General features: G+C 32.9%; 3 protein-coding genes across 3 annotated transcripts; all 3 read right to left on the bottom strand.

The window, feature by feature from the left end:
- Nucleotides 1-10,024: 10,024 nt before the first annotated feature.
- Nucleotides 10,025-10,806, bottom strand: LOC105261621 (uncharacterized). The gene is made up of 2 exons (XM_011292883.3): nt 10,699-10,806; nt 10,025-10,625 (listed from the first exon to the last, which is right to left on the bottom strand). Exons 1-2 carry the CDS (start codon nt 10,747-10,749, stop codon nt 10,140-10,142), a joined length of 537 nt encoding a protein of 178 aa, XP_011291185.2. The 5' UTR covers nt 10,750-10,806; the 3' UTR covers nt 10,025-10,139.
- Nucleotides 10,807-20,512: 9,706 nt separating this feature from the next.
- LOC101900077 (uncharacterized) lies at nt 20,513-21,329 on the bottom strand. Its single transcript, XM_005180236.4, has 2 exons — nt 21,188-21,329; nt 20,513-21,105 (listed from the first exon to the last, which is right to left on the bottom strand). Exons 1-2 carry the CDS (start codon nt 21,233-21,235, stop codon nt 20,644-20,646), a joined length of 510 nt encoding a protein of 169 aa, XP_005180293.2. The 5' UTR covers nt 21,236-21,329; the 3' UTR covers nt 20,513-20,643.
- Nucleotides 21,330-35,707: 14,378 nt separating this feature from the next.
- On the bottom strand, nt 35,708-36,300 carry LOC101901300 (uncharacterized). Its single transcript, XM_011292882.3, has 2 exons — nt 36,214-36,300; nt 35,708-36,119 (listed from the first exon to the last, which is right to left on the bottom strand). Exons 1-2 carry the CDS (start codon nt 36,256-36,258, stop codon nt 35,712-35,714), a joined length of 453 nt encoding a protein of 150 aa, XP_011291184.2. The 5' UTR covers nt 36,259-36,300; the 3' UTR covers nt 35,708-35,711.
- Nucleotides 36,301-63,048: the final 26,748 nt, after the last annotated feature.

Here is a 63,048-nt window from a genome sequence, read left to right as displayed (position 1 = left end):
TGTAAGACTCGAAACTATATTTTTAGGAAATCCACGTCTATGGTAAGACTTAAAAAATATTTTTAGGAAATCCACGTCTATGGTAAGACTTAAAAAATATTTTTAAAAAATCCACGTCTATGGTAAGACTTAAAAAAATATTTTTAAAAAATCCACGTCTACGGTAAGACTTAAAAAAATATTTTAAAAAAATCCACGCCATTTGTGGGCCTTGAAAAAATATTTTTAAAAAATCCACGCCTTTTGTGGGCCTTGAAAAAATATTTTTAAAAAATCCACACCATTTGTGGGCCTTGAAAAAATATTTTTAAAAAATCCACACCATTTGTGGGTCTTGAAAAAATATTTCTAAAAAATTGACGCCTTTTGTGGGTCTTGAAAAAATATTTTTAAAAAAATCCACGCCTGTTGTAAGACTTGAAAAAATATTTTTAAAAAATCCATGCCTGTTGTAAGACTTGAAAAAATTATTTTAAAAAATCCACGCTTGTTGTAAGACTTGTAAAAATATTTTTAAAAAATGCACGCCTGTTGTAAGGCTTGAAAAAATATTTTAAAAATCCACGCCTGTTGTAAGACTGAAAAAATATTTTAAAAAAATCCACGCCTGTTGTAAGACTTGAAAAAATATTTTAAAAAAATCCACGCCTGTTGTAAGACATGAAAAAATATTTTAAAAAAATCCACGCCTGTTGTAAGACTTGAAAAAATATTTTTAAAAAATCCACGCCTGTTGTAAGACTGAAAAAATATTTAAAAAAAATCCTCGCCTCTATTGGGCCATTTAAAGTATTATTACAAAATCCACGTCTCCTCTAAGTCGTGAAATTTTTTTTTAAAGAATCCACTTCATTTTGAGGTCTTGGAAAAACATTTTTTAAAAATCATTCCTTCCACTCCTTCTACCATCTACTGTGCATCTTACGCACTTCCTCTACTTCGATTGGCCATGGCATACTTGAGGAAGACTTATTTTTAAAAAGACATGGTTGTACGTCTTGTTGCTGTTGCCGTTGCCGTTGTTGTTTGTCAGTTTCCCAACAATTTAAGTCGAAAATAACAGATGCTTTTTAGGCATTACAGCCAGTGTTAGAAATACCAACAACAGATGTGGCAAACATGTTGTGGCATCAACAGGAACCAGAAGCAGCAGCAACAACAACAACAACAATTTATATTAAAAGGCAGGCAAAGAAAAAAACTAGGACCATTTAGAGGAGTAGTCGAGGAGAATAAGAGGATGATGATGGTGATGAAAGTGAAAGAAAAAAATTGAAAAATAATATAATCGAAAATAACTTGAAGCGTCTACGTGTTAGCCAGCAACAGCAAAAACAACAAGAAATTGCATAAATACTTGTTGTGAGTTTATCCCCCTGCTTTTCGATTGGCCATTCATTGCTCAAGCTCCATGCCTTTATTTTATTCCATTTGCATGTGAAGCGTAAAATATTTTCTTCATCTTTTTCTTCCTTTTGATGATGAAATTGAAAGCCATGGAAGCTGTCTTGCATGGAATTCTAGCTGTGTTGCATCTTCTTCTCCCTACTTGATGTTTTGATGGTTTGCTCTTAAGATCCGATGGTGCTGATGTTGCTATTATTGCTGCTACTACCGCTGCTGTTGCTGCATTTTGTGTTTGGCCCAATTTGCGTTATTTGAAATTTGTGTTAATACTTTGTTAAGTGTTGTTAACTTGAGTTGAATGTTTTTCCATTTTTCTTACTCCTTCTGTTCTCCGTCATATTTTTAAGGAAATTGTTGGTGTTATGCTTAAAATGGAAACTCTTAAATACATTAATTTAAGAACTGTTAAAAAGATCAATTTAAAATGTTAAAAGTACATGTACGGTACAATTGTGGCGCCCAACGTGGGGAACCATATGTGTACACTCCGGTGGAGAAACATGGATGTGCATCAGCTCACGAAGGAAGAACTTTCCATACGAGGAGCTAAGGCCTGAAAAATATTAGGTCCTTGAAAAAATATTCTTTAAAAAATTCACGTCTCTAACGGTTATTGAAAAAATATTCTTTAAAAAATCCACGTTTTTGATGGTCGTTGAAAAAATATTCTTTAAAAAATCCGCGTCTCTTTTAGGTTTTTAAAAAATATTCTTTAAAAATCCACGTCTCTGTTGGATGTAAAAAAAATATTCTTTAAAAAAATCCACGTCTCTGATGGTCCTTGAAAAATCATTCTTTAAAAAATCGACGTCTCTGATGGTCTTTGAAAAAATATTCTTTAAAAAATTCACGTTTCTGATGATCCTTGAAAAAATACTCTTTAAAATATCCACGCCTTGGATGATTGTTGAAAAAATATTCTTTAAAAAATCCACGTCTCTGATGGTCTTTGAAAAAATATTCTTTAAAAAATCCACGTCTCTGATGGTCGTTGAAAAAATATTCTTTAAAAAATCCACGTCTCTGATGGTCGTTAAAAAAATATTCTTTAAAAAATCCACGTCTCTGATGGTCGTTGAAAAAATATTCTTTAAAAAATCCACGTCTCTGATGGTCGTTGAAACAATATTCTTTAAAAAATCCACGTCTCTGATGGTCGTTGAAAAAATATTCTTTAAAAATCTACGCCTTTGATGGTCGTTGAAAAAATATTCTTTAAAAATCTACGCCTTTGATGGTCGTTGAAAAATATTCTTTAAAAAATTCACGTCTCTGATGGTCGTTGAAAAATATTCTTTAAAAAATTCACGTCTCTGATGGTCGTTGAAAAAATATTCTTTAAAAAATCCACGTCTCTGATGGTCGTTGAAAAAATATTCCTTAAAAAATCCACGTCTCTGATGGTCGTTGAAAAAATATTCTTTAAAAAATCCACGTCTCTGATGGTCGTTGAAAAAATATTCTTTAAAAAATCCACGTCTCTGATGGTCGTTGAAAAAATATTCTTTAAAAATCCACGCCTTTGATGGTCCTGGAAAAAATATTCTTTAAAAATCTACGCCTTTGATGGTCCTGGAAAAAATATTTTTTAAAAATCTACGCCTTTGATGGTCCTGGAAAAAATATTCTTTAAAAATCCACGCCTTTGATGGTCCTGGAAAAAATATTCTTTAAAATTCCACGCCTTTGATGGTCTTGGAGACACAAGGGGCATCCATAAAAATGTAAATCAGTTACACGAAGTGTCGTTTTTATGCTAAAGTAAAATACAATAACAAGCAAAAATAAAAAAAAATTCAAGTGAAGAAGAGAAAATAATAACAAGGATGAGAGGTGGTAAAGTGAATAAAACCACCAAAAAGGGCAACAAAAAAGGAAAGAAGACAAAAGAAAAATTTGCATAAACTTTTACACTTCCACTTTCACTGGCAATGACCACAGCTGGTCATGGTGGGAAAGGGTTGCCATAGCGGGACATTAAAAGTTTTAAAACAATATCCTTGAAAAAAAAATAATAAAAAAATCCACGTCTCTGGTAGTCCTGGAAAAAATATTCTTTAAAAAACCCAAGTCTCTGGTAGTCCTGGAAAAAATATTCTTTAAAAAACCCAAGTCTCTGGTAGTCCTGGAAAAAATATTCTTTAAAAAACCTAAGTCTCTGGTGGTCGTTGAAAATATTCTTTCAAAAACCCAAGTCTCTGATGGTCGTTGAAAATATATTCTTTAAAAAATCCACGCCTTGGATGGTCGTTGAAAATATATTCTTTAAAAAATCCACGCCTTGGATGGTCGTTGAAAAAATATTCTTTAAAAAATCCACACCTTTTTCAGGCCTTGAAAAATATTCTTTAAAAAATCCACACCTCTTTTAGGCCTTAAAAAATATTCTTTAAAAAATCCAAGCCTTGGATGGTCGTTGAAAAAATATTTTTTAAAAAATCCACGCCTTGGATGGTCGTTGGAAAAAATATTCTTTAAAAAATCCATGCCTTGGATGGTCGTTGGAAAAAATATTCTTTAAAAAATCCACACCTCTTTTAGGCCTTAAAAAATATTCTTTACAAAAATCCACGCCTTGTATGGTCGTTTAAAAAATATTTTTTTAAGAAATCCACACCTCTTTTAGGCCTTGAAAATTTTTTCTTTAAAAAAATCCACGCCTTGGATGGTCTTTGAAAAAAAAATTCTTTAAAAAATCCACGTCTCTGATGGTCGTTGGAAAAAATATTCTTTAAAAAATCCATCCACGCCTTGGATGGTCGTTGGAAAAAATATTCTTTAAAAAATCCATCCACGCCTTGGATGTTCGTTAAAAAAAATATTCTTTAAAAAATCCACGCCTTGGATGGTCGTTGGAAAAAATATTCTTTAAAAAATCCACGCCTTGGATGGTCGTTGGAAAAAATATTGTTTAAAAAATCCACGCCTTGGATGGTCGTTGGAAAAAATATTGTTTAAGAAATCCACGCCTTGGATGGTCGTTGGGAAAAATATTCTTTAAAAAATCCACGCCTTGGATGGTCGTTGGGAAAAATATTCTTTAAAAAATCCACGCCTTGGATGGTCGTTGGAAAAAATATTGTTTAAAAAATCCACGCCATGGATGGTCGTTGGAAAAAATATTGTTTAAAAAATCCCCGCCTTGGATGGTCGTTGGGAAAAATATTCTTTAAAAAATCCACGCCTTGGATGGTCGTTTGAAAAAATATTCTTTAACAAAACCACGCCTTGGATGGTAGTTGGAAAAAATATTCTTTAAAAAATCCACGCCTTGGATGGTCGTTGGAAAAAATATTCTTTAAAAAATCCACGCCTTGGATGGTCGTTGGAAAAAATATTCTTTAACAAAACCACGCCTTGGATGGTAGTTGGAAAAAATATTCTTTAAAAAATCCACGCCTTGGATGGTCGTTGGAAAAAATATTCTTTAAAAAATCCACGCCTTGGATGGTCGTTGGAAAAAATATTCTTTAATTTTTTCAAATGAAGAGATTTTATCATTCCAAGTTGGCAACCCCGAGAAAGTGGCACTACAAAGGATATTATTGCACACTTTTTTTTGCCCCATACACAAACAATTTTAACACAGTTCCTTTTTCACAATGCACATATATCCATGCATATAATCGCAATTTACATACTCTCACATTCATAGTTCTTGTTTGACAGTGAATTTAATTCACTCGAATAAATGGAAAACATGCAAACACCCACACATATACAGCCAAGGATATATTCATGTAAATGAACCTGTGTTCACATGAGCTCTCTTCACACTCATCGCATGCATAGTGTGAGTGCGTCTCAATAGATGATGAGAGTGTATTTGTTCTTACATTCATACTTATGAGCAGCAGGATAATTGCTCTTTTTATGTTGTTGTCATTGTATGCATATCCGGTTTCCGGTGAAAAGCGAATGAATATTAAAACAAGCTTTTTGAATTATCTTAAAAGTGAGTTGGGTGATTTTTTGGGGGTAAATTCGGATGGGTAAATTGGTGGGATATGAGGGATTGAAGATGGGGAAGTTTTAATGAGGTTTGATGGTAAAAAAATAACATAATAACAGCATAAATAACAACATAAAAACATAAACTTAACAAATCCAAAATTTAGCAGTTTTTCAGTTCTTAGCTATAAAGTAGTTAGCCGCCTGAGTTTAAATCTCTTTTGAGTTGGTGTACTGCTGACCTGACATGAAATTCCTCCTACCACATCGCCAGGAAACGTGGAATGTGGGTAGTACTCTTAAATGGAGAGAAATATTCTAAATAATGGATTAATTTTTACCACCCTGAAAACCCGAACAACCAAATTAAAGCCTCATCACCCAATAGTAAGAGGCTAAAATCTTTAGGATATAATCCTGAGAATAATTGTTTTATATGGGTCGATATCAAAATTAATCTTAGAATTCAAATAATTCTTTTTACGAAGAGCTATTACTTACCAAGAAAAAAATCCACGGCCCTGAAAAAAAAGATAAAAAATATTAATAAAAAATTTTAAATTACAGAATAGCTGGACCTTGAACTTGTTATGAAAAATATCTACAAATTTTGAATTTTATTTACAAAATATTTATGATTTGTAATTGAAAACAAATTGGAGGAAAATCCATGATCCTGGAAATTAATCTCTAAAAATCCACGGCTTTACCTCAAATTATCTTTATTTTCTTTTAAGTCTCTTGGAAAATTTTAATACCAAAAACCACATGCCATAAAAATTCTGCAATTAAAGATCAAATTGACCTTGATAATGTGTTCCTAAAAAATCTTTGAAAAAAATATCTAAAATATCCTTCCGTTGAAAAACATCCACAAAAATTAAAAGTCATAGAGGGTCCTTGAAAACGTTTTTACAAGTCCACATTTTTGGCTCTAATTTTCTATGGCGCTGATAATCCCTTGAGAGGACCTTGGAACAATTTTCTTAAAATAATTCACGTTTGTGGCAATTTTTTTTTTACAAAATCAATTTAAATATTTAAAAAAAAAAAAAATCCACGTTTGGATTTTTGGTTTTGGTTTTTGATTTGGTTTTGGATTTTTTTATAGTAATTGCCTGACTGACTGACTAAATGTTTCAACAACGCCCAGACGAAACGGCTAAAGCTTGAATCTTGAAATTTTGAGTGAGGGTCACTCTTGGTTCGAAGAGGTCAGATAAGGCTTGGTTTTCGGAAATTCGTACTAGAACAGTACGAAAAAGTATTAAAAGGTGCTAAATATGGTACCCTTTCTATTTTAGGAAGCATTAGAGCTAAAACTCTTTGCTTGGAATGAGGGTTGATGTACCAAAGGGTTTTTGTACTACATTTGGTACCACTTCGTATCATGTGAACGGTTAGAACTAAAAACTTGAAACTATGGAATAGGTATCAAGGCTGAGGAGTAGAGTCGATGTAAGGAGGTAGTTTTGGAAGCGAGTACTCATGTATACGAAAATTACTAAACGGTACTAAATTTAGAACAATTTGAATTTGGAGGAACAAATTGAGCTATAATCCTTTGTGGAGTGAAGGATTAGTCTTAATTTATGAAGGAAATTTTCGAAAGTTGTGCTTATGACACGAAAAGTACTAAATGGTACTAAATTTGGTTCAATTTCGTTTTGGTTGAACCGATAGAGCTGGAATTCGGAAATTTTGAAACATGATTATTATTGCATTCTAGGACAGAGGAATATGGGTAGTTTTGGAAATTCGTACTTATGTGTACTAAATTTGGTGCAATTTAAATATTGGGAGAATAAATAGAGTTAGAATTCTGAAATTTGGATTTAAGATGTCTATTGGACTGTATGATGTAGTATGTTATGAAAATTTGAACATAAGTGTACTAAACAGTACTAAATTTGGTGCAATTTGGAGAAACGGATGGAGTTGGAATCCTGATATTTGGAATTAACATCACTGTGGAGTATAGGAATTGTGTATAGAGGAAGTTTTCGAAATTTGTACTTATGGTACTTATGGCACGAAAAGTACTAAATGGTACTAAACATGGTACAATTTCGATTTTGTTGAACCGATAGAGCTGGAAAGCTGAAATTTGGAAATAAAATTACTATAGCATTCTAGGACAGAGGAATGTGGGTAGTTTTGGAACTCTGAAATTGGAAAATAAGATTTCAATTGGACTGCATGATGTAGGTAGTTATGAAAATTTGTATATACAGGGTGAGATAAAATAATAAAACGCCATAATTTTTACATTTTTACACCTATTGAGGGTATATTAACTTTGTCATTCCGGTTGTAACTCCTCGAAATACTCATGTCAGACCCAACAAAGTATATATATATATTCTTGATCAGCGTAAAATTCAAAGTCGATTTAGCGAAGTCCGTCTGTCCGTCTGTCTGTTGTAATGACGCTATCTTTCGAACGAATTGAGGTAGAAGGCTAAAATTTTCCACACATGTTTATTTTTTCAGTAGGCAGGTTAGGTTCGTAAATGAGCCATGTAGTTCAACGTTTTCATATAGCCCCCATATAACGGTACCTCCCGATATTCGGTATTTTGATGATTTTAGCAAAATTATTCGCCGGAATTGTTTCAAATTTGGTATTTGAAGTTCGTAATGGATGCTACAGCCTATGACAGGAGATTGTCTGTGCAGGTCCACGTCTTCGTATAGCTCCGATAAAACGGTACCTTACAATATTCTGTATTTTGATGATTTTAGCGACATTATTCACCGGAATTGTTTCAAATTTGGCATTTGAAGTTCTTAATGGGCACTACAGTCTATGACAGAAAATTGTCTATGCAGGTCCAGGTCTTCGTATAGCCCTCATATAACGGTACCTCCCTATATTCGGTATTTTGATGATTTTAGCGTCATTATTCACGGGAGTAGTTTCAAATTACGTATTTAGAGTTCGTAATGAGAACTACGGTCTGTGACAGAAAATTGTCTATGCAGGTGCAGGTCTTCGTATAGGCCTCATATATCAGTACCTTCCTATATTCGGTATTTTGACGATTTTAGTTACAATACTCAGCGAAATTGTTTGAGATGTCGTTTGAGATGAAGTTCGTAATGATTGCTACAGCCTGTGACAAAGCCTATGTAGGTCCACTTCGAATAGACCCCAGTATAACGGCTATATTCGGTATATTAAAGATTTTTAACGGATTTTATTTTTTGGAAATTTACAAATTCGTTCCAAATGGTGGTGGGTATACAAGGTTCGGCCCGGCCGAACTTACAACTTTTTAAATCGTTTTTTTTTTAATTTTATTGAATGAAAGCGAAAAATGTCGGAAATAGCATCAAATTTTAGAATAAGTTTAGATTTGCCATCGTGCGTTGGAAATGAAGCGAGGAACTTCATTTTGTAACCATTCTTGGGTGGCGCGTGCTGAGTGCGATGGTTGGAATGTTTAAGGTCTGCGGCCAAAATGTTTGAGTGGCCAAGCATTTAATACAACCTCCACAATATTTTCGCGATAATATTTGGAATTTATTCTAATGCCACGGTCGATTAATACGAGCGGAGAGCGACGATCGGCTTTTATGGCGGCAAACACCATCACCATGGCCGACCCTTGAGTTCTGGTGGCCAACCGAAGGTGCACATTTTCAGCTGACCTCTTTGGCAAGTAAACACGATCATATTGTTTGTCTACAAACTGCTGGACAACGAATGTTTTCTCATCGGAGACGGAGAAAACCAAATTCGGCAGTTCACCACTTTCTGCCCAGCGAAGCAACTCTTTACCTCTTTTGTGTCTATTTTATTTCAGTTGCGATGTAAGTTCTTGCAATTTTTGGAATTTCAATGGCTTTACCCCGAGCTCATTTTTCAATATTTTCCGAATGGAATATTGCGATATGTTTAGCTCACGAGCCATTTTTCGGCCACTGCGACGCGGATTTCGATCAAGTCGCTTCTTTACTTTTTGAACCATTTCTGTTGGTGTGCTGTTTTCTCCTGTCTTTCGTCCACTTCCTTGATGTCAGGCTACGCTACCGGTATTACGGTAACGAGAGATGGTACGAGACACAAAAGATTTATTCACATTTAAATGCTAGAGTGCTCTAATGATAGCCACTTGTGGTTTTCCAGCCAAATATAAGGTAATCACACTATCACGCTTTAATTCCATGGCTAATAACTTTTTTTCTGCAAAATTCTCACAAAAATGATTTTGTACGCTTGTAAACAATATAATGAGCTGTCACTGGAATAATTCTAACAGCTGTCGGAAGAGTGGCTTAGAAATGACAGCAATCTGAAAATGGTTGCAGTTTTTCATCTCACGCTGTATTTTCAAAAAAAAAAAAAAAAAAAAAAAAAAAAAAACCGAAAAGTCCCCTTTATTAACCCGAAATAATTTTCGTGTTCTTATCTGCAATATATTGTTATAATCGCAAAAATCTCAAATAGGTAAAATTTGTTGATCTTTGGCCCTTGAAAATATATTTTTTAAAAATTCAGAAAAATTAAAAATTTTCCGTTTTCACTTTGTATGATTTTCAAAAAATATTTCAAATTTTTAAATAATTTTAATTTATTCAATATTTCAGTTTTTTTTTTATAAAAAATCCTTGAAATATTTAAATTTCTTTACTTTATTTTTTTAAGTCCATTTCAAAAATCGGCCTTGAAAATATTCATATATGGCCTTCTGGTATTTACTTAAATCCGAAATCTGCTTCCCGCAATGGAAATCTCCACATTGAAGTTCATTTAATTGCTCCTTCCAAAGCACTTTTTACAGTTCCTTTTTGCCCCGATTCTTGTGGCATCGACTGATCACATATTCCGCATAGACCTTTTCGATATCTTTCGATGGCGTACCATAATCTCCGCCATAAACTTTACCCAAAGATTCTTTGAATTTCGTTCTCAAATCTTGCAGACCATGACGATTCAGGAGTCTTTGCATGGCATGCATTTCCCTGGAGGCATTCGCCCCAGCCTCCAAATAGGGTCGCATCAGGGCACTGGTATTTTGATTATATTTCAAACGTTTCGATTGACAATCACCCTCCTGCGATTTGTACTCCTCGGTTTCGTGTAGAAATTTTCGCAAATTTTCACGATGTTCATTGTAGCGCTCGTCGGCGGGTACCTCTTCCAAAGCGTTGCGTATCAGTGTTTCGCTTTCATCGATCATTGCCTGCATCAAGTTTTCTGCTGCCTCAACAATGCGCAAATCGTCATTGTAAATTGTCTGGCTGGCGGTGGCGGGGTGGAACTGGAATGGGGAAAATTATTTGTTTTGTTTTTCTTGATTCATTCAAAATTCCGATGATGACGATTGTACAAACCTTCCGCATCGCCATCAGAGAGGCGAGAATAATTATCAGTAAATTTTTCATTTTGTTTTTTTTTTCGAGATTTTTATTTTCTTTTCTTTCTTTTTTTATTTTTATTTTTAATTTTTTTTATTTAGATTTTTTCGTTTGCCTTAGTGAATGAATGCCGAGCCTCTGTTTAGTTTGAAATTCAAATAAATACTAAGCAATCATTCTGGCGTACATACATACGACTGTGCCACATGTCCGCATATCTCGGTATCAGTTTCAAAACTCAGAGGCATAAATAGAATAGCGCATCGTATTATAATGACCCCACCAGGATTGTGTGGACGGGGTGTGAGGAAGTGGTGGTTGCTGCTGCTGTGTGGGCATTTATCAGTTGGCAGCTACTGAAACAATTGTTTATTTTGTCTTCCTCTCAATTGGAGTTTGGAATACGATGCGTTGCACTTGTTTTGGATTTTCCCTCTCTCTCTCTCTCTCTCTCTCTCTCTCTCTCTCTCTCTGTTTCTCTTTGTCTTTGAAGCGATATTCATGTTCATAACTTCTCTCAAAATTACAGGGCATGTTAATTTTATACAAAATACTCGGCGGATATATTTTCCTGGACGGTATTAAATCGGAAATCAGTTCAAAAACTTTCAATTTTTATACCCTACAACACTATGGGCGTATTATAAGCTTGATTGGACCAAAAATTATGTGTAACACCTCGAAATATTGGTTTACCACAGATCTTCCTATCTCGCCGAGCTGAGTCGATCTAGCTATGTATGACCGTCTGTCCATGTTAATATGTAATCACTCTACAATTATGGCCCGATCTTCACGAAATTTAGAATGTAGGTGGGGCTAGGGACTGAATAGAAGCCGAAATTTCTATTCTACTGAAACGCAGAAAATAACTTACAGACGAAATCCAAAGTACACAAAAAGCGGACTTCTGGCTTCTATATGCTGATTTCGTTGACCGAGTTTCATCAAATGGAAAAATTCCGTTGGATATGAAGAAATCTATTCAATTTGAGCTGATATCACACATATGATGAACAGTAAACTTAACATCGGAGGAAGATGTATATCGAAGATATATAAAAATCTAAACCGATTTTGATAAAATATGGCAGAGGTATTTTCGAGCAGTATTTTATGCCCGTTATGAAGTATGATTGTTGTGGATGAAACATATATAGGGAACTATAGCTATATCTGAACCGATTTTCACCAAAATTTGAAGTACTTGCTTTTTGGGCTGATTTGCGTCGGAAGTGCCAAAATTCAGTCCATTTGAGCCGATATAAGCCATTTGGAGCACAATAAACCTGAAATCGGATGAAGATATGTAAATCGGCATCGATCTTGACAAAATTTTAGGCACTTATTACTGAGCTGTATCTGATATCTGGTACCAAAGATCACGATTGAGGAGTGCATATGAACCAATTTTCACCAAATCTGAAATATTTGTTTCTAGGATAAATTCACTAAGAATTGCCAAGATTCACTTCACATGGGCTGATATAAGCAATTTGGTGCACAATTAACCTGATATTGGATAAAGATATACAGGTTGAGATAAAAAAACTGCAACCAACTTCCGACTGCTGTCATTTCTAAGCCACTCGTCCGACAGCTGTTAAAATTATTCCAGTGACAGCTCATTATATTGTTTACAAGCGTACGAAAGCATTTTGGTGAGAATTTTCCAGAAGAAAAGTTATTCGTTATGGAATTCAATCGTGATAGTGTGATTTTATTATATTTGGGTGGAAAACCACAAGAGACTAACGTTAGAGCACTCCATCATTTAAATGTGAATAAATTTTTGTGTGTCGCGTTCCATCGCTCGTTACGGTGATACTGGTAGCGTAGCCCGAAGTCAAGCAATATAATAGAAAACATTCGTTATCCAGCATTTTGTAAACAAACAAACTGATCGTGTTTACTTGCCAAAGAGGTCAACTGAAAAGGTGCACCTTCGGTTGGCCACCTGAACTCAAGCGCCGGTCATGGTAATGGTGTGGGCTGCCATAACAGCCGATTGTCGCTCTCCATTCGTATTAATCGACCATGGCATCAGAATAAATGCCGCATATATCGCGAAAATATACTGGAGGGTGTATAAAAGCCTTGGGCACGCAAACATTTTGGCCGCAGACTTTGGACATTCCAACAGGACTCAGCACCGCAGACCAACAGGACTCAGCACGCGCAGACCAAGAATGGTAACAAAATGAGGTTCCTCGCTTCTTTTTCGCACAATGACCACCAAAATCTCCGGATACCATTTCGTTGGACTATTGTGTTTGGAGTATTTTGGAAAGCGAGTTTGGCACCAAAAAATGCCAAAGTGTCGATCACCTCAAGCAAGCGCTTCGCCGGGAATGGGCCAGAATACCGCAGAGTAACATTTGGGCAGCGTGTGACGGTTTCATTGACCGTTTGGAGGCCATAATTCATGCCAAAGGTGACCGATTCGAACAAATCTAAACTTATTCCAAAATTTGATGCTATTACCGACAGTTTTTGCTTTCATTCAATAAAATTAAAAAAATGTAAAAATTATGCTGTTTGACTTTGTTGGAGTTTTTTTTATCTCACCCTGTATATATGGGAGCTATACCCAAAGCTCAACCGATTACAATATAATTTGGCATTTTTTTTTTTTTGGTGCAAAATTTCGTCTCTCTGCCCGAATTTCATTGGAATCACGTTGGGTGCACCAAATATATGAAATCGGCCGAAAATATATATGGGAGCTATATCCAAATCTGTACCGATTTCGATATAGTTTGTCAAATTTATGTGTGTACGAAATTTAGTCACTCATGCAGAATTTCATTGCAATCGGATATACATAGCGTGTTTGGTGCATCAAATATGTGAAATCGGCCGAAAATATGGGAGTTGGGAGCTATATCCCAATTTGAACCGATTTCAATATAATTTGACAAATTTATCTGTTGATCCAAAACCCGTAACTTATGCCGAATTTCATTGAAATCGGACATATGCATCGTGTTTTGGGCATCAAATATGTAAAAAGGGTCAAAAATACAGATGAGAGCTATATCCAAATCTGAACCGATTTCAATATAATTTGGCAAATTTATTTTTGTTTTAAAGTCCGTTACGCGTTCCAAATTTGGAGACTATATCTATAATCGATCAATAGATATGTGCATATGAAATCTAAATTTTTGAAAGGTACCTCCGATTCTATGTTACTTTCAGGCGATGTTGTAGTATTCTTGGAAATTTTCAGTAAAATCAGTTTTCAGCGGTTTGCGAATCCATAAATTACAAAAAACATACAAAAATTTTACTCTTTTATAGATATAGATTTATTTAGGTCCTATACGAAATGGATATAGGTCCATTCCTCGGGAACCTACTCCATTGAGGGTCAACAATTTGAATAATCATAACAGAAGTAAAAATATATTTAAATAATCGAACATTGTCGGCAATACCAACTGATACATTTTAACTTGCTTTTATACCCTACACCACAAGGTGGTTAGGGTATTATGTATTTGTGCATTTGTTTGTAACAGCCAAAAGGAAACGAAATAGACCCATAGTTTCTTTTGATGATCTGCATAGAATCACATTCTGAGTCGATTTATGCATGTCCGTCTGTCCATCCGTCCATGTATTTTTGTGAACAAAGTACAGCTCGCATTTATTACCCGATCCAGATGAAATTTTGCATAAACGAACCCTATTGAAATTGGAGATAATCGGTAAAAATTTAGATATAGCTCCCATATATATCTTCGTCCGATTTGCCTTTTATTGTGCTCCAAACGTGTAATATCAGCCCGAATAGCATGGCATTTTGCACATACAACCAAATTAGGCCTGAAAATAAGTATGCCGAATTTGATCGAAATCGGTTCAGATATAGCCTTAGCTCCCATATATATTGTTCGTCCAATTTGTTATTTTTGTCCTCCACAGCCGTAATATGCACTCTGTAACAACAATATTTGAGGAAATTTATCAAATACAGCTCAGAAATACATTTGCTAAATGTTATTGAGATCGGTTCAGATTTCGATATATCTCCCATGTATAACTTCGTCCGATTTAATTGTTATTGTGCACCAAACGTCTAATATTTATCCAAATAGGATGGACTTTGGCACTTACCACCGAATTGAATCTAGAATCTAGAAGCTAGTATGTCAAATTTGGTGAAGATCGGTTCAGATACAGCTATAGCTCCCATATATACGGTTCATCCGATTTGTTATATTTGTTACCCACAGCCGTAATATGCACTCCGTAACAACAATATTCAGGGAAATATATCAAATACAGCTCAGAAATATATTTGCCAAATTTTATAGAGATCGGTTCCGATTTGGATATAGCTCCCATATATATCTTTATCTGATTTCAAATTAGTTGGGCACCAAATGAACAAAACGAATCCGAATTTAAAAGATACAAATGCTTCGGTATATTTATTCCTTTGAACTTTAAATTATAATTGTTATCATAGGGTGTAGGATTGAATTCTCCCATAAAAACTTTTAATTGTTATGCGGAGCTCTACTAAATTAGCAAAGTGGTGTAGGGTATCATAAAGTCGGCCCCGCCCGACTTTTAAGACTTTCCTTAATGGTTTAAATTCCAAAAAGTCCCAGGAGTGCTCCGATAGTGGTTGAAGTATGTTTACGGACTTTATTTCCCCGAAATGTTCAGAATGTATTGAAAATGTTTTTTTTTTTTTAATTCTCATTTTTTTCGAAAAAAGAATCAATTACTGATTTATAACTCAAAGAATAAATTTGTTTTTTTTTTTTTGAAAAAAATTAATAAATTTACCCACCATTCGGCATAGAGTAACGCACAATGAAAATAGATTTTTTTTATTTCGTTGGATTATTTGAGTCTCAATTTTTTTTTTTGCCAGACATGGAAATAATAATAATAATATTGACCTCCTAAAAATTTTAATTTATATCTGCAACACACATAGAAACATTTAATAAATTTTATTATTTATAAATATTTAAATTTAAAAATAGTTTCGAAACATTTTTGTTTATATTTTTTTATTATTCCAATAATCCAATAATATTATCTCTCACTCTTTTATCAGAAGTTTATTCATTTTGAATTTAAGGCGGCAATGATTTTTGAAAACAAAGAGAGCTGAAAATAAAATAATTGAGAGAATGGTGGTCCACTAGGGGCCAAGTGAGGTCACACACTACTACTGCCACCACAAAATGTGTGACAATTATTTTTCAAATTTTGAAATAAGATTTGTGTAGGATTTTCGATAGTTACGTCTAGTGTTGAATAGAACCTAACCGATATGTCTACTAATTTCGGTCAGATTATGTCTTTTTTATTTTGCATCCTTGCGAATGTGAATATGACCTATCCTACCCTACGCCCATGTTGTTCCCTAATAAATTATACAATTATAGCATAGGTAATTAGTCGCTGAATTAATAGACTAGACGGTGTCTAATAGTTTTGCATATTCTCACAACCAACCACAGATCGTGTGACCAACGAACATGCCATGGGTGGAACACATGGATTTCCTTCATATCAGACAATTTCCGCCGACATGCGCCGCCAAAAAGATTCTGACAATTTCATTTCTTTCTGTTGTCACTCGGAGAGTGCGTGATGTGATAACACACACACACACAAGCCGGACAACTGCCAAATCATGAGATTTTGGGAATTTCTTTGTGTGTTGACTCAGAGAAAACCGCACACTTTGAAAGATTATAAAATTCTAAAGAATTTTATATAAATAGTAGCAGCTTGAACTATTGGAATCACAAAAAAAATATTGTGGGCTCATGGGTCAGGCCTGTGTTTAATTTTCCTAATTTGAATGGAGTAAATGGCATTCTCTACTCACCGTGAATTATGAAATAGATTTTCAGCAAAATTTTATGAATGAATGTTCAAGAATTGAATTATCTACGGCTTGGCATTCGGTGTCACAACTAGATCAAGAATCTGTTGTCGTCGTTCATGACCTTGTACCATAAAAAGAAAAAAACATTGTATTAAATGTATTTTGCCTTGTCTACAGAGTGATAATTTAAAAATTATGTTAATAAATTAACCCATTTAGAACCCGGAACCATTGAAAAAATATTTACATTTTTTTTGAAATTTATTGTAAAATTAGCTCAAGTTTACAAAATCTAAGGGTCCCTGAAAAAATATAGTTTAATTTTTTAATATTACAGGTTCGGAAACATTAAAAATGTTTGTAAAAATGAACGATTATAGCTCTGAAAAGCTTAAATTTGTATAATATTTTTGAGAAGATTCTCTTACAAAACTTCACAGTTATAGCTATGAGAGTCATCGGAATTATAAACATTTGTGGAAAAATATTGTATAAATATTTGTGTAAAAAATCACGATAATAGCCTGGTAAAAAGAGGTCCTTACAATTCATAAAAAATGGACAATCTACGATGATCTGAATTTTTTTTTAAAAACCACAAGTCCATAAAATTATTTTTAAAAATCAAAGAGTTCTTAAAATGATTTTTTAAAATACAGAAATCTTTAAAATTGTTTTTTAAAAATCCACGAGTTTTTAAAATGATTTTTTCAAAATCCAGGAGCCCTTAAAATGTTTTTTTTAAAAATCCAGGAGTTTTTTTTTAAGAATCCACGAGTCCTTAACATTATTTTTAAAAGTCCACGAGTCTTTGAAATCATTTTTAAAAGCCCACTATTTCTTAAAATAATTTTTAAAAACCCACGAGTCCTTAAAATGATTTTTGAAAATTCATCAGTCCTTGAAAACATTTTTAAAATCCCACGATTTCTTAAAATCATTATTAAAAATCAATGGATCCTTGAAATCAGTTTTAAAAAACAACGAGTTTTAAAAAATTCACGAATCCTTAAAATCATTTTTTTAAATCTCCGAATTATTGAAATAATTTTTAAAAATCCACGAGTCCTTAAAATAATTTTTAAAAATCCACGAGTCCTTAAAATAATTTTTAAAAATCCACGAGTCCTTAAAATAATTTTCAAAAATCCCCAAGTCCTTGAAATCATTTTTAAAAATCCACAAGTCCTTAAAAACTATTTTTTTAAAATCCACAAGTCCTTAAAATCATTTTAAAAAATCCAGGAGCCTTTAAAATCATTTATAAAAATCCACGAGTCCTTGAAGTCATTTTTAAGAATCCACGAGCCTTTAAAATGATTTTTAAAAATCCACAACTCTTTAAAACCATTTTCAAAAATCAACGACTCCTTTAAATCAATTTTAAAAAATCACAAGTCCTTAAAATCATTTTTAAAAATCCACGATTCTTTAAAATCATTTTCCACAAGTCCTTGAAATCATTTTCCACGAGTCCTTGAAATCATTTTCCACGAGTCCTTGAAATCTTTTTTAAAAATCCACGAATTCTTTAAATGATTTTTAAAAATCCACAAGACCTTAAAAACAATTTTTAAAAATCCACGAGCCCTCAAAATCATTATTAAAAATCTTCGAGTCCTTCAAATCATATTTAAAAATCAACGAGCACTTAAAATTATTTTTAAAAATCCTCGAGTCCTTAAAATCATTTTTAAAAATCCACGAGTCCTTGCAATTATTTTTATACCCTCCACCATGGGTAGGAGGGTATATTAACTTTGTCATTCCGTTTGTAACACCTCTAAATATTCGTCGTAGACCCCATAAAGTATATATATTCATAATCAGCATAAAATTCTAAGACGATTTAGCGATGTCCGTCTGTCTGTCTGTCTGTCTGTCTGTCTGTCTGTCCGTCTGTCTGTCTGTTGAAATCACGATAGAGCCCACATTATTTGACGTAGACCTTTGAAATTTGGCACAAGTGTGTGTATTGTCCCTAGGATGGTTGGTATTGGAAATGGGATATATCGGTCCACGTTTTGGTATAGCCCCCATATAACTGTACCTCCCGATATTCGGTATTTTGATTATTTTTGCCACATTTTTCCACGGATTTGTCTAAAAATTGACCTCTGTAAGTCGTAATGGATTCTAGCTCCAGTGGGGTAACATTATATGTATAGGTCCACGTTTTCATGTAGCCCCCATATAACGGTACCTCCCGTTATTCGGTATTTTGATGATTTTAGCGACATTATTTAAAGGAATCGTTCCAAATTTGGTGTTTGAAGTTCGTAATACATACTGCAGCATAAGAAAGAAAATGGGCCATGTAGGTCCACGTCTTGGTATAGCCCCCATATAACGGTACCCCCCGATATTCGGTATTTTGATCATTTTAGCGACATTATTTAACGGAATCGTTCCAAATTTGGTGCTTGAAGTTCGTAATACATACTGCAGCATAAAACAGAAAATGGGCCATGTAGGTCCCCGCCTTCGTATAGCCACCATATACCGTACCCCCCGATATTCGGTATTTTTATGATTTTAGCGGCATTATTTACCGGGATTGTTTTAAATTTCGCATGTGAAGTTCGTAATGGATACTTCAGCCCATCCCAGAAAATTGTCTGTGCAGGTCCACGTCATCGTATGGCCCCCATATAACGGTACCCCCTATATTCAGTATTTTGATGATTTTAGCTATATTTTAAACAGATTTTTCTTCAAGTTTCGCATTTAAATATTGTAATAACTTATGACAAAATTTGACTATGCAGGTCCACGTCGTCGTATAGCCATTCGGCATTTTTAAGATTTTAACAGATTTTTTTTTTGAAAATTGCCAAATTTGTACCAAATGGTGGAGGGTATTAAAAGTTCGGCCCGGCCGAACTTATAGTTTTTTTACTTGTTTAAATAATGTTTAGAGCCCTGCCAAAATGTTACCCTTAGTTTTTTCACCTGGGGCTTTGGTCCAATATTTAGGCACTCCGTAATGTTTTTAGGTATTAAAAACAACTTCACACGAAAGTTGTGTTCCATTTTACAGCAAAAAAAAAAAAATAATCCAATGGTCATCTAAAATGCTAGTCCTCTTGGTCCATTGGAATCCTTTAATGTAGATCTTGAAAAACAATGGGCTTTAATTCTGACCCTAACTTTACCCCATGCAAAATTACGTGAGTATTCGACGATAATTGCAACCTGCATATAATACCATAATACCCTCATAGTGTTGTAGGGTGTAAAGAAAAATTAAAAATATACAATTCAAAATTGTTAGTCAAATAGAAAAAATCTCATGCGATAAAAAATATGGCAAAAATTGAAAAAAAATTAACAAAAAATATTTATTTTTTATTGGTATTTTTTTACGCGATTTTCTTAGATTTTATTTTTTCTTGAAAGAGACTATTCCGAATTGACGAGAGTCTATCCAAAATATTGTCTTATGAGCAGGATAACTAAGATCTATTTTTTTACATATATATTGCACATATTTTTCTTTTCTTTCCCATATCTTGGCTACCAGTACCACTGTAATGGTCAGGAGTGACCTTTTAATATATTTGTGATTTGACGGGATTAAAAATATTCGCGGTTTATTCGAAATTTTCGTATTTTTTGACATAAAAATTATGGTTTATTTTACCCTCTAAATATTGTACGACGACCATACAAATTCGTAGGCTTCTGCCCATTCATAAATTCTTATTCCATGCAAAATTCTTCTTCTTCTTTTAAAATCCACTACTGCTGCTGCCGTTGGGAGTTGAAAAAATATTCTTAAAAAAATTCTAAAAAAATCAATTATTATGGATCTGCCAGGCGCTCAAAATATTACCGTTATGTATGGCCTGCTACAATTCGCCAAAAATTCCATAGAGGAGGAATATCAGCAGATGAAGATTTTATTGGCTGTGTTTTTGTTTATAAAAATTAATTAACTTACTACTACAACTACACCTAAGTATTTTTGTTGTTATGGTACACATTAATACTGATAATTCTTGTTTTTTTGTTTTTTAGGGGGGTCCCTTTTGGTCCCGCCCCCACCATTAATTGTGTCAACACTCCCTTTCCAAAAACTTCACATACGACGGTGATCCTTCTTCAACGGGCAGCCCAATTTCACCACTTACAATGCGCTCGAGAAAATGTTCCGCCTCCATCATCATACTTTTCAGGCCGTATTGTTCGAGCAGCGCCAGAATTTCATCATGCTGTGGTGAGCTGTCGGGGCGTAAATATTTAACCATAACAGAAGTCCAGCTACGTGAGAAGGCTCTCATTTTATTGTGACACAAACCGGGCGTTTTAAAATCCAAAGCATTTTGTAGAAGTTTTTCCAAGGCTTTGCGATGCGGCTCATATGGCTCTGTGGTGGGCAAGCGTTCCAAGACATTTCTCAGCAGCGTGGCGGTTTTTTCTGCCTGCGAGGCGGTATATTCAATTTCAGCATCGATGAAATTTTGGGCTGGTTTTTGCATGGGTCTGCGTACAAAGGAAATCGGCAGCGGTTGTATGATCTGCAAATTTTTGCAAGAAATTTGTAAGTATCGACTTTTGTATTTTTTTTTTTTTTTTTTGTAATCCGTAACCCCGATTTACCTTTGCCATTGCGGCCAAAATGGCAAATGAAAGCAAAAAATGCTTCATTTGGCTTTTCTGTGTTAGCTTTTTCTGTGAGATCTTCTCATGAATCTCCCAAAACGTACTGAAGTCCGTGCGGCCATTTCAATAGCATTTTATAGAAATGGCGTCCACTTCCCAGCGCTTATCAGTGCCATGCCATGTGACATTCTCAGCAGACACACATAGCGAGCGTGTGGGGGTATGTAAATGTGTGTGTGTCGATTTTTTTCCGATTTTTTTTTTTCGTTTCAAATAAAAAAATGCGAATTAAAAGATGGAATTTGAGCCAGACATTTTTATATAGATTCCGATTGATTTATATATTGATGATGATGACTGAGTGACTGACTGACTTATGCAACGCCTCAAATCACAGTGGCATGATGATTTATTAAGGAAACACTCGTGTTGTTGTTGATATTGAAGGCAATAGGTCAACTCTTCGTGTAATGAAGAGAATGGAGTTTATCTTGTCGAAATCGCTTGCCACTTATTTTGTGGGCCAACAAAAGATTAAAACACAAACCTTTTTACACCCTCCATTATACGTAGTCTGGAGAGAATATTAAGTTCGGTATTCCGTTTTTAATTTATCGAAATAATTATTTTAGACCCAGCAAAGTATTTATATTCTGGATCAGCGTAAAATTCTAAAACGAATTAGCCCTGTTCGTTCGTCCGTCTGTCCGTTTGTTGTAATCACGCTAGAGCCATAACGAATTAAGATAGGAAGCTAAAATTTTGCACGGATCAGTATTTTGTCTGTAGGCAGGTCAAGTTTGAAGATGGGCTATATCGGTCCACCCCCTATCGTATAGCCCACATTCAACGGTACTCCACGATTTTTAGGTATTTTGATGATTTTAGCCTCGTTTTTAATAGAATGATTAGAACTTCTTCACAAGCTAAAATTTTGTGCGGATCAGCATTTTGTCTGCAGGCAGGTCAAGTTCGAAGATGGGCTATATTGGTCCACCCCCGATATATGGTCCACGGTACTCTACGATTTTAGGTGTTTTGATGATTTTAGCCACGTTTTTTTAATGGAATTATCAGAAGTTCTACACAAGGAATTCTTTAGGAGTACTTTACCCCCTGGAAGAGATTTTTATTTCCCCCACGATATCGTATATCCCCCAAAAAATGGCACTTCCCCATATTCGGTATTTTGATGATTGTAGCCAAATTTTTCAATGGAATTGTCTGAAAATCCACACAAGGAGTTCCTTCTGAGTACTTTGCTCCCATGAAATAGAACTTTCTGTAAAGGTCCACGTTCTCGCATAGCCCCCATATAAGGATACCTCCCGATATCCGGTATTTTGATAATTTTAGCGACAATTTTTTATTTGAAGTTTGCAATGGGTACTTTAACCCATGGTGGAAAATTTTCTATGCAGGTCCACGTTCTCGCATAGCCCCCATAAGGATACCTCCCGATATCCGGTATTTTGATGATTTCAGCGACAATTTTTTTTTTTTAAATTTTTTAAAATTTTTTACAATTTTTTATTTGAAGTTTGCAATGGGTACTTTAACCTATGGCGGAAAATTTTCTATGCCGGTCCACGTTATATCAATGCCCCCATACAAGGATACCTTCCGATATTCGATATTTTGATGATTGAAGCGGCATTTTTAATTGGAATTTTTCAAATTTCGTATGTGAAGTTGCTAATAGGTACTACCATCTATGACTGAAAATTGCTCATGCAGGTCTATGACTTCTTATAGCCGCCCTATAATGCTACCTCTCATTATTTGATGATTATAGCCAAGTTTTTCAATGGAATTGTCTGAAAATCCACACAAAGAGTTCCCTTTGAATGCTTTACCTCCTGAAATATAACTGTCTACAGAGTGAGATAAAAAAAACTACAAAAAAGTCAAACGCCATAATTTTTACATTTTTTTGGTTTTGAAATTTTATTGAATTAAAGCAAAAAAATGTCGGAAATAGCATCAAATTTTAGAATAAGTTTAGATTTGTTCGAATTGGTCACCGTTGGTACGAATTATGTCATTCAAATGGCCAATGAAACCGTCACACGCTGCCCGAATGTTGCTCTGCGGTATTTTGAACTATTCCCGGGAAGGAACTTGCTTGAGGTGTTCGACACTTTGGTATTTTTAATGCCAACCTTGCTTTCCAAAATACTCCGGACACCAGATAGTCCAACGGATTGGTATCCGGAGATTTTGGTGGCTGGAAATGAAGCGAGGAACCTCATTTTGTAACCATACTTGGGTGGCGCTTGCTGAATGCGATGGTGCTAAGTCCTGCTGGAATGTCCAAGGTCTGCGGCCAAAATGTTTGCGTGTCCATGGCTTTAATACACCCTCCAAAATATTTTCGCGATAATATTTGGCATTTATTCTGATGCCACGGTCGATTAATATGAGCGAAGAGCTACCATCGGCTGTTATGGCGGCCCACACTATCACCATGGCCGGCGCTTGAGTTCTGGTGGCCAGCCGAAGGTGCGCATTTTCAGCTGACCTCTTTGGCAAGTAAACACGATCATTTTGTTTGTTTACAAACTGTTGGACAACGAATGCTTTCTCATCGGAGACCGAGAAAAATAAATTCGGCAGTTCACCACATTCGGCTAAGCGAAGCAACACTTAAGCTCTCTTGAGTCCATTTTTCGGCCACTTCGACGCGGGTTTCGATCAAGTCGCTTCATTACTTTTCGAACCATTTCTGCTGATGTTGCTCTTTTCTTCCGTCCACTTCCTTGACGTCCGGCTACGCTACCAGTATCACGGTAACGAGCGATGGTACGAGACACTAAAGATTTATTCACATTTAAATGATGGAGTGCTCTAACGATAACCACTTGTGGTTTTCCAGCCAAATATAAAGAAATCACACTATCACGCTTGAATTCCATCACGAATAACTTTTTTTCTTGAAAGTTCTCATCAATCTGCTTTCGTACGCTTGTGGACAATATAATGAGCTGTCACTGGAATAATTATAACAGCTGTTGGACGAGTGGCTTAGAAGTGACACTAGTCTGAATTTGATTGCAGTTTTTTCATATCAGAGTTAATTCAGGTGAGAAGTGGATAATTAATAATAATTGACATTGACTAAGGGTATACATCAGTCGGCAATACCGATATCAATTATTATGCCTCTGAAAAAGCCTTTAAAAATAGTTGTTTATAAATCGAGGTTGTGACTCTGTCTAGTCCTTGATTTTTTTTTTTAAATCCAGGTCTGAAGCTCTTGGTGTTCCTTCAATTTTATACCCTACAACACTATGTGTTGCGGGTATTATAAGTTTGATTGGGCCAAAATTATGTAACACCTTTCCTTCCCACATAGGAAAGTATATATGGATCTTCCTACCTCGCCGAGCTAAGTCGATCTAGGTATGTATGTCCGTCCGTCCGTCTGTCCGTCTGTCCATGTTAATTAGTAATCAAGCTCCATACAACTAATCGACACTAAATTTCGCATCAGAATTGAGTTAAGGACAGGAGCATTATTTTTGACATTATTTCAAAGACGAAATCTTCAGAAATGGATTTGGACATAAGGGGACTTCGAAGCAATTGTAGTATTGTAGGGTATCACATGGTCGGCCCCGCACCACTATAGCCTTTGCTTACATGTTTTGTCTGGGATATTCTCCCCAGAGTTATTTAAAAAAAACAACTTCTATGACAAAAAACTTTTTTTTTTTTACCCGATCGTAAGCTCAATAGAAGAGGAACCAAAGAATTACATAAAACTAAAATTCTTTTGAAAAATCTTCTAAATCTTACGACCGCACTTATCAACATTTTCTTTTTGCTCCACTTCGTTCATGTAAAATCTAGGTATTCCCTACCTTACCCCCTGGTAAACATTACCATCGTTCTCCCCTAATAAACAATCGTTGTTTTTATAAAAACAACAATAATGGGATTAAGTCTGACAATTTTGCAACAACAAAATTCTATGGTATTCCGAACAAACATGCCAACACTGTTCTATAACCTTTTTTTCTTACGAGAGCTCTACTAAATACTCATTGTGGTGTAGGGTATCATATATTCGGGCCCGCCGAACTTTTGACCTTTCCTTACTGTTATCTACAACTTTACAAAAAAATAACCTCCTAATTTTCGGTATTTCGTTCCAATTTCACTTAACTCTTGTCAAAGAAACACATCAAAGTAAGCATAGTTCCAATGTAGGGAAACTTCTTAATTTTCTAGAGCGGAATTGAAAATAAGTCAGGTATGTATTATTACGTAGTTTGACACGTTTTTTTATCAATGTACTTTTTTTTGTTCATGTGTCTATGTGTGGTGGACTATCACAACATCATTGACTTTTTTACTAACTCGTGATGATGAGAAGCCCCCATCATCAAAACAACAATTCCCAATCCATATCACTGCCCTGCTAGTCCAGTATTTTTCCCACAAAGTAACGACCAAATTATAAACAAAACAAAAAATTGTTTTTTTGACGTTTTGTTTTGAAAATAACAACATTATCTTTGCGTTTGATACAATAATGCGAAAAAAATTATGAATCACCTATTAATGGAAAATATTGACCTATGAATATTGAAAGCGATTTCGATTTCCCTGATGGCAAATTATTCGCGTCATTCATCTATTTATCGCAAAAAAGAAATTACGATTTATAGTGCGTCTGATCGGAGTATTCTCAAATATGGGGACCATGTTAGCTATGACAGCTATAAATGACATATATGTGTGTAAACGTGTAGCTCTTTATAGAAGTTTCCATTCTCCGAACTTTTTCCAATTGAAATCTATTAAATATATACATAATTTTTTTCCAAGTTGTGCGTAATATTTTTATGAGAAAAAAATGGATCGTTTTTTTTTTTTTCATTTTCAGCGTTAAAGAATCGGGGCTGAATGGACCCTGATATAGCTCTCATTTACATATGCCCAGTATTGCATCAGACAAATGAACTCCCTTTAGTGGATTAGTGACAAATCGACATTGGCGATGCATTATGACGCATTTTTTATTACCTATTACGTAAATATTAATTTTCAAACCCGTTTCTGTATTTGAATTTTTACAACTACACTATGTGTTGGGGGTATTATAAGTTTGATTGGGCCAGAAATTATGTAACACCTCGAAATATTGGTTTCCCACATAGGAAAGTATATATGGATCTTCCTAGCTCGCCGAGCTGAGTCGATCTAGCTATGTATGTCCGTCTGTCCATGTTAATTTGTAATCACTCTACAGGTCGCAATTATGGCCCGATCTTCACGAAATTTAGAATGTAGGTGGGGTTGAGGTCAGAATAGAACCCTATTTCTTTTGGAGATGATCGCCAAATGTTTAGGGGTTGAAATGGCCCAAATACTGAAAAAATGTCGGTTTTTGCAGTACCTATACAGGTCGCAATTATAGACCAATCGACGCGGAATTTCGCATGTAGCTAGAGTTTAGGGCGGGGAAGAAGCCTACCAATTTGGGTGGTCATCGGATTATATTTAGCGGGTAAAATAGACCATATATTTTGTGTTGAAAAAATTTAAAATTTTTCATTAAACCGCGAATATTTTAAATCCCGGCGAAATTACGAAGCTATGATAAGGTTACTTCTGACCTTTACATTGATGTTAACATCCAACAAATCGGATATATAGCAAAATATGTGCGATACATATGTCTATCAAAGAAGATATGCTTGGAAAATCTCTTATATGTCGAGAACGGCTGAACTGATTTCGACAGTTCACATTAAATCAGAATGGCCTCTTGGCTGGAAAGAAAAAACGTCTAAAAAAATCGCATAAAAATATCTCTCTAAAGATGAAAATATTGATTTTCTAAAATTTTCTCATATTTTTTCAATTTTGTCATATTTTTGGCATATTTTCATTTTGAATTAAACATTTGGTAATATTTCTACAGCTAACAAAACTAAGTAGTTAGGATATCAGGATATCATATACAGATCGTATTTATGGCCCGATCCTTGCGAAATTTTGCATGGGGATAAGATGAGGGTCAGAATAGAAGCCTACTCTTTTTGGAGATGACCGCCATATATTTAGGGGTTGAAATGGACCAGAAAAACTGCAAAAATTGTCAGCAGGTCGTAATTATTGCCCGATCCTCAAGCACATTTGGATGGGGGTTACCGGACATTGCAAAAGCCAAGCAGTTTTGGATGGCCATCCCAAAAATATTCAATGTGTGAAATAGTTTGCCAACTTTTGTAGACAAAATACGAAAATGTCCATTGCAGTGACTTTTTGGAGAATTCACAAATACAGGAAAGACGCACTTCCGACTATTTCGTTAACGCTGATTTCGTTGAAGAATATAGTCAAATGTCTGTATCTCATATAGATGCGTTTCAGTCAATAGCCAATAATAAATGTTAATCTTTTGCCACTTCTGAGAGATTATAGATCTTTGGGAAATATTGGTTCCAGATCTAGGAAGACCATTTACGTGCAACATCTACAAATAAATTGGAAATGAGCAAATTAGTTTAAGTTGCTATTATTCGAAAATTAGAGAACGAAACATGATGGTTTTCTTTTATTATTTGTTACAATATTTTGTGGAATTCTTTCAAGTATCTCGCCTATATAAACTGTATCGTTTATTATAGTGTTGTAGGGTATTCAACGGTCGGCCCCGCTCGACTGTAGCCCTTGCTTACTTGTTTTTTAGTTATTTTAGAAAAATCACACACATACGCTCTCTCTTCTCGTAAAGCATTGATCGTGTGTAAATGAGGAATTTACTTTGGTAGATTTTACATCAGTAAAATAAAATACAGAAAATAAAATTGGAATCTATTCAGCTGCACAATGGGTGTTAAGAACGAGAAATTTTCTAAGAGATCATTATAATATTTTGGGTTGAGGAAGGATAATGATTTGTAGTCTCCTCATTAGGAGATGAGATAGCATACCTTCCGATTTAATCTGTGACTATACATGAGCCTTTACCGTGTTGTTATGTATTCGAAAAAAAAAAAAAAATCAAAAAAGTCATCGCCCATTTTAAAGCTAAATATAATCCAATGGTCGTCCAATATGCTCGACTTCTTTCCTTCGTTCAGGAATTTAAATCTCCATAACAGTAGGCTTTAATTCTCACCCTAACGCTACCCCATGCAAAATTTCGTGAGGATCGGACGATAATTGCGACCGACCTGTATATAATACCTTCAACACATAGTTTTGGGGGGGTGTAGAAAAACTTTAAAAATTTACAATACAAAATTGTAAGTCAAATTGAAAAAATCGCAATAGGGGTCTGTTCAGTCCTAAACTCTAACTACATGCAAAAATCCGCGCCGATTGGTCTATAATTGTGGCCTGTAGATCAACTGCAAAATCAAGACTTTTTTCGGTTTTTGGTCCATTTCAACTCCTAAATATTTTTCGATCATCTCCGAATCATGAGAATCGGGCCATAATTGCGACCTGTAGCTTGATCGGTATAATGAAGAAGGGTGGTACCTTTATATAGGAGATATATGATATTGTGGACCTAAATAGATAATACTCTTCCAAGAAGCGGAGTACACAGAATGAAATCCTTTTGTGGATTTTCAGAAAATTTCATTGAAAAATTTGGCTACAGTCATCAAAATTCCAAACATCGGGGGGTACCGTTATATGTAGACCATACGATATCGTGAACCTATATAGCCCATCTTCGAACTTGACCTGCCTGCAGACAAAAGTCTGATCTGTGCAAAATTTTTAGCTTCCTATCTATGATGGCGAACTTAATATACCCTCAATACTATGTATGCTGGAAGGTATAAAAACTACGCAAACTTTACTTACTTTACCTCTAAGTCCAAAAACATTGGGTAATACGTTAAAGTCGGGGCTAAACCTATATCATATATTTTTTGAGAGGTATTAATGACAAGCAAAACCTTCGAAATACGGAAAATAAGGTGAACCGACAAATTCCATTTGGAGTCACGAATATACTGGAAATTACATCAATGACTGTGTGAAATTTCAAAGTTCTATCTATAATAGCTTGAGCTTTATCTTGGTTTCATGAGACGGTCAGACAGAGGTCTTCCAAAGAATATTCCTAGGTGTTTGAAAATGGAAACACAATTTTGATATACCCTGCATTTTATGGGTTATTTGGACTTATACAAATGAAATTTCACCATCAAGCTGTTTTATCTGAAATTTTATGTAAAAAGCTTTATGAATAGTAAAAAGAGGTCTAGCTGCATGTGCGTGTTTTTAAATTCATTTTTAAGTTTTTAAATAACTTATCCTACGCTAAAGCTTTAAAGATTCCTTCTATGTTTTCTCTGAAACCATAAAGATACCTTTCCTCAATACTTCCCATAACGATTTTGTCACAAATTATAAAAATTATTAGTTTTCTTTCCATAAAATAAAGTTACCCTCATGGTAATGGAAGTTCATTGGAAGCGTAGCTAACACAAAAGCTTAAAGCTTCATATAAAAGCTTTTCTAACATCGAATACGTGGCTGTTAAGAAAGATTCACATAAATACGATTTAGAACGAGTCTCATTTAGAGGAAATGTCAGTAATAAATGGGGGATGTTTTTTGTATATCGTAATGTTATCGTATCAGTTATTTTTATATCGTAAATGTTGAAGGGGAAAGGAGTTGCCCAAAAAAAGCGCAAGATTGCAGATGCCTTTACCAATATAAGAATTGGTCGACCACTAGAAGTCGACAAGTTGATTAAGTCCGAAATTATATAAGTCAAGTTTACTTACGGCAAGTCTTTGTTTGTGGTAGAGGGGGTAAAGGGAAAGCGGGGAGAATTATACGAAGTGGCAATTGCTTTTGTGTTTTTATTTTGCCCTCCACCTTGAAAAGGAGGGTATATTAACTTTGTCATTGTATAAGCCGAGTTTAGAAAAGATTTCCAGGCGCGTCGATCTTGTGCGCAGTTTTTTCAATTTGAAAGACCTTGTTCCGATATATTGTTTTCGACTTGATTTTTTCATCTTATTCATGGCATTCCCCTTCTGCGTGAACCATCAGTAGGCTCGCTTTTATATGCCTTATGAGCTGGGGCATCCTCATCCATTTGCACTACATGGCCTAGCCACTGTAGTCGCTGCAGCTCGATATGTCTGACTATGTTTATGTCCGTGTATATAGATGGTATAGCTCGTGGTTCATACGACTTCGATATTCACCGTCGATGTAGATCGGCCCGTAGATCTTTCGGAGAATTTTTCTCTCAAACTCGAAGAGCTGCCTCATCTGCTTGCGCAAGTACCCATGCTTCAGATCCATACAACAGCACGGGTAGTATCAGTGACTTGTAGAGTGTGAGTTTGGTCTGGCGAGTGAGTCTACGGGACGTCTTGCGCGTTGATACCATCAGCTTCTCGCCATTTACTGCCAGACCCACTTTGACAGACTCCTTCTCAATTTGTTCAAAGGTGGCTGTTACTGCTCTCAATGTTCGACCCAATATGTCGATGTCTTCGGCGTAGGCGAGCAACATGTGTTGTTTGGTGTACCTTTGCATCTGGTGTAACCTTTTCCAGCAGGATGGTAAATAGGTCACACGAGAGGCTGTCACCTTGTCTGAACCCTCGTTCGGTATGGAAGGGCTCCGAGTGGTCCTTTCCGGCTCTAACTGCTGACCTTGTGCCAGTTAAAGTTATCCTGCATAGCATTATTAATTTTGCAGGAATGCCGAACGCAGACATTGCTTTAAACACCTCTGAGCGGATAGGGCAGTCAAATTCAGCTTCATATTCGACAATTCGACATTCTATTGTGTATAGGATGGTTAAAATGGCATTGAAAATGAGATATATCAGTTCACGTTTTGGTACAGCCGTTATTTAATGGTACCTCCCTATATTCGGTATTTTGATGATTTTCGCAACATTTATTTTATCACAGATTTGTCTAAAAATTGACATTTGTAGGTCATATTGGATTCTAGCTCCTGTGGCAGAACTTGGAATATTTAGGTCCATGTTTTCCACATATAAATTGTTTTGTAAAAATGCAAGAGTCAAGATCAAAAGAGAAAAATTGTCGCTAATAAACTCACTTTGTCTAAAACAGAATTAATTTGCAGATGTTTCAAAATAACTTCTAAAAATATTTTCAAGAAAAAAAATGTTTTTTTTTACCTTTTTATTTTAAATATATTTTTCTTACCGGTGAATATGGCGTGAATTGGCGATTTGAAAAAAACAATCATTGATAATCCAACCAACCACATCAACGTAGAATTATAAGAGCACTTGGTTACCCAGCAAACAATAAATATTTATTGTTTGTCGTATGTTTAATTTGTTTTTAACTTTTGCATTAATTATAAATAAAATATAGCCCTTTGACCTAAAGAATTTTTAATAAACAAATTATTGATTTGATAAGACATTTAGTAATTAGAAAAAGTATTATTAGTTATATAGATTTGAAACCCTATTAAAGAAAGACCTTGAAATGATTTCTTGAATAATATATTCTATATATTCTTTATATTCTTTAATATAATATATTAATATAATATATTCTATATATTCTTTAAAACTTAAGATTATAGCTCAGACAGATTCCGACAGGCTGGGCTTTATAACCCAAAAAGTTTATTAACTGGTTCTGAAGAAATCATTTTAAAAAGCGAACTGTTATTTATATAGCCGTCCTAGTTCTCAAAGTCCTCATTTTTTTGTCTATAGAAATTTACGGTTATGTTTATGCCCAGAGAAATCATTCCAAATAAATCCAAGACATTGGCACAGTTCTTGAAAAAATTCATACTTAAACGATTGTGGTCAGACGGTCATTGAAAATATTGCCCGAAAAAATTGTTTTTTTTTTTTCAACTGCACGATTATGACTTAGAGGGTCCTGGAATAATTTTTCTGAAAAAAAAAAATGAAAAAAAAAAAAAAAACATGTGGATTGTGACTGATTGACATTTTTTTGCATCAAAAAGTCAGGAACAACTCTAGTTTAAAAAAACTCTCGATTTTTTAAATTATTTCCATAGGTAGGTATTTGTGACCATATTCCGGGAAAGTATTTTGTTTCTTTGGAGACAGACCCGGAAGCCTGGGATATTTGAACCAAAAATATAGGTCTAAGACCAGGGTAACCTCAGACCTACTAAACCGACATGGACAATTTAATTATAAATTGAAAGCTAATTTTATATTTTGCGGAACACGAAAATGGACATTTTTTTTTAATTTGGTGTTTTTTTATAAAAAAAATAGGGTCAAAAAATCTGCAATTTTGATATAACTGTCGAATCGTTTTATATAACCCCTTCATGTGACTACTTGGATAGGTATATTGATTAGTTTTCAAACTATACCTATATTGCCCATATCGTACCTACTAAGTACGGGTCTAACCCGAGTCTGGGAGCCGGTCTTTTGTGTCAAATATCCGGGTATCCAGGTCCGTCCCCCAAGAAAAAATATTCATGAAAAAATCCATAATTGTTGAAATAATATTCCTAAAACAATCCTCAGATATAGCTTGAATATACATATATAATTATTTGTTTAAATCAATGAATATAACTCATGTTGCTCTTGAAAATAATATTTTAAATCCACATGTGTGTAAAGCAATGAAGGATTTTAAAATTTCTCACAAAATGTACAAATAGAGCAACGTCTAGAAAAAAATGTAAATAGAGCAACGTCTAGACTTCAATTCAAAAATCAGAAAAATCATGTGTATAGATCAAGTCATAGCATTTCGTAGGCTTTATTCTTGGCTCTAAAAAAATTAATAAATATTCATTTTTACATAGCTAAGTCTAGGCTTCGAAAAATTCTTATAAGGTATATATCCAAAGGCCGTAGTTTTTTTTTTTTTGAAAATTCATTTAAAAAATTGATTTTTCGTCAAGGTTTTAGGAACTAATTAGCGTTTGTAGACCAGGCTTAGAAAGCTATTTTAAAAATCTACGCGGAGCTTGGTATCGGCTTAAAAAAATTTGTTTAAAAATTACGTTCTTAGTGCTGGAATTTGGCATAGGAAAATATTAAAAAAATACGTTTGTGAATCATAAACAATTCATGTTTTCAGGTAGTAATCTAATCTGTTCTAGGCTTGGAAATAAGTTTAAAATTTCACATTCATAGAGCTGGGTTTAAGTGCTGGGTCTGGGCTTAGATTTTTTTTTAAGTCCACGCCAAGGGTTAGAATTTATTTTTTTCAAAACCAGGTTTACAGTGCTGGCTCCAAAATTATGATCTATTTTTTTAATCCACGTTTAGAGAGCTTGTTGTAGGCTTAGAAAAATATTTAAATATTTCAAAAAAGAAGAGTATAAGATTTGGAAACTTAAAAAAAAATCATGTTTGAAATGCTAAAAATTCATGTTTATTTTTTTTTGTCTACGCTTCAAAAATATTTTTAAGAAAAATCCTACAAAATAACGATTATAAAAATTATTAAAATAATCTCGTTTGTAACCCTACTCTTGGCCTTGTAAAAAAGACCAGATTTATATGCTAAGAACAAATATTAGAAACTCCCCGTATATATTCCATATGCCAGACTTTGAAAAAAAATTAAAAATATGCCCTTAAGACCCTTAGTCGAGACTACGATAAATTCTTAAAAAATCTATGTTTGTAGTATTTTTTTAGATTTTTAAACCCGCCTTGGTTGACTTTGAATAATTCTTCAAAAAATCCACGTACATTAAGCTTACTTTACGTTTTCAAAAATTCTTATAAAGTCCATGTCTAGTGGGCTGCATCTACGATTTGAAAATTCTTAAATCAAACCACATTTATTGAAATGAGCCTAGGCTTAGAAAATTATTTGAAAAATCGACGTTTCTAGAGATGGAACTAGGCTTTGAAAAATATTTAACAATATCGTCGATTATAGAGACAGGTCTTGGAATTAAAAAAGAATATTTGAAGAATACACGTTCATAGAGTTGGGACTAGGCTTTGAAAATATTTAAAAAAGTCCTCGTTTATAGAGACTTTGAAAATATTTTAAAAAAATCCACGTTTATAGAGACTTTGAAAATATTTAAAAAAAAATCCTCGTTTAAAGATACGGGTCTAGGATTTGAAAAATATTTTAAAAAAATCCTCGTTTAAAGATACGGGTCTAGGATTTGAAAAATATTTTAAAAAAATCCTCGTTTAAAGATACGGGTCTACACTTTGAAAAATATTAAATAAATTCACGTTTATAGATACGGGTCAAGGCTTCGAGAAATATTTAAAAATAATTCAAAAAGCAACGTTTATAGAGACGGGTCTAGGCTTTGAAAAATATTTAAAAAATCCGCGTTTATAGAGACTGGTCTAGGCTTTGAAAAATATTCGAAAAAATCCACGTTTAGGGACGGGTCTACGCTTTGAAAAATATTTTAACGTTTATAGAGAGGTGTCCTGGGTTTAAAAAATATTTAAAAAATCCACTTTTATAGAGACGGGTCTAGGCTTTGAAAAATATTTAAAAAATCCATGTTTATAGAGTCTTTGAAAAATATTTAAAAAATCCAAGTTTATAGAGTCTTTGAAAAATATTAAAAAAAAATCCACGTTTATAGAGTCTTTGAAAAATATTAAAAAAATACACGTTTTTAGAGTCTTTGAAAAATATTTAAAAAAATTCACGTTTATAGAGTCTTTGAAAAATATTTAAAGAAATCCACGTTTATAGAGTCTTTGAAAAATAAAAAACATTTGAAAAAAAATTCCACGCTTATTGAGACGGGTTTAGGATTTAAAAAAATATTTCAGAAATCGAAGTTTCAAAAATTTATTTTATAGAGTTGTTGAGTTGAGTTCGGCTTAGAAAAAATCCACTTTTGTAGAGTTGAGTTTCGACTTAAAAATTTCTGGACAAAATCCAGTTCTGTAGAGTCGAATTTTGACTTAAAAAAAATCTAAAAAATCCTCGTTTATGGAACTGAATCTAGGCTTAGAAAAATGTTTAAAAAATCCACGTTTAAGGGGCTTAGCCTAGGCCTAGAAAAATATTTTTAAAATATTTTTTTTATTTAATTATATTTTATTTTATTTTTTTATTTAAAAACCCACGATTATAAATCTAGGACTAAAAAATATAAAAATATATTTTTTTAAAAATTCAAGAATATAAAGCTGAGACTAGGCTTAGAAAAATGTTTAAAAAAATTACGCTATGAGAATTGTGTCTAAGTTTAAAAAAATCTCAAAAAATTCACATACAGAAGGTTTATTCTACGATTTAAAAATCGTTTCTAAAACTGAGTGTTGGCTTGGAAAAATCTTTAAAAAATAAACTAGCACGTTTGTAGAGCTCTTGATATATATTTTTTATTGAGTTCTTCATATATTTTTCAAAAGATCCCAAATTAAAGCTTTAGGAGTTGTTAAAACAATTTTTCATAACCCATGCAATTTTTCTCAAAAAATCCCAATAATATTTTCGGAAATTGTTAAACAATTTTCATAAAAATCCATGATTATGACTCTGCTGGCTCCTAAAAATATCATTTAAAAATCCGCTACACAATTATTTAAATCTTCCTTTTATTAAATGTCTCCAAACGGTTCACAAACTCCCTAAAACCATTTTTCTTCAAAATCTTTACAACATTTTGATGTTCCGCCGATGAACTCCTCCCTGCCTCCCGATACTTTTCCACAATATTCGAAAAAGTTTTGCTATATTGAAATTCCTTAGCCAAACGATCACCACGATTTGATTTCAAATTTTCCGCTTCGTTTAGAAATTTACGAAATAATTCACGATCTGCGTCGTAGCCCTGGCCTGCGGGCAGTTGGGGTAAAGTACTGCGTATTATTTGTTCGATTTCATCGCCGAGCAATTTCTCTTCACGTTCAACGGCCGCAATCAAATCCAGTTCAGCGGAATCCGAATCATGGACATTGCCAGAGTAAGGCAAAGGTTGACAGCTGAGACACTAATTTTAGAAAATTAAAGAAAAAGGTTAACACGAAATTTATTGGTTCAACGGCAATCAGAAGGAGAATATCTATATGTTCTTTGTCTCCCACCTTGAGCAGTAGCAGAAAAAATGGAATCCAATTTGAATAATACATTTCAAAGGCGGCAATACCCCTGTCTCTTCTCGCGGAGCTTTGAATGGAAACTAAACCAAAAAAAATCTTATCTGAAAAATATAGAAAAAAATGTTTTTTTTGTTGTATTGAAATTATGGCTGCATGGGAGGGATTATCGTTTTGACCCCCTCCAATGAGATTGCAGTTTCTTCGTGAGTGTGTTACACTTGCTTATTAGAGCGCCAAGTGTTCTATTTAAATATAAAATGTAGAGTTTACAATCGAGGCACAGTGGGGTAAAAATATATTTTTGGGGAACTGAACTCAGTTCTAGAAATGAGGATTTTTAAACATTTTTCTAAGCCTGGACACAGTTCCATAAACGTGGATTTTTTAAACATTTTCTTAGCCTAGATTCAGTTCCATAATCGTGGATTTTTTAAACATTTTTCTAAGCCTAAACTCAGCTCTATAAACGTGGATTTTTTAAACATTTTTCTAAGCCTAGATCCAGTTCAAGAAACGTGAATTTTTTAAATATTTTTCTAAGCCTAAACTCAGCTCCATAAACGTGGATTTTTTAAACATTTTTCTAAGCCTAGATCCAGCTCAAGAAACGTGGATTTTTTAAAAATTTTTCTAAGCCTAGATCCAGCTCAAGAAACGTGGATTTTTTAAACATTTTTCTAAGCCTGGATCCAGTTCAAGAAACGTGGATTTTTTAAACATTTTTCTAAGCCTAGATCCAGTTAAAGAAACGTGGATTTTTTAAACATTTTTCTAAGCCTAGATCCAGTTCAAGAAACGTGGATTTTTTAAACATTTTTCTAAGCCTAGATCCAGTTCAAGAAACGTGGATTTTTTAAATAATTTTCTAAGCCTAGATCCAGTTCAAGAAACGTGGATTTTTTAAACATTTTTCTAAGCCTAGATCCAGTTCAAGAAACGTGGATTTTTTAAACATTTTTCTAAGCCTAGATCCAGTTCAAGAAACGTGGATTTTTTAAACATTTTTCTAAGCCTAGATCCAGTTCAAGAAACGTGGATTTTTTAAACATTTTTCTAAGCCTAGATCCAGTTCAAGAAACGTGGATTTTTTAAACATTTTTCTAAGCCTAGATCCAGTTCAAGAAACGTGGATTTTTTAAACATTTTTCTAAGCCTAGATCCAGTTCAAGAAACGTGGATTTTTTAAACATTTTTCTAAGCCTAGATCCAGTTCAAGAAACGTGGATTTTTTAAACATTTTTCTAAGCCTAGATCCAGTTCAAGAAACGTGGATTTTTTAAACATTTTTCTAAGCCTAGATCCAGCTCAAGAAACGTGGATTTTTTAAATAATTTTCTAAGCCTAGATCCAGTCAAGTAACGTGGATTTTTTAAATAATTTTCTAAGCCTAGATCCAGCTCAAGAAACGTGAATTTTTTTAAACATTTTACAGTTCAAGAAACGTGGATTTTTTATAACATTTTTCTAAGCCTAGATCCAGTTCAAGAAACGTGGATTTTTTAAACATTTTTCTAAGCCTAGATCCAGTTCAAGAAACGTGGATTTTTTAAACATTTTTCTAAGCCTAGATCCAGTTCAAGAAACGTAGATTTTTTAAACATTTTTCTAAGCCTAGATCCAGTTCAAGAAACGTGGATTTTTTAAACATTTTTCTAAGCCTAGATCCAGTTCAAGAAACGTGGATTTTTTAAACATTTTTCTAAGCCTAGATCCAGTTCAAGAAACGTGGATTTTTTAAACATTTTTCTAAGCCTAGATCCAGTTCAAGAAACGTGGATTTTTTAAACATTTTTCTAAGCCTAGATCCAGTTCAAGAAACGTGGATTTTTTAAACATTTTTCTAAGCCTAGATCCAGTTCAAGAAACGTGGATTTTTTAAACATTTTTCTAAGCCTAGATCCAGTTCAAGAAACGTGGATTTTTTAAACATTTTTCTAAGCCTAGATCCAGTTCAAGAAACGTGGATTTTTTAAACATTTTTCTAAGCCTAGATCCAGTTCAAGAAACGTGGATTTTTTAAACATTTTCTAAGCCTAGATCCAGTTCAAGAAACGTGGATTTTTTAAACATTTTTCTAAGCCTAGATCCAGTTCAAGAAACGTGGATTTTTTAAACATTTTTCTAAGCCTAGATCCAGTTCAAGAAACGTGGATTTTTTAAACATTTTTCTAAGCCTAGATCCAGTTCAAGAAACGTGGATTTTTTAAACATTTTCTAAGCCTAGATCCAGTTCAAGAAACGTGGATTTTTAAACATTTTTCTAAGCCTAGATCCAGTTCAAGAACGTGGATTTTTTAAACATTTTTCTAAGCCTAGATCCAGTTCAAGAAACGTGGATTTTTTAAACATTTTTCTAAGCCTAGATCCAGTTCAAGAAACGTGGATTTTTTAAACATTTTCTAAGCCTAGATCCAGTTCAAGAAACGTGGATTTTTTTAACATTTTCCAGTTCAAGAAACGTGGATTTTTTTTAACATTTTTCTAAGCCTAGATCCACTTCAAGAAACGTGGATTTTTTTAACATTTTTCTAAGCCTAGATCCACTTCAAGAAACGTGGATTTTTTAAACATTTTTCTAAGCCTAGATCCAGTTCAAGAAACGTGGATTTTTTAAACATTTTTCTAAGCCTAGATCCACTTCAAGAAACGTGGATTTTTTAAACATTTTTCTAAGCCTAGATCCAGTTCAAGAAACGTGGATTTTTTAAACATTTTTCTAAGCCCAGATATTGCTCTGGAAACGTGGATTTTTTAAACATTTTTCTAAGCCCAGATATTGCTCTAGAAACGTGGATTTTTTAAACATTTTTCTAAGCCCAGATATTGCTCTAGAAACGTGGATTTTTTAAACATTTTTCTAAGCCTAGATTCAGTTCCATAAACGTGGATTTTTTAAATATTTTTCTAAGCCCAGATATTGCTCTGGAAACGTGGATTTTTTAAACATTTTTCTAAGCCCAGATATTGCTCTGGAAACGTGGATTTTTTAAACATTTTTCTAAGCCCAGATATTGCTCTAGAAACGTGGATTTTTTAAACATTTTTCTAAGCCCAGATATTGCTCTAGAAACGTGGATTTTTTAAACATTTTTCTAAGCCCAGATATTGCTCTGGAAACGTGGATTTTTTAAACATTTTTCTAAGCCTAGATTCAGGATTTTTTAAACATTTTTCTAAGCCTAGATTTAGTTCCATAAACGTGGATTTTTTAAACATTTTTCTAAGCCTAGATCCAGCTCAAGAAACGTGGAGTTTTTAAACATTTTTCTAAGCCTAAATTCAGTTCCATAAACGTGGATTTTTTAAACATTTTTCTAAGCCTGGACTCAGATCCAGAAACGTGGATTTTTTAAACATTTTTCTAAGTCTAGATCCAGTTCTAGAAACGTGGATTTTTTAAACATTTTTCTAAGCCTAGATCCAGTTCAAGAAACGTGTATTTTTTAAACATTTTTCTAAGCCTAGATCCAGTTCAAGAAACGTGGATTTTTTAAACATATTTCTAAGCCTGGACTCAGTTCTAGAAACGTGGATTTTTAAACATTTTTCTAAGCCTGGACTCAGTTCTAGAAACGTGGATTTTTAAACATTTTTCTAAGCCTGGACTCAGTTCTAGAAACGTGGATTTTTAAACATTTTTCTAAGCCTGGACTCAGTTCTAGAAACGTGGACTTTTAAACATTTTTCTAAGCCTGGACTCAGTTCTAGAAACGTGGATTTTTTAAACATTTTTCTAAGCCCAGATATTGCTCTAGAAACGTGGATTTTTTAAACATTTTTCTAAGCCCAGATATTGCTCTAGAAACGTGGATTTTTTAAACATTTTTCTAAGCCCAGATATTGCTCTAGAAAAGTGGATTTTATAAACATTTTTCTAAGTCTAGTTTCAGTCTCATAAACGTGGATTTTTTAAACATTTTTCTAAGCCTAGTTTCAGTCTCATAAACGTGGATTTTTTAAACATTTTTCTAAGCCTAGATTTAGCTCTAGAAACGTGGATTTTTAAAACATTTTTCGAAGCCTAGTTTCAGTCTCATAAACGTGGATTTTGTAAACACTTTTTAAGCCTAGATTTAGCTCTAGAAACGTGGATTTTTAAAACATTTTTCGAAGCCTAGTTTCAGTCTCATAAACGTGGATCTTGTAAACACTTTTTAAGCCTAGTTTCAGTCCCATAAAAGTGGATTTTTTAAACATTTTTCTAAGCCTAGTTTAAGTCCCACAAACGTGGATTTTTTAAACACTTTTCTAAGCCTAGATATTGCTCTAGAAACGTTGATTTTTTAAATATTTTTCTAAGAACTCAGTTTTTGAAATGTGGATTGTTTGGAAATTTTTTTGAGCCTAGGCTCGGCTTTTATATTTTGGATTTTTTTTAGGAATTTTTCAAAGTCTAGATTAATTCTGTTTCCAAAAAAAATATTAAAAAATATTTTGCATTATAACATTATTTTAAATTGCCCTTCCAGTAACAATCCAATATCCTTTCATTGTTTAAATTTGAAATCCTTGCCCACCGCTGCCGAAAAAGAAATCCAACACAAAAATGATCCTCATTTTTTCTCGTAAATCTCCTCTCAGAATATTTTAACTGGCTTCTGACTTCTTGTATGTGAATTACATTAGCCAAATATTACCTTGTTAAGCGTTTTTGCCAAACTCACCTCCTCCTCTCCCTCCCCTGAACCACTGGAGGACGACCTCAAAAACATAGGGAAAGTGGATCAAGAATTTCCATAAAACAACAGCAGCACATTTTATTTACATTCAAATGCACCACGAATCCTCCTTCTTCTCCATTTTTTTTTTTTGGAGGATAAAAAATGACACACACACAAACATTTTCGAAAATGCAGTGACTTGGCAAAAATAAATGCATATGTGTGCGAATGCTTGAGACGAATATATTCCCATTGCTATAGCATAAATCCGCTCTAGAGCCATAAGCATAAAGTCCATGTGGCTGAAATGGGGGGAGTGGCTGCGGAGAGTGGGTGGAGTATAAAATTAGCATTATTAAAAAATACTTAAAATGCAAATCTTATCCTGACATTTTAACTCTCTTCGCTGCCGCAAATGCACAAAGAGTCATATGTGGAAAATAATACATCCATGTATATGTATATGTATGTGTGTACAAACAGCAGATGCATATGTGCAAGATTTATGTATGTCTGCACATATGTGTGCAGTTGTGAATTTCGGAAAGTCAGGACAATAAGCAGTTGCATATCATAGAAGTTGGCACTGTACAGCTGGTATTAACAAGCAATTTCCATAAACGAGGATTTTTTAAAGAATTTTGAGGCTTAGATAAAGCTCCATAAACGTGGATTTTTTAAAGAATTTTAAAGCCTAGATTAGCCGTCATAACGTGGATTTTTTAAAGAATTTAAAAGCCTAGATTAGCCGTCATAAACGTGGATTTTTTAAAGAATTTTAAAAGCCTAGATTAGCCTCCATAAACGCGGATATTTTAAAGAATTTTAAAAGCCTAGATTAGCCGTCATAAACGTGGATTTTTTAAAGAATTTTAAAAGCCTACATTAGCCTCCATAAACGCGGATTTTTTAAAGAATTTTAAAAGCCTAGATTAGCCGTCATAAACGTGGATTTTTAAAGAATTTAAAAGCCTAGATTAGGCTCCATAACGTGGATTTTTTAAAGAATTTTAAAAACCTAGATTAGCCTCCATAAACGTGGATTTTTTAAAGAATTTTAAAAGCCTAGATTAGGCTCCATAAACGTGGATTTTTTAAAGAATTTTAAAAGCCTACATTAGGCTCCATAAACGTGGATTTTTTAAAGAATTTTAAAAGCCTAGATTACCCTCCATAAACGTGGATTTTTTAAAGAATTTTAAAAGCCCAGATTACGCTCCATAAACGTGGATTTTTTAAAGAATTTTAAAAGCCTAGATTACCCTCCATAAACGTGGATTTTTTAAAGAATTTTAAAAGCCTACCTTAGGCTCCATAAACGTGGATTTTTTAAAGAATTTTAAAAGCCTACCTTAGGCTCCATAAACGTGGATTTTTTAAAGAATTTTAAAAGCCTACCTTAGGCTCCATAAACGTGGTTTTTTTAAAGAATTTTAAAAAGCCTACCTTAGGCTCCATAAACGTGGATTTTTTAAAGAATTTTAAAAGCCTACCTTAGGCTCCATAAACGTGGATTTTTTAAAGAATTTTAAAAGCCTACCTTAGGCTCCATAAACGTGGATTTTTTAAAGAATTTTAAAAGCCTACCTTAGGCTCCATAAACGTGGATTTTTTAAAGAATTTTAAAAGCCTACCTTAGGCTCCATAAACGTGGATTTTTTAAAGAATTTTAAAAGCCTACCTTAGGCTCCATAAACGTGGATTTTTTAAAGAATTTTAAAAGCCTACCTTAGGCTCCATAAACGTGGATTTTTAAAGAATTTTAAAAGCCTACCTTAGGCTCCATAAACGTGGATTTTTTAAAGAATTTTAAAAGCCTACCTTAGGCTCCATAAACGTGGATTTTTTAAAGAATTTTAAAAGCCTACCTTAGGCTCCATAAACGTGGATTTTTTAAAGAATTTTAAAAGCCTACCTTAGGCTCCATAAACGTGGATTTTTTAAAGATTTTTAAAGAATTTTAAAAGCCTACCTTAGGCTCCATAAACCTGGATTTTTTAAAGATTTTTTAAAGAATTTTAAAAGCCTACCTTAGGCTCCATAAACGTGGATTTTTTAAAGAATTTTAAAAGCCTACCTTAGGCTCCATAAACGTGGATTTTTTAAAGAATTTTAAAAGCCTACCTTAGGCTCCATAAACGTGGATTTTTTAAAGATTTTTTAAAGAATTTTAAAAGCCTACCTTAGGCTCCATAAACGTGGATTTTTTAAAGATTTTTTAAAGAATTTTAAAAGCCTACCTTAGGCTCCATAAACGTGGATTTTTTAAAGATTTTTTAAAGAATTTTAAAAGCCTACCTTAAGCTCCATAAACGTGGATTTTTTAAAGATTTTTTAAAGAATTTTAAAAGCCTACCTTAGGCTCCATAAACGTGGATTTTTTAAAGATTTTTTAAAGAATTTTAAAAGCCTACCTTAGGCTCCATAAACGTGGATTTTTTAAAGATTTTTAAAGAATTTTAAAAGCCTACCTTAGGCTCCATAAACGTGGATTTTTTAAAGATTTTTTAAAGAATTTTAAAAGCCTACCTTAGGCTCCATAAACGTGGATTTTTTAAAGATTTTTTAAAGAATTTTAAAAGCCTACCTTAGGCTCCATAAACGTGGATTTTTTAAAAGATTTTTTAAAGAATTTTAAAAGCCTACCTTAGGCTCCATAAACCTGGATTTTTTAAAGATTTTTTAAAGAATTTTAAAGCCTACCTTAGGCTCCATAAACCTGGATTTTTTAAAGATTTTTTAAAGAATTTTAAAAGCCTACCTTAGGCTCCATAAACCTGGATTTTTTAAAGATTTTTTAAAGAATTTTAAAAGCCTAGATTAGCCTCCATAAACGCGGATATTTTAAAGAATTTTAAAAGCCTAGATTAGCCGTCATAAACGTGGATTTTTTAAAGAATTTTAAAAGCCTACATTAGCCTCCATAAACGCGGATTTTTTAAAGAATTTTAAAAGCCTAGATTAGCCGTCATAAACGTGGATTTTTTAAAGAATTTTAAAAGCCTAGATTAGGCTCCATAAACGTGGATTTTTTAAAGAATTTTAAAAGCCTACATTAGGCTCCATAAACGTGGATTTTTTAAAGAATTTTAAAAGCCTAGATTAGGCTCCATAAACGTGGATTTTTTAAAGAATTTTAAAAGCCTACATTAGGCTCCATAAACGTGGATTTTTTAAAGAATTTTAAAAGCCTAGATTAGCCTCCATAAACGTGGATTTTTTAAAGAATTTTAAAAGCCTAGATTACCCTCCATAAACGTAGATTTTTTAAAGAATTTTAAAAGCCTAGATTACCCTCCATAAACGTGGATTTTTAAAGAATTTTAAAAGCCTACCTTAGGCTCCATAAACGTGGATTTTTTTAAAGAATTTTAAAAGCCTACCTTAGGCTCCATAAACGTGGATTTTTTAAAGAATTTTAAAAGCCTACCTTAGGCTCCTAAACGTGGATTTTTTAAAGAATTTTAAAAGCCTACCTTAGGCTCCATAAACGTGGTTTTTTTTAAAGAATTTTAAAAGCCTACCTTAGGCTCCATAAAGTGGATTTTTTAAAGAATTTTAAAAGCCTACCTTAGGCTCCATAACGTGGATTTTTTAAAGAATTTTAAAAGCCTACCTTAGGCTCCATAACGTGGATTTTTTAAAGAATTTTAAAAGCCTACCTTAGGCTCCATAAACGTGGATTTTTAAAGAATTTTAAAAGCCTACCTTAGGCTCCATAAACGTGGATTTTTAAAGAATTTTAAAAGCCTACCTTAGGCTCCATAACGTGGATTTTTTAAAGAATTTTAAAAGCCTACCTTAGGCTCCATAAACGTGGATTTTTTAAAGAATTTTAAAGCCTACCTTAGGCTCCATAAACGTGGATTTTTTAAAGATTTTAAAAGCCTACCTTAGGCTCCATAAACGTGGATTTTTTAAAGAATTTTAAAAGCCTACCTTAGGCTCCATAAACGTGGATTTTTTAAAGAATTTTAAAAGCCTACCTTAGGCTCCATAAACGTGGATTTTTTAAAGAATTTTAAAAGCCTACCTTAGGCTCCATAACGTGGATTTTTTAAAGAATTTTAAAAGCCTACCTTAGGCTCCATAAACGTGGATTTTTAAAGAATTTTAAAAGCCTACCTTAGGCTCCATAAACGTGGATTTTTAAAGAATTTTAAAAGCCTACCTTAGGCTCCATAAACGTGGATTTTTTAAAGAATTTTAAAAGCCTACCTTAGGCTCCATAAACGTGGATTTTTTAAAGAATTTTAAAAGCCTACCTTAGGCTCCATAAACGTGGATTTTTTAAAGATTTTTTAAAGAATTTTAAAAGCCTACCTTAGGCTCCATAAACGTGGATTTTTTAAAGATATTTTAAAGAATTTTAAAAGCCTACCTTAGGCTCCATAAACCTGGATTTTTTAAAGATTTTTTAAAGAATTTTAAAAGCCTACCTTAGGCTCCATAAACGTGGATTTTTTAAAGAATTTTAAAAGCCTACCTTAGGCTCCATAAACGTGGATTTTTTAAAGATTTTTTAAAGAATTTTAAAAGCCTACCTTAGGCTCCATAAACGTGGATTTTTTAAAGATTTTTTAAAGAATTTTAAAAGCCTACCTTAGGCTCCATAAACGTGGATTTTTTAAAGATTTTTTAAAGAATTTTAAAAGCCTACCTTAGGCTCCATAAACGTGGATTTTTTAAAGATTTTTTAAAGAATTTTAAAAGCCTACCTTAGGCTCCATAAACGTGGATTTTTTAAAGATTTTTTAAAGAATTTTAAAAGCCTACCTTAGGCTCATAAACGTGGATTTTTTAAAGATTTTTTAAAGAATTTTAAAAGCCTACCTTAGGCTCCATAAACGTGGATTTTTTAAAGATTTTTTAAAGATTTTAAAAGCCTACCTTAGGCTCCATAAACCTGGATTTTTTAAAGATTTTTTAAAGAATTTTAAAAGCCTACCTTAGGCTCCATAAACCTGGATTTTTTAAAGATTTTTAAAGAATTTTAAAGCCTACCTTAGGGCTCCATAAACTGGATTTTTTAAAGATTTTAAAAAGCCTACCTTAGGCTCCATAAACGTGGATTTTTTAAAGAATTTTAAAAGCCTACCTTAGGCTCCATAAACGTGGATTTTTTAAAGATTTTTAAAGAATTTTAAAAGCCTACCTTAGGCTCCATAAACGTGGATTTTTTAAAGATTTTTAAAGAATTTTAAAAGCCTACCTTAGGCTCCATAAACGTGGATTTTTTAAAGATTTTTTAAAGAATTTTAAAAGCCTACCTTAGGCTCCATAAACGTGGATTTTTAAAGATTTTTTAAAGAATTTTAAAAGCCTACCTTAGGCTCCATAAACGTGGATTTTTTAAAGATTTTTTAAAGAATTTTAAAAGCCTACCTTAGGCTCCATAAACGTGGATTTTTTAAAGAATTTTAAAAGCCTACCTTAGGCTCCATAAACGTGGATTTTTTAAAGAATTTTAAAAGCCTACCTTAGGCTCCATAAACGTGGATTTTTTAAAGAATTTTAAAAGCCTACCTTAGGCTCCATAAACGTGGATTTTTTAAAGAATTTTAAAAGCCTACCTTAGGCTCCATAAACGTGGATTTTTTAAAGAATTTTAAAAGCCTACCTTAGGCTCCATAAACGTGGATTTTTTAAAGAATTTTAAAAGCCTACCTTAGGCTCCATAAACGTGGATTTTTTAAAGAATTTTAAAAGCCTACCTTAGGCTCCATAAACGTGGATTTTTTAAAGAATTTTTAAAAGCCTACCTTAGGCTCCATAAACGTGGATTTTTTAAAGAATTTTAAAAGCCTACCTTAGGCTCCATAAACGTGGATTTTTTAAAGAATTTTAAAAGCCTACCTTAGGCTCCATAAACGTGGATTTTTTAAAGAATTTTAAAAGCCTACCTTAGGCTCCATAAACGTGGATTTTTTAAAGAATTTTAAAAGCCTACCTTAGGCTCCATAAACGTGGATTTTTTTAAAGAATTTTAAAAGCCTACCTTAGGCTCCATAAACGTGGATTTTTTAAAGATTTTTAAAGAATTTTAAAAGCCTACCTTAGGCTCCGTAAACGTGGATTTTTTTTAAAGATTTTTTAAAGAATTTTAAAAGCCTACCTTAGGCTCCATAAACCTGGATTTTTTAAAGATTTTTTAAAGAATTTTAAAAGCCTACCTTAGGCTCCATAAACCTGGATTTTTTAAAGATTTTTTAAAGAATTTTAAAAGCCTACCTTAGGCTCCATAAACGTGGATTTTTTAAAGAATTTTAAAAGCCTACCTTAGGCTCCATAAACGTGGATTTTTTAAAGATTTTTTAAAGAATTTTAAAAGCCTACCTTAGGCTCCATAAACGTGGATTTTTTAAAGATTTTTTAAAGAATTTTAAAAGCCTACCTTAGGCTCCATAAACGTGGATTTTTTAAAGATTTTTTAAAGAATTTTAAAAGCCTACCTTAGGCTCCATAAACGTGGATTTTTTAAAGATTTTTTAAAGAATTTTAAAAGCCTACCTTAGGCTCCATAAACGTGGATTTTTTAAAGATTTTTTAAAGAATTTTAAAGGCCTACCTTAGGCTCCATAAACGTGGATTTTTTAAAGATTTTTTAAAGAATTTTAAAAGCCTACCTTAGGCTCCATAAACGTGGATTTTTTTAAAGATTTTTTAAGGAATTTTAAAAGCCTACCTTAGGCTCCATAAACGTGGATTTTTTAAAGAATTTTAAAAGCCTACCTTAGGCTCCATAAACGTGGATTTTTTAAAGAATTTAAAAGCCTACCTTAGGCTCCATAAACGTGGATTTTTTAAAGAATTTTAAAAGCCTACCTTAGGCTCCATAAACGTGGATTTTTTAAAGAATTTAAAAGCCTACCTTAGGCTCCATAAACGTGGATTTTTTAAAGAATTTTAAAAGCCTACCTTAGGCTCCATAAACGTGGATTTTTTAAAGAATTTTAAAAGCCTACCTTAGGCTCCATAAACGTGGATTTTTTAAAGAATTTTAAAAGCCTACCTTAGGCTCCATAAACGTGGATTTTTTAAAGAATTTTAAAAGCCTTCCTTAGGCTCCATAAACGTGGATTTTTTAAAGAATTTTAAAAGCCTACCTTAGGCTCCATAAACGTGGATTTTTTAAAGAATTTTAAAAGCCTACCTTAGGCTCCATAAACGTGGATTTTTAAAGAATTTTAAAAGCCTACCTTAGGCTCCATAAACGTGGATTTTTTAAGGAATTTTAAAAGCCTACCTTAGGCTCCATAAACGTGGATTTTTTAAAGAATTTTAAAAGCCTACCTTAGGCTCCATAAACGTGGATTTTTTAAAGATTTTTTAAAGAATTTTAAAAGCCTACCTTAGGCTCCATAAACGTGGATTTTTTAAAGATTTTTTAAAGAATTTTAAAAGCCTACCTTAGGCTCCATAAACGTGGATTTTTTAAAGATTTCTTAAAGAATTTTAAAAGCATACCTTAGGCTCCATAAACGTGGATTTTTTTAAAGATTTTTTAAAGAATTTTAAAAGCCTACCTTAGGCTCCATAAACGTGGATTTTTTTAAAGATTTTTTAAAGAATTTTAAAAGCCTACCTTAGGCTCCATAAACGTGGATTTTTTAAAGAATTTTAAAAGCCTACCTTAGGCTCCATAAACGTCGATTTTTTTAAAGATTTTTTAAAGAATTTTAAAAGCCTACCTTAGGCTCCATAAACGTGGATTTTTTAAAGAATTTTAAAAGCCTACCTTAGGCTCCATAAACGTGGATTTTTTAAAGAATTTTAAAAGCCTACCTTAGGCTCCATAAACGTGGATTTTTTAAAGAATTTTAAAAGCCTACCTTAGGCTCCATAAACGTTGATTTTTTAAAGAATTTTAAAAGCCTACCTTAGGCTCCATAAACGTCGATTTTTTTAAAGATTTTTTAAAGAATTTTAAAAGCCTACCTTAGGCTCCATAAACGTGGATTTTTTAAAGAATTTTAAAAGCCTACCTTAGGCTCCATAAACGTGGATTTTTTAAAGAATTTTAAAAGCCTACCTTAGGCTCCATAAACGTTGATTTTTTAAAGAATTTTAAAAGCCTACCTTAGGCTCCATAAACGTCGATTTTTTTAAAGATTTTTTAAAGAATTTTAAAAGCCTACCTTAGGCTCCATAAACGTGGATTTTTTAAAGAATTTTAAAGCCTACCTTAGGCTCCATAAACGTGGATTTTTTAAAGAATTTTAAAAGCCTACCTTAGGCTCCATAAACGTGGATTTTTTAAAGATTTTTTAAAGAATTTTAAAAGCCTACCTTAGGCTCCATAAACCTGGATTTTTTAAAGATTTTTTAAAGAATTTTAAAAGCCTACCTTAGGCTCCATAAACCTGGATTTTTTAAAGATTTTTTAAAGAATTTTAAAAGCCTAGATTAGCCTCCATAAACGCGGATATTTTAAAGAATTTTAAAAGCCTAGATTAGCCGTCATAAACGTGGATTTTTTAAAGAATTTTAAAAGCCTACATTAGCCTCCATAAACGCGGATTTTTTAAAGAATTTTAAAAGCCTAGATTAGCCGTCATAAACGTGGATTTTTTAAAGAATTTTAAAAGCCTAGATTAGGCTCCATAAACGTGGATTTTTTAAAGAATTTTAAAAGCCTACATTAGCCTCCATAAACGTGGATTTTTAAAGAATTTTAAAAGCCTAAATTAGGCTCCATAAACGTGGATTTTTTAAAGAATTTTAAAAGCCTACATTAGGCTCCATAAACGTGGATTTTTTTAAAGAATTTTAAAAGCCTAGATTACCCTCCATAAACGTGGATTTTTTAAAGAATTTTAAAAGCCTAGATTACCCTCCATAAACGTAGATTTTTTAAAGAATTTTAAAAGCCTAGATTACCCTCCATAAACGTGGATTTTTTAAAGAATTTTAAAAGCCTACCTTAGGCTCCATAAACGTGGATTTTTTAAAGAATTTTAAAAGCCTACCTTAGGCTCCATAAACGTGGATTTTTTAAAGAATTTTAAAAGCCTACCTTAGGCTCCATAAACGTGGATTTTTAAAGAATTTTAAAAGCCTACCTTAGGCTCCATAAACGTGGTTTTTTTAAAGAATTTTAAAAGCCTACCTTAGGCTCCATAAACGTGGATTTTTTAAAGAATTTTAAAAGCCTACCTTAGGCTCCATAAACGTGGATTTTTTAAAGAATTTTAAAAGCCTACCTTAGGCTCCATAAACGTGGATTTTTTAAAGAATTTTAAAAGCCTACCTTAGGCTCCATAAACGTGGATTTTTTAAAGAATTTTAAAAGCCTACCTTAGGCTCCATAAACGTGGATTTTTTAAAGAATTTTAAAAGCCTACCTTAGGCTCCATAAACGTGGATTTTTTAAAGAATTTTAAAAGCCTACCTTAGGCTCCATAAACGTGGATTTTTTAAAGAATTTTAAAAGCCTACCTTAGGCTCCATAAACGTGGATTTTTTAAAGAATTTTAAAAGCCTACCTTAGGCTCCATAAACGTGGATTTTTTAAAGAATTTTAAAAGCCTACCTTAGGCTCCATAAACGTGGATTTTTTAAAGAATTTTAAAAGCCTACCTTAGGCTCCATAAACGTGGATTTTTTAAAGAATTTTAAAAGCCTACCTTAGGCTCCATAAACGTGGATTTTTTAAAGAATTTTAAAAGCCTACCTTAGGCTCCATAAACGTGGATTTTTAAAGAATTTTAAAAGCCTACCTTAGGCTCCATAAACGTGGATTTTTTAAAGAATTTTAAAAGCCTACCTTAGGCTCCATAAACGTGGATTTTATTTAAAGCCTACCTTAGGCTCCATAAACGTGGATTTTTTAAGAATTTTAAAAGCCTACCTTAGGCTCCATAAACGTGGATTTTTTAAAGATTTTTTAAAGAATTTTAAAAGCCTACCTTAGGCTCCATAAACGTGGATTTTTTAAAGATATTTTAAAGAATTTTAAAAGCCTACCTTAGGCTCCATAACCTGGATTTTTTAAAGATTTTTTAAAGAATTTTAAAAGCCTACCTTAGGCTCCATAACGTGGATTTTTAAAGAATTTTAAAAGCCTACCTTAGGCTCCATAAACGTGGATTTTTTAAAGATTTTTTAAAGAATTTTAAAAGCCTACCTTAGGCTCCATAAACGTGGATTTTTAAAGATTTTTTAAAGAATTTTAAAAGCCTACCTTAGGCTCCATAACGTGGATTTTTTAAAGATTTTTAAAGAATTTTAAAAGCCTACCTTAGGCTCCATAAACGTGGATTTTTTAAAGATTTTTTAAAGAATTTTAAAAGCCTACCTTAGGCTCCATAAACGTGGATTTTTTAAAGATTTTTTAAAGAATTTTAAAAGCCTACCTTAGGCTCCATAAACGTGGATTTTTTAAAGATTTTTTAAAGAATTTTAAAAGCCTACCTTAGGCTCCATAAACGTGGATTTTTTTAAAGATTTTTTAAAGAATTTTAAAAGCCTACCTTAGGCTCCATAAACGTGGATTTTTTAAAGATTTTTTAAAGAATTTTAAAAGCCTACCTTAGGCTCCATAAACGTGGATTTTTTAAAGATTTTTTAAAGAATTTTAAAAGCCTACCTTAGGCTCCATAAACCTGGATTTTTTAAAGATTTTTTAAAGAATTTTAAAAGCCTACCTTAGGCTCCATAAACCTGGATTTTTTAAAGATTTTTTAAAGAATTTTAAAAGCCTACCTTAGGCTCCATAAACGTGGATTTTTTAAAGAATTTTAAAAGCCTACCTTAGGCTCCATAAACGTGGATTTTTTAAAGAATTTTAAAAGCCTACCTTAGGCTCCATAACGTGGATTTTTTAAAGATTTTTTAAAGAATTTTAAAAGCCTACCTTAGGCTCCATAAACGTGGATTTTTTAAAGATTTTTTAAAGAATTTTAAAAGCCTACCTTAGGCTCCATAAACGTGGATTTTTTAAAGATTTTTTAAAGAATTTTAAAAGCCTACCTTAGGCTCCATAAACGTGGATTTTTTAAAGATTTTTTAAAGAATTTTAAAAGCCTACCTTAGGCTCCATAAACGTGGATTTTTTAAAGAATTTTAAAAGCCTACCTTAGGCTCCATAAACGTGGATTTTTAATTTTAAAAGCCTACCTTAGGCTCCATAAACGTGGATTTTTTAAAGAATTTTAAAAGCCTACCTTAGGCTCCATAAACGTGGATTTTTTAAAGAATTTTAAAAGCCTACCTTAGGCTCCATAAACGTGGATTTTTTAAAGAATTTTAAAAGCCTACCTTAGGCTCCATAAACGTGGATTTTTTAAAGAATTTTAAAAGCCTACCTTAGGCTCCATAAACGTGGATTTTTTAAGAATTTTAAAAGCCTACCTTAGGCTCCATAAACGTGGATTTTTTAAAGAATTTTAAAAGCCTACCTTAGGCTCCATAAACGTGGATTTTTTAAAGAATTTTAAAAGCCTACCTTAGGCTCCATAAACGTGGATTTTTTAAAGAATTTTAAAAGCCTACCTTAGGCTCCATAAACGTGGATTTTTTAAAGAATTTTTAAAAGCCTACCTTAGGCTCCATAAACGTGGATTTTTTAAAGAATTTTAAAAGCCTACCTTAGGCTCCATAAACGTGGATTTTTTAAAGAATTTTAAAAGCCTACCTTAGGCTCCATAAACGTGGATTTTTTAAAGAATTTTAAAAGCCTACCTTAGGCTCCATAAACGTGGATTTTTAAGATTTTTTAAAGAATTTTAAAAGCCTACCTTAGGCTCCGTAAACGTGGATTTTTTAAAGATTTTTTAAAGAATTTTAAAAGCCTACCTTAGGCTCCATAAACCTGGATTTTTTAAAGATTTTTTAAAGAATTTTAAAAGCCTACCTTAGGCTCCATAAACCTGGATTTTTTAAAGATTTTTTAAAGAATTTTAAAAGCCTACCTTAGGCTCCATAAACGTGGATTTTTTAAAGAATTTTAAAAGCCTACCTTAGGCTCCATAAACGTGGATTTTTTAAAGATTTTTTAAAGAATTTTAAAAGCCTACCTTAGGCTCCATAAACGTGGATTTTTTAAAGATTTTTTAAAGAATTTTAAAAGCCTACCTTAGGCTCCATAAACGTGGATTTTTTAAAGATTTTTTAAAGAATTTTAAAAGCCTACCTTAGGCTCCATAAACGTGGATTTTTTAAAGATTTTTTAAAGAATTTTAAAAGCCTACCTTAGGCTCCATAAACGTGGATTTTTTAAAGATTTTTTAAAGAATTTTAAAGGCCTACCTTAGGCTCCATAAACGTGGATTTTTAAAGATTTTTTAAAGAATTTTAAAAGCCTACCTTAGGCTCCATAAACGTGGATTTTTTTAAAGATTTTTTAAGGAATTTTAAAAGCCTACCTTAGGCTCCATAAACGTGGATTTTTTAAAGAATTTTAAAGCCTACCTTAGGCTCCATAAACGTGGATTTTTTAAAGAATTTTAAAAGCCTACCTTAGGCTCCATAAACGTGGATTTTTTAAAGAATTTTAAAAGCCTACCTTAGGCTCCATAAACGTGGATTTTTTAAAGAATTTAAAAGCCTACCTTAGGCTCCATAAACGTGGATTTTTTAAAGAATTTTAAAAGCCTACCTTAGGCTCCATAAACGTGGATTTTTTAAAGAATTTTAAAAGCCTACCTTAGGCTCCATAAACGTGGATTTTTTTAAAGAATTTTAAAAGCCTACCTTAGGCTCCATAAACGTGGATTTTTTAAAGAATTTTAAAAGCCTTCCTTAGGCTCCATAAACGTGGATTTTTTAAAGAATTTTAAAAGCCTACCTTAGGCTCCATAAACGTGGATTTTTTAAAGAATTTTAAAAGCCTACCTTAGGCTCCATAAACGTGGATTTTTTAAAGAATTTTAAAAGCCTACCTTAGGCTCCATAAACGTGGGATTTTTTTAAGGAATTTTAAAAGCCTACCTTAGGCTCCATAAACGTGGATTTTTTAAAGAATTTTAAAGCCTACCTTAGGCTCCATAAACGTGGATTTTTTTAAAGATTTTTAAAGAATTTTAAAAGCCTACCTTAGGCTCCATAAACGTGGATTTTTTAAAGATTTTTTTAAAGAATTTTAAAAGCCTACCTTAGGCTCCATAAACGTGGATTTTTTTTAAAGATTTCTTAAAGAATTTTAAAAGCATACCTTAGGCTCCATAAACGTGGATTTTTTTTAAAGATTTTTTAAAGAATTTTAAAGCCTACCTTAGGCTCCATAAACGTGGATTTTTTTAAAGATTTTTTAAAGAATTTTAAAAGCCTACCTTAGGCTCCATAAACGTGGATTTTTTAAAGAATTTTAAAAGCCTACCTTAGGCTCCATAAACGTCGATTTTTTTAAAGATTTTTTAAAGAATTTTAAAAGCCTACCTTAGGCTCCATAAACGTGGATTTTTTAAAGAATTTTAAAAGCCTACCTTAGGCTCCATAAACGTGGATTTTTTAAAGAATTTTAAAAGCCTACCTTAGGCTCCATAAACGTGGATTTTTTAAAGAATTTTAAAAGCCTACCTTAGGCTCCATAAACGTTGATTTTTTAAAGAATTTTAAAAGCCTACCTTAGGCTCCATAAACGTCGATTTTTTTAAAGATTTTTTAAAGAATTTTAAAAGCCTACCTTAGGCTCCATAAACGTGGATTTTTTAAAGAATTTTAAAAGCCTACCTTAGGCTCCATAAACGTGGATTTTTTAAAGAATTTTAAAAGCCTACCTTAGGCTCCATAAACGTTGATTTTTTAAAGAATTTTAAAAGCCTACCTTAGGCTCCATAAACGTCGATTTTTTTAAAGATTTTTTAAAGAATTTTAAAAGCCTACCTTAGGCTCCATAAACGTGGATTTTTTAAAGAATTTTAAAAGCCTACCTTAGGCTCCATAAACGTGGATTTTTTAAAGAATTTTAAAAGCCTACCTTAGGCTCCATAAACGTTGATTTTTTAAAGAATTTTAAAAGCCTACCTTAGGCTCCATAAACGTCGATTTTTTTAAAGATTTTTTAAAGAATTTTAAAAGCCTACCTTAGGCTCCATAAACGTGGATTTTTTAAAGAATTTTAAAAGCCTACCTTAGGCTCCATAAACGTTGATTTTTTAAAGAATTTTAAAATCCTAGATTATTTTTTTTCAATTTCGTGCTACCAATTTTTGCCTTTAACTAAATATACCGTCCCAAACCTACCCTAATCCCCGCCCAAACGCTCACACACACACTCTCAAATATTTTTCGCAGATTTATCTGCATAAATGAACTTAGTGTAGTCAACAAAATACCCAAAACGCCAGCAGAAAATAATAAAAAAAATATTCGGAGTTATTGTTTATTATGGAAATACATTTAGTTTGGTATGACGTTTAATATGCTCGGGAATTTTTCTCATTCAATGTTTTGTTACAATTAAATGTTGTGTTTGCGTTTGCATGAGCTGAATTACTACACAGGCATCCTTGCTCTCGAAGGATAAATAACCTGGGAAAACAATGTGGCCAACGTTCATGAGTAGTTGACAAAAATTCAAAATCCATAAGCAATGGATTTACGGGGAGGGGAGGTGGGGGAAACAACTAACAAAGCGAAATTCCCATAAAACCATATTCGAATTTGATATCAAATATTCAAAGAGGAGGATTATGAGGGGTGGTATAATGCTGTTTGGGGATAAGTTACAGATGGTTTGTTATTTTGAGCAGGGGAATGAGAGGAGCTATGCATTATTTTTTAGGGATAAAAAATTTTGAAAAATAAATTAAAAAATAAATAAATACAAAAAAAAAACAAGTAAGCAAAGGCTACAGTCGAGCGGGGCCGACCGTTGAATACCCTACAACACTATAATAAACGATACAGTTTATATAGGCGAGATACTCGAAAGAATTCCACAAGATATTGTGAAAAATAATAAAAGAAAACCACCAGGTTTCGTTCTCTAATTTTCGAATAATACCAACTTAAACTAATTTGCTCATTTCCAATTTATTGGTAGATGTTGCACGTAAACGGTCTTCCTAGATCTGGAACCAATATTTCCCAAAGACCTATAATCTCTCAGAAGTGGCAAAAGATTAACATTTATTATTGCTTTTTGACTGAAACGCATCTATATTTGATTATATTCTTCAACGAAATCAGAGTTAACGAAATAGTCAGAAGTGCGTCTTTCTGTATTTGCGAATTCTCCAAAAAGTCACTGGAATGGACATTTTCGTATTTTGTCTACAAAAGTTGGCAAACTATTTCACACATTGAATATTTTTGGATGGCCATCTAAAACTGCTTTTGCAATGTCTGGTAACCCCCATTTAAATGTGTGTGCAGTTTTTTGGTCCATTTCAACCCCTAAATATATGGCGATCATCTCCAAAAAGAGTAGGCTTCTATTCTGACCCTCATCTGATCCCCATGCAAAATTTCGTTAGGATCGGACCATAAATGCGATCTGTAAATGATATCCTGATATCCTAACTACTTAGTTTTGTTAGCTGTAGAAATATTACCAAATGTTTAATTCAAAATGAAAATATGCCAAAAATGTGACAAAATTGAAAAAAATATGAGAAAATGTTAGAAAATCAATATTTTCATCTTTAGAGAGATATTTTTATGCGATTTTTTAGACGTTGTTTCTTTCCTGCCAAGAGGCCATTCTGAATTAATGAGAACTGTCGAAATCAGTTCAGCCGTTCTCGACATATAAGAGATCTTTCAAGCATATCTTCTTTGATAGACATATATATCGCACATATTTTGCTATATATCCGTTTCGTTGGATGTTAACATCAATGTAAAGGTCAGAAGTAACCTTGTGATGGCTTTGTGATTTCGCCGGGATTTAAAATATTCACGGTTTAATGAAAAATGTTGAATTTTTTCAACACAAAAGATATGGTCTATTTTACCCGCTAAATATTATCCGATGACCACCCAAATTGGTAGGCTTCTTCCCCGCCCTAAACTCTAGCTACATGCGCAATTCCGCGTCGATTGGTCTATAATTGCGACCTGTATAGCTACTGCAAAATCCGACATTTTTTCAGTATTTGGTCCATTTCAACCCCTAAATATTTGGCGATCATCTCCAAAAGAAATAGGGTTCTATTCTGACCCTAGCCCCACCTCCAATCTAAATTTCGTGAAGATCGGGCCATAATTGCGACCTGTAGAGTGATTACAAATTAACATGGACAGACGGACAGACGGACAGACGGACAGACGGACGGACGGACATACATAGCTAGATCGACTCAGCTCGGCGAGCTAGGAAGATCCATATATACTTTCCTATATGGGAAACCAATATTTCGAGGTGTTACATAAATTCTGGCCCAATCAAACTTATAATACCCCCAACACATAGTGTTGTAGGGTATAAAAATAGTAAATAAATATGGGAAAATGTGTATAGATAAATAAAAAATGCAGGACAATAAATTAAAAAAAAAAAAAAAAACAAACAAAATCCAACCCCACCAACACCCTTCCCCCAGCTCACAAAATCCCACTCTTACTACAGTGTGAGATAAAAAAACTGAAACCAAATTCAGACTGCTGTCATTTCCAAACCACTCATCCGACAGCTGTTAAAATTCTTCCAGTGACAGCTCATTATATTGTTTACAAGCGTACTAAAACTGTTTGGTGAGAACTTTCCAGAAAAAAAGTTAAGCTAAGAGTGGCATTATTGAGAGGCGTGGATTTTTAAAAAAATATTTTTTACAATTATTGACAGACGTGGATTTTTTAAAAAAATATTTTTTCCAATTATGGACAGTCGTGGATTTATTAAAAAATATTTTTTACAATTATGGACAGTCGTGGATTTATTAAAAAATATTTTTTACAATTAGTGACAGACGTGGTTTTTAAAAAAATATTTTTTCCATTATTGAGAGTCGTGGATTTTTTAAAAAAAAAAATTTACAATTATTGACAGATGTGGATTTTTTAAAAAATATTTTTTACAATTATTGACAGACGTGGATTTATTAAAAAATATTTTTTACAATTATTGACAGACGTGGTTTTTAAAAAAAAATATTTTTTTCAATTATTGAGAGTCGTGGATTTAAAAAAAAAAATTTACAATTATTGACAGATGTGGATTTTTTAAAAAAATATTTTTTACAATTATTGACAGACGTGGATTTATTAAAAAATATTTTTTACAATTATTGACAGACGTGGTTTTTAAAAAAAATATTTTTTTCAATTATTGACATACGTGGATTATTTAAAAAATATTTTTTACAACTATTGACAGACGCGGATGTTTTAAAAAATATTTTTTACAATTATTGACATACGTGGATTTTTTAAAAAATATTTTTTCCATTTATTGACAGGCGTGGATTTTTTAAAAAATATTTTTTCCAATTATTGACAGAAGTGGATTTTTTAAAAAATATTTTTTCCAATTATTGACAGACGTGGATTTTTTTAAAAATATTTTTTCCAATTATTGACAGACGTGGATTTTTTAAAAAATATTTTTTCCAATTATTGACAGACGTGGATTTTTTAAAAATATTTTTTCCAATTATTGACAGACGTGGATTTTTTTAAAAATATTTTTTCCAATTATTGACAGACGTGGATTTTTTAAAAAAATATTTTTTCCAATTATTGACAGACGCGGATTTTTTAAAAAATATTTTTTCCAATTATTGACAGACATGGATTTTTTAAAAAATATTTTTTCCAATTATTGACAGACGTGGATTTTTTAAAAAATATTTTTTCCAATTATTGACAGACGTGGATTTTTTAAAAAATATTTTTTTCCAATTATTGACAGACGTGGATTTTTTAAAAAATATTTTTTCCAATTATTGACAGACGTGAATTTTTTAAAAAATAGTTTTTTATTGACATACGTGGATTATTTAAAAAATATTTTTTACAATTATTGACAGACGTGGATTTTTAAAAAATATTTTTCCAATTATTGACAGACGTGGACTTAAAAAATGTTCTTTTTTTAATTATTGACTGACGTGGACTTAAAAAATGTTCTTTTTTTAATTATTGACAGACGTGGACTTAAAAAATGTTCTTTTTTTAATTATTGACAGACGTGGATTTTTTTTAAATATTTTTTCCAATTATTGACAGACGCGGATTTTAAAAAAATGTTTTTTTTTTATTATTGAAAGACGTGGATTTTTTAAAAGATATTTTTTCTAATTATTGACAGACTTGGATTTTTTTTAAAAAATATTTTTTCCAATTATTGACAGTCGTGGATTTTTTTAAAAAATATTTTTTCCAATTATTGACAGACGTGGATTTTTTTAAAAAATATTTTTTCCAATTATTGACTGACGTGGACTTTAAAAAAAATCTTTTTTTAATTATTAAAAGTCGTGGATTTTTAAAAAGGTATTTTTTTTAATTATTGACAGACATAACTTGCTTTCATCAATAAAATTAAAAAAAAAAAAATGTAAAAATTATGGCGTTTGACTTTGTTGCAGTTGTTTTTTATCTCACTCTGTAAATTAAAAATGATACACAAAATCTAACCCCACTTACACCCCCACCTTCCCCCAGCACGGTACATCCTACTCTTAATATTTAGTTACCACTTCTCTAGATTAGTTGCAAATGAGGTCGCTAATATTTAGCCTTGTTCCAATACTCTTCCCCTTACCCCGCATAATCATTTCGCGCAGAATATCTCCTAATGAAATATGGTAACAAATCTAGCTCAGATTTTATTGCGGATTCAAGTTGAAAGATAGAGCGAGCTGTGTGTTTGTGTTTTTCTGCCATTCGTGGCATGTTGTGGCTCTGCAACAACACAACAGGCACACAAAATAGCTTAGTTGCACTTTTGTGAAATTTGCTTGGCTTTGGTGGTTAGCAGCGGCATGGCTTTCTTCAGTGATTATTCAAATTGTATGATTTTGGCTCACTTTCGCAGAAATGCTTCAAAGTGGTGTGACAATAGCAATTGACACAATTTTGCGGAAATTCAGTTAGAAGGAGGGAAATGGAGGTTTTTTTTATTCAACCCTAAAAAAGTGATCACAAATAATAGCTAAAAACGCCGAAAAGTCAATATTTAAGGAGTTAAAGTATTCAATAATTCAAGCCTAAAAAAGTGATCGCAAATAATAGCTAAAAACGCCGAAAAGTCAATATTTAAGGAGTTATGGCCGTTTTAAAGAATTAAGAAATTCAAGCCTAAAAAAGTGATCACAAATAATAGCTAAAAACGCCGAAAAGTCAATATTTAAGGAGTTATGGCCGTTTTAAAGAATTAAGAAATTCAAGCCTAAAAAAGTGATCACAAATAATAGCTAAAAACGCCGAAAAGTCAATATTTAAGGAGTTATGGCCGTTTTAAAGAATTAAGAAATTCAAGCCTAAAAAAGTGATCACAAATAATAGCTAAAAACGCCGAATAGTCAATATTTAAGGAGTTATGGCCTTTTTAAAGTATTCAATAGTTCAAGCCTAAAAAAGTGATCACAAATAATAGCTAAAAACGCCGAAAAGTCAATATTTAAGGAGTTATGGCCGTTTTAAAGAATTAAGAAATTCAACCCCGAAAAAGTGATCACAAATAGTAGCTAAAAACGCCGAAAAATTAATATTTAAGGAGTTATGGCCGTTTTAAAGAATTAAGAAATTCAACCCCAAAAAAGTGATCACAAATAATAGCTAAAAACGCCGAAAAGTCAATATTTAAGGAGTTATGGTCGTTTTAAAGTATTCAATAATTCAACTCCCCCTTTCCTTAACCTTTCAACATCGTTTTTGATAGTTTCCCTTTTGCAGTTCATTGAAGTGGAGGAAAATTTTGACATTTTTCCACATTTTGTGGAGAACATGTCCATATTTTCTTTCAAAGCAACTACGAATCCGCAAACATCAACTGGCACTTGACAACATTTCAGTAAGGAAATGTTGTTCCTTTTTTTAAAAAAAAACTATCTTTAAACAAAATCATTTAAATAATTTATTTAAAGTCGAATATTTGAAGGCTGGGGTAAAAGGCTACATAACCATGCCAACCGCAAGACACATTGCCATCCGCAATTTGCCAACCATTATCGTTATTGTTGCTGTTACTGTTGTTCCCATCAACGGTTCCATCGTTGGAACCTTCAGCCAGCCAACCTCCAGCCACTTAACAACCGAGTAAAACAAAACCAGGCAACCCCGGCCATCCATCTGCTGTAGCCTCATGTTCCCAGCCGCCAGAGCGAGAGATTATGCCTAGCTGTTGAGTAGATTAATAAAAGGGATTACTTGGCGGAAAATGCCAGCTGTGTCGCATTTCTTACAACAATTAGAATAATAATAACAACAACAACAAGAATGGGTACAACAACGTAATAATACAGATACAACTATTAGATACGGATGGTGATGAGGAGCTGATGATATTCTCCACAGAGCATTTGTGTGACAATTATTTGAATATACCAATCGAGGGCATGGAGGATTGTGGCTTGGGCTGGCATGTTAGGAAATGGAGCCTTATTTTGGAATTTAAAATTTTTATGGTTTTCAAGTGACAGGGATTTTGAAAGGGTTGAAATAATTAAAAAAATCTCAGTTAATGGAGACTAGTCTAGGCATTGAAATATTCTGAAATAATCCACGTGGATTGACCTAAGTCTAGGCCTGAAAAATATATCTATAGAGTCGAGTCTAGGCATAGAAGATCTCTTACAAAAACCCATTGAGGAAACCGAGTATGGACTTGGAAAATTTCTTTAAAAACCCATGGTCAAGGTACTGAAGAACTCTTTAAAAATCCACGACGATAGGATCGAGTCTTGGCCTTTAAAATTGTTTTAAAAATCCACGACTCATAAAGTCCATGTTGACAAAAAAAAAAAACGGGTGTGGGCCCTGAAAAACTCACATTGACTGAGTCTAGGTTTGGAAGGCTGAGTGTAGACCTTGGAGAACTCTTCAAAAAATCGAAGTGAAAGAGGCGAGTCTAGGCTTTACAAAAAAATTTAAAAAAAATCTATGTTTATGGAGCTTACTCTAGGCATTGATGAATTAAAAAACCCGCTGATAGATCCGAGTCTAAGCTTTGCAAAATTCTTAAATAAATTTTTTTTTTTTTAAAAATCATGGTCATAGAACCGAATGGAGACTTAGAGAAATTCTTAAAATAAAAAAAATTAAAAAATCATGGTCATAAAACCGCCTCAAGACTTAGAGAAATTCGTAAAAAAATCCACGTTAAAAGTGCCTATTCTAAGCCTTTAATATTTATTTTAAAAACCCACATCGATAGAGACATATCTAGGCCTGGGAGAATTCAGAAAAAAATTGAAAGAATGTAAATGAATGAATGAAAATTCTTAAAAAAGAAGTTGATGGAGCCAAGTCCTGTCTTTGAAAAATTATAATAGATGTGTTGATGGAACAGAATACAGACATAGAAAAAAAAATCACGTTGACAAAATAAAAAAATCCAAAGACTTTGAAAAAATCCTTAAACAAATAGCGTCTATGGCCTCTGAAAAGATCCTTGAAAATCAAGGTTTGACGGCTTTTGAAAATCGGTTTAAAATACAGCAAAGAATCCCAGAAAATCCACGTTAAAAGTGCCGGATAAAGTATTCAATAATTCAACCCTAAAAAAGTGATCACAAATAATAGCTAGAAACGCCGAGAAGTCAATATTTAAGGAGTTATGGCCGTTTTAAAGAATTAAGAAATTCAACCCCAAAAAAGTGATCACAAATAATAGCTAAAAAATTCACGTCGATAGGGACATATCTAGGGCTGGGAAAATGTTGAAAAAAATGGAGTCTAGACATTAAAAATTCTGAAAAAGGCAAGTTGATGGAGGCACTTCTAGGCTTTGAAAATTAAAAAAAAATAAATGTTGATAAAATCGAATATAGACTTAGAAAAGTTTATTAAAATCCAAAGACTTTGAAAAAATCCTTTAAAAAATTACGGCTATGCCTCAAAGCCTGAAATCCTCATCTATGGGCTATAATGAATTCTTAAAAAATCCACATTTATAGCCTCGAGAAAAAAACCTTTAAAAATGTATCGTTTATTTTCTCCCCAACACAGCGTCAAATTTTGAATTATTTTAGCTCTCAAAAAAACCCGAAAATATTCCCCAGTCCCCCATTCGCACAAAACATTATAGTTCAAATGCTGAGGGTACTTTGTA

Source organism: Musca domestica, unplaced genomic scaffold (assembly GCF_030504385.1).
Source record: "Musca domestica strain aabys unplaced genomic scaffold, Musca_domestica.polishedcontigs.V.1.1 1219, whole genome shotgun sequence".
Taxonomy (NCBI): domain Eukaryota; kingdom Metazoa; phylum Arthropoda; class Insecta; order Diptera; family Muscidae; genus Musca; species Musca domestica.
This window is presented reverse-complemented; position numbering and strand designations above follow the sequence as displayed.

Excerpts from the sequence above, each read along its gene's own strand:
- LOC105261621 (XM_011292883.3), bottom strand. The coding sequence starts at position 10,749 with ATGAAAAATTTACTGATAATTATTCTCGCCTCTCTGATGGCGATGCGG. Across the intron at positions 10,626-10,698 it reads CTCTGATGGCGATGCGGAAG|TTCCACCCCGCCACCGCCAG; the intron begins GTTTGTACAATC and ends TCCCCATTCCAG.
- LOC101900077 (XM_005180236.4), bottom strand. The coding sequence starts at position 21,235 with ATGAAGCATTTTTTGCTTTCATTTGCCATTTTGGCCGCAATGGCAAAG. Across the intron at positions 21,106-21,187 it reads TTTTGGCCGCAATGGCAAAG|ATCATACAACCGCTGCCGAT; the intron begins GTAAATCGGGGT and ends AAAAATTTGCAG.
- LOC101901300 (XM_011292882.3), bottom strand. The coding sequence starts at position 36,258 with ATGTATTATTCAAATTGGATTCCATTTTTTCTGCTACTGCTCAAG. Across the intron at positions 36,120-36,213 it reads TTTTTCTGCTACTGCTCAAG|TGTCTCAGCTGTCAACCTTT; the intron begins GTGGGAGACAAA and ends TTCTAAAATTAG.